The 72,089-nt window shown below is 40.3% G+C and overlaps 2 protein-coding genes and 1 pseudogene across 2 annotated transcripts; all 3 read right to left on the bottom strand.

Annotated features, from left to right (window-relative positions):
• Positions 1–29,262: 29,262 nt before the first annotated feature.
• On the bottom strand, positions 29,263–31,524 carry LOC129250388 (uncharacterized). Its single transcript, XM_054890018.1, has 2 exons — positions 29,594–31,524; positions 29,263–29,542 (listed from the first exon to the last, which is right to left on the bottom strand). Exons 1-2 carry the CDS (start codon positions 31,522–31,524, stop codon positions 29,263–29,265), a joined length of 2,211 nt encoding a protein of 736 aa, XP_054745993.1.
• LOC129250387 (uncharacterized) lies at positions 31,521–32,765 on the bottom strand. Its single transcript, XM_054890017.1, has one exon. It carries the CDS (start codon positions 32,763–32,765, stop codon positions 31,521–31,523), a length of 1,245 nt encoding a protein of 414 aa, XP_054745992.1.
• Positions 32,766–71,532: 38,767 nt separating this feature from the next.
• Positions 71,533–72,089, bottom strand: part of LOC129250386 (putative nuclease HARBI1) — a 777-nt pseudogene continuing 220 nt past the window's right edge.

Raw genomic sequence — 72,089 nt, 5'->3', positions numbered from 1 at the left:
TATAACAAGACCTAAGAATTGCAGCTCTGATACCCCAAGCACTGATTTTGATACATTAACGGTTAACTTATGTTGACGTAGTCGTTGGAAAACAGTATGCAGGTGTGTGCGATCCTCTTCTGGTGAGCTTGACGAGACGCATATATCATCCAAGTAGACGAAAACATTATTTACACCTCGAAAAACTTCGTTGATGACTCTCTGAAAGGTTTGTGCTGCATTGCGCAACCCAAAAGTCATGTGTAAACTCGTACAACCCGAAGGGGGTCGTTATCGCCGTTTTGCATATGTCCTCGGGATCGATTGGGATCTGGTGGAAGGCCCTCTGCAGATCGATTTTTGAAAAAATTGTTTTGCCGGACAGAATATGGCCCTTATTATGAGCAACATTCGATCTTCGACTATAGTCGAAAGTGCTGATCGAACGAATTTTCATTTGGTATTATGGTGTTCATTCGTTGAAGAATAGGACTATTGTCGATCGCTCGACGCATTTACAATAGATAATTTGTCTCAGTTGATACAGCAAATAAAAATAAAAGAAAAACCGATTGTGTTGAAATTCTTTGCTAACAACAATTTTGAAAGTTAAAAAAAGTATTTTTTGTGAAAATGAGTACAACGGAGTTGTGGTTCGACGATTCATCGCTCGATGAAAGATTAGTGGAACTAACTAGGTGTAGAAAACAGCTGAGGGGCGCATCCAACCCCCTTGAAATGGCTTCCACTAAGTAAGTTTAGTATTTTCAAAATGTGTTGACGTACTTAATATTACAGAAATTTCCTTACAGTTTTTTAAAGAACTTTAGATTATCTAAAGAGGCGTTTATGAACCTACTGTCCAGTACAGAAAACCAGTTGCAGCAGTGCACCCGAGCCAAGAGCTCTTCACAATTCTCCAAAAAAAGCAACACAAATTATTAATGTGTGTGCAGCTTTGCACAACATTTGCTTGTTTTATAATGTTCAACTTCCGGATGAAGAGTTATCCGATGAGACCTTCAACGATGATGCTGAAGATATTGAAGTGGAGCCAAATAACGGAGAAGCAGAAAACATAAGAAATGAAATTCTTAGAATATTATAAAAAAATCTAAAAAGTATTAAATAGAAACCTTTACGCCACAGTTTCTGTTTTATTTTTGTTATAAATTTTCTTTATTCAATTATTCGTCATTCGAAAAAAATATGTATTTCAGTTCCTCTACGTATTTCAGCCCATACCTGCCAAGGGAAAATAAAAATGTATTTCTATTAACATCACAAAAAAAAAAACCATTAATAACCTTAATCCATTTTGCTGCCGTTCTAACTGGTGGTCCCAAGCAATTCAGCTCCGTTGTAAATTCCTCCCATTTTTTGCTGCTTGTTCTTTGGTGGAAATCCCTTTTGCGAATTGTGGATTCTCTTCCATTAATGCAACTAGCCTTTGTAACTGCTGTTTGGTACTCACGACTTTCGACCTGCATAATATTAACAAAATTAGTATATATTTATTATTTGGTTACTATAAAACAATAAATAATCGCAAACAACTTACATTTTAACAAGTTTTCCCACAATACGCTACACAATCGAAAGCAAAATTGCATTCGACTCTAAATTCGGTATACAACGAAAATTTCGACAGGGTTACACCGCTCATAATACCAAATTGACATTCGATTTTCGATCTTCGATAACCAACGAATATCGAAGATCGAATGCAACTCATAAAAGGGGCCTATGACTAAAATCGTGAAGAAATGGCAAAGGATATCTGTCGAGAACGGTAACAGCGTTAAGTGCGCGATAATCGCCGCATGGTCTCCACGATCCATCCGCCTTGCGCACCATATGTAACGGATTTGCCCAGTTACTGCTGGACGGCCGACATATGCCAAGTTTAATTAGTAGTTCAAATTCGGCGCGCGCTGCGCTGAGCTTTTCAGCCGAGAGCCATCTAGGCCGAGCGAAAACAGGCTGACCGGTCGTGATAATACGGTGAACCACTGTGGACTTCGTCGTATAGTCTGGAGGCGGTGGTCGAGTAATGTCATTAAATTCTCGCAACAAGTTGGAAAAATCAGAAGCAAAAGTTATCGTTGATATGCTTGATGCTTCAATACGTCCCACTGTGCAAACTGACTTAATTGCTGTTTTGCGGTCGAGCAAACATCTTCCGTTGAGGTCAGGAAGGAGATCATAGTATGATAAAAAAATCAGCTCCGATAATAGCCTGTGATACATCTGCAATCACAAAACTCCATACAAAATCCCTGCGCAAATTTAGGTTAAGGCGAAGCATGACTTCCCCAAAAACTTGTATTGGTGAACTATTTGCGGCAAACAATCGCATATCCGATGGGCATACTCGCGTCATTTTCGTTCATTTTGGCACTACTGACACATCAGCGCCAGAGTCTATAAGATAAGTTATTTTAGTTGATGTGTCGAATATTCGTAAGCGACAGTTCGAAGATCTTTCAGAGCGTTTGCCGATCTCTGAAATGCCGTTGGCGGAGCACCCCTATTGTTTGTTGTTTTGCGATGATTGTTGAGTGAATTTACACGATTGGCGACATTTCTTAGCTTCTGTTCCGAATTTGGCATGATACCAGCACAGGTCAGCTGCATTTGTGTTATAAGGTCGCGCCGGTGTTCTTGATCTGGAGCCCGCTCGGGACTTCTCGGTGTTCATTACTTTCTCGAAGCGTTATTTGAGTTCAGCAATTTCGGCCCTCAGATCGTTGTCTGTAGTATGATTTGGTGCGGCTACTTCGTGTAACCGCCCCTCACGCAACTGCATTGATTCTGATATGGAATCAGCGATTTTTAATTTTTCCAGGATTGGTACGTTCGTTGCGATAATGGCTGCTTGTGCATATGGGGGTAAACGATTGACCCACAAATCATGTAAAATACTTTCACTTAATATGGATCCAGCAGCGCGCTTCATTTCGTTGAACAGGTCGCTCGGCCGGCGGCCACCTAATGGCATATCGCGCAATACGCGTTGCAGGCGGCGTTGTTGACTCTCGGTAAAATTTTCCGTCAATTTTGTCTGGATGTATTTGTATCGCCCTGTAGCGGGAGCAGCATCAATGATGGAACGCAATTCCATAAGCTTGGCCTGTGGTATGCTAACGGCAACTATGTTGAACTTTGCCGCGTCAGTTGTGACACCCGATGCCTCGAACCAAAAGTTGAGGGAGTAAAAATAAGCCTCGATATTATCCTCTGACATCGATGGCAGCGGGATTCGAGGAAATGTTGTAAAAGTATTATTGAACTCCTCATGGTGTGTGCCACCAGATACTGCCAAGCTATCGTTAAGCGCCATTTCACTTACCGTCTGAGGTCACCATTTATAGCACTTGGTATTGAGTCACTAAAAAAACGTCTTTCCTCTATGATGTCTAAAAGTACAAAAGGGCGGAGCCAAATTTTATTTTTATTAGGTTGAGCGAATACAATGAAAAAGCAAATGTCAAAAACTAGCGCATGGTTGCATCTGCGTATGTATGAGAAATGTAAGAGCTTGTGGTGCTGCCACATAAAAAAAAAAATAAATAATTGGCGCGTACACTTCTGTTAGGTGTTTGGCCGAGCTCCTCCTCCTTTTTGTGGTGTGCGTCTTGATGTTGTTCCACAAATGGAGGGACCTACAGTTTCAAGCCGACTCCGAACGGCAGATATTTTTATGAGGAGCTTTTTCATGGCAGAAATACACTCGGAGGTTTGCCATTGCCTGCCGAGGGGCGACCGCTATTAATGGCAAAATTTTTTATTTCTGCAATTCGCGTGCCTTTTATATATAAATAAAATTAGACTTACGCTAATTGTTTCTGAAACATTCTATTAAAACTATTTTTATTTATATACATACATACGCCGTGGCGGCCGCCGTGGCCGAATGGGTTGGTGCGTGATTACCATTCGGAATTCACAGAGAGGTCGTTGGTTCGAATCTCGGTGAAAGCAAAATTAATAAAAACATTTTTCTAATAGCGGTCGCCCCTCGGCAGGCAATGGCAAACCTCCGAGTGTATTTCTGCCATGAAAAAGCTCCTCATAAAAATATCTGCCGTTCGGAGTCGGCTGGAAACTGTAGGTCCCTTCATTTGTGGAACAGCATCAAGACGCGCACCACAAATAGGAGAAGCAGCGCGGCCAAACATCCAAAAAGGGTCTACGCGCCAACAATTATTGTATATATATATATGGCGGCCGCCGTAGCCGAATGGGTTGGTGCGCGACTACCATTCGGAATTCACAGAGCGGACGTTGGTTCGAATCTCGGTGAAAGCAAAATTTATAAAAACATTTTTCTAATAGCGGTCGCGCTTCGGCAGGCAATGGCAAACCTCCGAGTGTATTTCTGCCATGAAAAAGCTCCTCATAAAAATATCTGTCGTTCGGAGTCGGCTTGAAACTGTAGGTCCCTTCATTTGTGGAACAACATCAAGACGCACACCACAAATAGCAGGAGGCGCTCGGCCAAACACCCAAAAAGGGTGTACGCTCCAATAGACGCTCCTTGTCTCCAGTACTCACATGTTGAAATCGACGGAGTATGGTCTGGGTAGGCCTCCTGCAGCAATTCACGGGCTTGGGCTGTATTTTTTTTCAAATTGAAGCAGAAAAGCAAAGCTTCCCGCAAATTGCGTTTCGACGGCACGAAAGTTGACATACTCGGAGCACGAAAACACTGCGTTGTTTATACTTCAGCGAAATGACAGATACTGATAAACAAAGCCTAGGGATGAGGCTTTGTCATGGATATATATTCAGTATTGCCAACGCGATAAAGTGATAAATAGCGCCATCTGTGTGTCACCTTTAAAACTAATTCAACCTCCTAATAAGTAATGTTTAATTTTCAACATGCACATTTATATAGATAAAATTGCTGCTTACACCCTTTGTTAGGTTTTTTGCGAAGCTCCTCCTAGTAATTGTGGTGTTGATGGACCTTTGTAAGAACCTTTTTCATAGCAAAATTCATTCGAAAATTCGCTAGTGCCTGCTAAGGTGCAACCGCTAATAGAAAAAACTTTGTCCATCATTTGGAAAAATACACACTTCTACAAAATCATAGAAAATAAATTATAGCTATGCTGACCCTCTTTACCAGATTTTTGAGTATATAGCTTCCAATGGAGTATGGAGTCAAGTATCACTCCTAAATACCTAACTTCCGATGGAAGTGGGAGACCGTGGTTTTTTAATTTGGGTTGCTTACATTTTCTGGTAAATAGCACCAGCTCCGTTGTGTCAGGGTTGAGACCACAACTGGCAGCTCAAAGACTGAGTTCAACCAGTGACAACTTCAAAATCTCAGTCTTGACTGAAGAAAATGGTCCCAATACCTTTAGGACCAAGTCATAGGCGTATGCTATTACCTTTACCCCAGCCCTATTTAAACGAGGTAGAACTTCGTCAAAAGCAGCGAGCCAAAGCAGGGGGGATAGGGCACCACCCTCCGACGTCCCCCTGTGCACGATTCTTGTGACTTTAGCAGGGACGAGATCCAGAGACAGATAAGTCTTTCCACCTCTAAGCTATCTAATGCAGTGACAATTGACTCCATACTAATGTTATTAAAAACACCCTCTATATCTATGAAGACAGCCAAAGTGAATTGTTTGCCTGCCAGAAAGTTTTCTACAGTCCTTACAATCTCGTGTAAGGTCGATTCCGTGGATTTGCCCTTCAGGTAAGCATGCTGCGCTGGAGATGATTTGGATTTGATGTGCTCTCTAATATGATAATCAATCAATCTTTGAAACCCCTTTAGGATAAATAAGATAAGACTTATAGGCCGAGTCGTGACCGATCCTCCCTGCCTTGGGTATGGAAACAACCCTCGTTTTCTTCCAGTTTTCAGGGACGTGATTAAGAACGATACACGTCACATAGATTTCTTGCAGGACAAGAACCACTAAGGTACTATTGACTGCCCAGCTGATTCTGTCAACAGACAGGATAGATTTAGGAAACATCAGCGACAGCGTGTCTACAATGTCACTTGGGGCAATAGAGTCTCCAGAAAATGAGTATTTACCAGGATAGTCAAAGATTCTTCTGCACACTCAGCCCACTCCCCGTGTTTCCTTTTTACAAGAATTCTGCAGGAGTGGTCCCTAGAAAGAACCTTGCAAAATCTGGCAAAAACCTTCATGGAATCAATGGATGCAAAGTACTCCTTCCAGAAGCTGCATTTCGTTTATTTGATAGTTTTTTTGTATTCATTCAAAATTACGCGGTAAGTTTGAAAGATTTTAGTTTTGTAGCTTTTATTAAAAATCTTTCTAACTTTCTCTTTCAAGTCGGTCAGCGTATTGCTATCTTTTAGAGACAGGTTGATAGGCCCGCTCTAAGTGTCCACCTGTTTGTCCAGTTGATCAATGGATGAGAAGGATAATTTTCGCCTGCTCAACTTATTATTAAAAACTATATTAAACAGAGACCAGTTTTTTTACTAAAATATTTATTTTCGAAATTTCTAACGCTTTTTCTACGTTGTTAAATAGCATTTCTTGTTCTTTTAATTTTTTTAGTGTGATGTTTACTTCGTTTTTATTTAATACTACTTAACTTGTTGTTAAATATTTCTAGGTCCTCTTAGTCTGGTGACCCAGCCAGATATTTCCTTGCAGTTCCAAGTATATTAATAGATCTTTCTTTAAGTCGTTTTCTTATAGGTTTAAGGGTTTCAATGATTTCAAGGGATTGATTGGTTTCGTGCTTGAGGATTGGATAATTAAAACTGTTCTTAGATAGTTTACTGTAAATGCCCTTAAAACGTGTCTCGTTCTTCTCCAAACTGTCTTGAGTCTACAGTGATGTTTCGACCGAAAAATACCTCTGTGGGTTTTCTTCCTGGATGCGGAGTGTCTTTACCATGAGATTAATGAGTGCGGAATTGAAACGCCAAATTTGGAATAACGGTTCCGTAAAGTTTTCTTTATGTATTCCATTACTCTTGTTCTTATTAAGCCTGTCTGAACGTATTTTGAGAATATATGATGGTCGTCAGAGCTAGGTTTTTTTCTTCTATGTATGTATATGTCAAAATGAAGAAATGCATTTTCATTAATGATATTGTTGAGTGTTGCCAAAATTCGTCGATTCATCTCTATGCTGATGACACCCAGATCTACCTGTCAAGGCCAATAGGTCTTATTGAAGATTTGATAGCAAGGCTTAATGGAGACCTCACACGTATTTCTAACTGGTCCAAATCTAACAACTTGAAATTAAATGAGTCAAAGACGAAGGCGATTGCTATTTCTCATTCAAAGTATGACCTTAACTCTTTGCCGCCAATATTACTTAATGAAGTAAATATTAACTTTGATGACATAGTAACTAACCTGGGTTTCAGAATAAATTCAAGACTATCATGCGTTGACCATGTAAACTTTGTTGTAAACAAGGTATATAATATTCTTAGAAAACTATATTGTACTGCCCTTACTGCCACGGCAAACTAAATAAAAACTTGTTAGATCACTCATTGTTCCTCATGTATCATACGCTGAATTAGTATATTGCAGGCTTGATAATAATTCGAAACAAAAATTGCAAATCGCTTTAAATAATGCAGCGCGTTTCGTGTTTGAAAAAAGGAAATATGACCATATATCTATCTACTCAAAACAGATTCTCGATCATAACCTCGACTCGTATCTCAAAATACACTCTGTTTTGTTCCTGCATAAACTAATATACACACAAAAACCATTGTACCTGTATAAAAACATTGAATCTAATTGTTCCGACTTACACTTACTTGGAATCAGTCAGTGCCATTAAACTATGGAATTCTATACCAACTAGAATAAAGCTTATAAAACAAGCAAGGTGTTTTAAAACTGCAGTTTCTAATTACTTCTAACCTTTAATACCCCTTTCCTTCTCCCATTCCCACCATCTTTCTCTTCTTCTTACTTACTACTCTAAGTTTTAGTCTATAAGTTTAATAGTTAAAATAGTTTTAAATCTAAGTAGAATTTCTATGTATATCATCCTCGTATTCTAGAATTATAAGAAGATGTACTACCACAAGACTCTGTCTTACTATGTACAAAACAAATCAAATAAATTGAAAAATTGAATTGAATTGAATAAAATGACTTGGGTATTCAGGTATTGGTGGTTTTCTTAACTCGGAATTATTGGGATAGGAATTGTGTTTGTTTTTTTGTTGCATGCTGAGTATCCTCGTAGTAAATTTTTTATCTTTTTGACAAAGATTGGAAAAAGTAGTTTTCTAAGATTTCTATTTTCTTTTGGCAACAATTTCGGTGCGGTCTTTGATAAGTTTTTATGATAATTTCTTCTTGCTTTTGATCATTGATGATGGCAAGTCTCTGGATTTGAATGAATCTTATCTTGTAGGTAGGTAGGTAGGTATAGTGGTTGTCGGTTGACACACCTAGGCCTGCTGTAGGCCCATTGTGATACCACCAGGGCTGTCCCCTCTCCTCACTCTACATTGTCCTCATTGAACCAACCTGTGGCTTTAATATATTTAACAAGACTTGTTATTTTTACATTGGCTACTTCTGCCAAGTTATTCAGGGAACTTTTTCCTAAAATATTGAACCTTCTTCCATCCAGAGCCATGCACCCGCATAGAAAGTGTTCTATAGTCTCTTCTTCTTCAATATCGTCTTCAGTATCGCAGGTTTATTGCAAAGTACTGTGATAGTTCTGTCAAAACGTCGATACATTCTTTTACTGTCTTCGAGTTAATATTGGGCGATTTTAAAGCTTTCAGGGCCGATTGGCTATCTGAAAATATGTTTATATCCCTTGTGGTGAGGACTCTTTTATTTAGGGATAGCAGGCCCTCCCTGATAGCCAAAATTTCAGCTTCAAATACACTGCAGTGATCCGGTAACCGGAATGAGGTGTTGGCATACATTCCTTCAGAATAAATGCCTCCGCCTACTTGATCATTTAGCTTGGAACCGTCAGTATAGATGCTGATTCCGCTTTTATTGTCCATTATCCCATTGTCCCAATCTTCCCTCGTTGGGAAAGTTATGGTAAAGGATGTGTTTAAGTGCAACTCTACTGAGCTACAAAAGTCTGTCGCTTGATGTAGGAAGGGATATTCGTCTAGTATTCTAGCGTGACCCCTTCTGTTAGTGGCTAAGTTAGAAGATTCTCTTAGCCTAAATGCCGATTTCGCCGCCAGCTGCTTGCTGTAGGCCTCAATCGGTAATAAATGCAGCATGACATTCATCGCTGCCGTGGGTGTAGTCTTTAGTGCCCCGCTTATGCAGAGACTAGCACCTCTTTGAATACTTTCTAGGCGTTTTACTGTTGTTCTTTTCTCGAGTATTGGCCACCAGACCAATGCACCGTATGTCATGATAGGCCGTACCACTGCTGTATATAGCCAGTGTACTATTTTTGGGGTTAGGCCCCATTTTGCCCCTACAATTCTTTTGCATATATAGAGTGCTGCTTTTTTTACTCTATCACTAATCGTTTGTTTCCACGAGAGCTTCCTATCTAATATCAGTCCTAGGTAGCTCGCCTCTTCCCCAATTGATAGTGTGATACCCTCAAGAGTAGGGGGGTTTAGGACAGGTAACCTGTATTTCCTGGTGAACATAATTAGTTCTGTTTTGCTGGGATTTACCCCAAGACCACTCGATGCAGCCCACCGGCTTACATCGTTCAAAGCATTTTGCATTATATTGCGGAGGGTATCTGGGAATTTTCCTCTTATTAATATTGCAACATCGTCTGCGTAGGCCACTACGTGTATTCTCCTTTCCTCTAGATTCTTCAACAATTGATTCATTGCCAGAATCCACAGCAGAGGAGAAAGTACACCGCCCTGAGGGGTGCCCCTCCTGACGGATCTGCGTATCGTCGAGGGGCCCAACGTCGAAATTACTAACCTGCCTAGTAGCAACTGTTTAGTAAATTTCACAAGGCCCTCGGCGACACCCAAGTCAGTCATCGCGCTTGTTATGGCCTCGGGTAGGATGTTGTTGAAAGCGCCTTCTATGTCTAGGAAGGCTACCAGAGAATACTCTTTGTCCTCTATTGATTTCTCTATCTCTGAAACTAGTGAATTTAATGCTGTCTCTGTGGATCTACCTTTACAGTAAGCGTGTTGTGATCTCGCCAGTAGCGACGGGGTCAAGTTTTCCCTTATAAAGGCGTCTATTAATCGCTCTAGCGTCTTTAATAGGAATGAGGAAAGGCTAATAGGTCTGAAGTCTTTAGGCTTTGTATGCGAGCTCCTACCAGCCTTTGGTATAAAAACTACTTTGACTTCCCTCCATCTTAGGGGGACGTAGTTTAGTCGTAGTGCTGCTCTGAATATGGTTATCAGTTGCGCAGGGATTATCCCGTCTGGTCCCGGTGTTTTATATGGATGGAAATTTCCTACAGCCCAAGTTATCTTGGCTTCTGTGACAATGTTGGGGATGTCGGTACCTAGTACCGCATCCGAAGTTGGAGTATTGGCGGTTATCGCTTCCTCTAAGTTACCTGGGAAGTGGGTGTTTAGTAATAGGTCTAATGATTCTTCGCTGGATTCTGTCCAGCTGGAGTCTGGCTTCTGAAGATACCCCATGGGTTGAGCAGACTTGGTTAGGATTTTCCTCAGTCGAGATGCCTCCACCGTAGTCTCGATCTCCCCACAAAAAGTTCTCCATGAAGACCTTTTTGCTTTTCTTATTTCTTTCTTATATATTTTTAATTTGTCATAGTATAGGTCCCATTCACATTCGCTTTGGGAGAGTTTGGCTCTGTTGAATTGTTTCCTGCAATTCTTTTGTAGCTTTTTCAGTTCGGGTGTCCACCAGGGTGGCTTATTCTTCCTTCTATACCTGGCTGCCGGACAAGCCTTATGCAGGGCTTGGTTGCAGCAATTAGTCAGTCTATTGACCATATTGTCTAATGCCTCTATGCTAGAGGGGTTAAAGGGGGGATCCATGGGCAAACGTTCTGCTAGTTCTTGGGAATATCTTAGCCAGTTTGTTTTCCTATGGTTCCTAAATTTTTGTGCTTTAGGATGAATGACCTCTTCTTGGAGCGTGCATTCTATATATCTGTGATCAGAGAATGAATGTGCATTAAGTACCCTCCAATTCACTATTCTATCTATAATTGAGTCTGAGACTAACGTAATGTCAAGAACTTCCCGACGATTACGTACAATAAAGGTAGGCTCATTACCGCGATTGCAGAGCAGTAATTTGGTACTCATAAAAAATTAAAGAGTGACTCACCTCGCTCGTTAATATCTGAACTACCCCAGGTAGTGTGATGGGCGTTTGCGTCGCCTCCCATAAGTAATATCTTGCCGCAGGCTTCGCTGTCCAGTATTAGCTCTTTTAACAGCTGCGATGGGACTGGATCCCCGTGTGCCATATAGAAGGACGATAGCCGGTACTTGTTACCATCTGTCTCCCAGCTTATCGTAGTTGTGTCTTTATTGCTATATTTATAAATCATAAATGTGGTTAGTTCTGTTTTTGCCATAATACAAGACCTTGATTTACCTTCACAGTCTGCTGTATACAGCTTATATTTCGGTGTCCTCAACCCGCAGATGCGCCCTCCATTGATCCATGGCTCCTGAATGAGGACAAAATCAGGGTTGTCTGCTGCCATGCGATCAATTAGGGCTTGTGATGCTAGCTTACTGTGATGTAAATTTATTTGTAGGAGACGCATGGTTAACACTCTCTGAATCTTCCTGTGAGTCGCTCAAGAGCTCTTTTTCTGAGTATGTTGTACTCAAACCAGCTTTAAGCTCAGTTGTCGTACTTGTACTCATTTTCTTGAGTCTAGCTGTGAGCTCAGACCCTGACGAGCAGTATCCTTCCATGTCGATGCTTTCGACATCGCTTGAGGACTCCATAGGATCTTCCTCAGCGTCATTGGCCTCAATTTCTGAGGCCAATTGGTCGATGGCATCAGCATCTGTTTTATAGGTTCTGACCTTAACCTTGCCAAAACCATAGTTTATCATACCTTCGCTTTTCGCCAAAGGTTCTAGAGAATCGTTTGTTAGTCTTATCTTATCTTGTAACTTTAAACTGGATTGGATAAATGTCTTGAACCCTGCCCATAATTGCTTTTGGCGGTGAGTGTGCAACTACAAGGCAAAACGTCAGTAAACCGGGCAATACCCAGCATGATCCGTGAAAGTACATATCAAGCAGCTCACGTCTTCTAAGATTAGCATAGGCACTCATACGATACTGGGACCACGGCACCCGCCGTATACTGGCTAACGTGAAAATGATTTTAGTAAAAATAGTGACATCTTGATGAAATGTTAAAACTTTGGCAAGCTTTCGAGTACGTTCCTCATGCGTCACCATTGAGTTGAGAAATTCTGATTAGCTCCCGTCCGGCTCTGAACTCTATTGCCCATAAAGCGTAGAGTCAGCCCCTGCAGCCCGAGCTTCCCTGCTCGGGAACATTTAGAGAAACTGTACTTTCATGTGAGGACAGCGGCCTGAAGTCGGGACCCAATAGAACTGAGAATGAACAATAAAATAAAATAACAAGAATAAGGAAGGAAGAATAAAAGTAAAGAGAACAGCGTGGATCCAGGAAGATGCAGTATACTGCTAAAATCTCTGCCGCTAAAGAATATAGCGATTCTGAATGCATCTGGAAGCGCATCAGATCACACTGCGCTCAAGGGCGTCATAGTAGATTGCCCCACATATAGCACCACGCATGCAAACATCAGCGCTCCGAAGAAAGATGCCTCCTCAATCAGCTCGCATGCAGCAGTAGAACCGCTCGTCACTTCCACCCCAGCAAACGGCAATACAGTCAGAGCTGAAACGACTGCGACGAAATACAGTGTGTCAATCGACGCAGTTGAAACATCTCCTCGGCTCGATCTGATCAAAAAAATGAGGAGGATGCGATTTCCTAATGCAGCCTGGTCATAAATACTTTGCAGCAGGCGTTCAGATGACAAAAAAACATCAACAACGAAGTCAAAGTTGGAGTATTCAAAATGGGTAAACTGATGTAATGCGGAGCTACAGACGTTCGTGTAGCAGGCCACCTAGCCAACAGAATATATTCCCACTCTTACGACGACAAATCAGATGCGACCGGCAAGCAGTCCAGTTGCCTCCGACAGCTGCAAGAAACCCACGGCAAAAGAACATAGTGGGAACGAAAAAGGACTCTTTGAGAGAAAAGATGAAGGCTTGCAGACAGTCATTAAGAAAAATAACCAAAAGAAGCCGAAAACAGCCAGCTGTTGTAATAAAGTTCGAAGAAGGCTATTGTTATGCAAATATACTGAGATACTTGCGCAAAGATTACGACCGATGAGTCAGTCACGGTAGGATCCTTCCGGAAAGCGAAAACTGGAGCCATACTTTTGGGGTTCAGAAAGGGAGAAGAAATTACACCAGAGTTTCTACATTAACTGAAAAGCACTGTGCAGGACATCTCTTCGATCGCGGAGTTAAAGCCGAGCACCACGATTGAGACACGGTATTTCGACTCCTTCACTGCCAAATTGGAAGTGGAAACAGCAATCCGTGAACTGCGCTTCAACCCAAAGGAACTGATACAGACGAGGATTATAACGCCGTCGAAATTGCGGGAACCAGTACGAGCATTCCTCAAGCTATCTTCAGAAGATGCTGCGAGGCTCAGCGGGATCGGTGAAACAAAAATCTATCGGATGTGACCATGCGACCAAATCAAGAGATGTTATTGGTGTCTGGGGACTGGGTACGCGCAAGCAAACTACTCTGGCCCTGATAGAAGGGATACTTGCATCAGATGTAGAAAATCAGGGCACAAAAGCAGCCCCGATCACCTGCTGGGCTCAAGGATAAGCCCTCTAGTTTAAAAATGATGAAAGTACTCCAAGCAAACATGCACTGAAGTCGCTGCTAAGATAGATAACAGTCGAAAAAGAGTTAGATGAAGTCATCGTCAGCGAGCAATATGGATGGATTTCTAACGGAACCTAGTTTGAGGACGAAACAGGAACGGCTGCACTCTGGTTACCAAGTCACAGTTAAATCACCATCAAGCAGTACGGAACCGGCTGCTGCTACAAATATCTTAGAAATTAACGTCTCACAATGCTGAGCTGCTTTCTCACAATTAGTGGCAGATTTGAACAGTTCAGGACGAAGCTGGACCTCATTGAGAATCAGATTCGCGAAATAGGTGTCCCCTTCCTCTACCCCGATCTCTGGAATCTGAGCTACGATAAGATCTCGAGCATAGAAATGCCATAAGGCACATATCTATTGGGATACGCGGACGATATAGCGTCGGTCATATCAGTGCGAGATATCAAGGGCATCAGGAAGAAACTAAACCAAGTTATTTTAAGGACTCAATTTTGGCTAGAGGTTCATGGCATAGAACTCGCCGAACATAACACCGAAGTCATCCTGATGACACAAGGTCAGCATGCAACTAGGCGACACGTCCCTAGGGACTCAAATACCTAGGTATTCCACTTGATTGCAGGCTTACGCTCTGGGCCTAGAAACGGGAGCGGCTAACAGTGAAGCCCCGGACCAGATGGCATTTATACCGCCATGCTGAAAGAAGGTATAGAGTCAATGACTGCAGCCCTGAAGAAAACCACGCTCGTTGAGGTTGGTGAGGGTCGCTTTCATCCCAAAGGTTGGGAGAGATGATTACACCAGCCCCAAAATCTTTAGACTTATCAGCATGACCTCCTTCACCCTGAAAATTCTCGAAATACTAGTGGAGTTGCATATGCGTTAGAGGTCGCTGAAGGTTCACCCACTTTCTCCATTTCAGAATGCCTATCAAAGCGGAGAACCTTGCCAGTCGGCACTGCAAAACCTTGTTGCTAGGATAGAGCAGGCCATCGACAGGAGGGGCTACGCTATGGGCATCTTTTTGGATATAAAGGGGGCTTTTGATAATGCCACTTTCAAGAGTATGCACAGATCTGCCAGTAGACATGGTGTAGACCGGGTGCTGGTGCATTGGATTCGTTCAATCGATCCTCTACTCACCCCCTTAAACGATGCTGGAGTCTACACACAAGTATATGCGGACGACGTTGTCTGTTTTTTAACGGGCCCTTCGCTTATGAACATCTGCAGAAAAGTGCAGAACACTCTGGATATGATTGAAACTTGGTGCTGTGCGAATGGGCTATCGGCAAACTCCACCAAAACTGGTATTTTCCTCTTTACCAGAAGGAGGAAGCTTGATGGAATCGTTCTGCCTAAGCTAAAAGGGGTCACAATCCAGGTATCCAAAGAAATCAAATATCTTGGAGTAATCCTCAATAGTAAGCTTCTATGGAAGTCACACGTGGAAACAAATACATCCAAAGGAAGTGGCAGCTTTCTGGCAGGGCAAAGGTGTCTTTGGGAAAACGTGTGATCTTTCTCCTAGCAAGGTCTTATGGATCTACACGGCTATGATAAGACTTATTATCCCCTATGTATCAGTGGTCGTGATAAGTAGAAGGAATGGTCTTCGATCCAACTACTTTCTCCATGCCCCTTGACTCCATACCATTAAGAGTCGGACTTGAAAAGAGATACAGTGTAGTGCTGCCAGAGGCTCAGTTGTGGTAAAACTTTTCGTATTTTCACGGATGGCTCGATGACCGAGCACGGCTCTGGCTCTGGGTTCTACATGGAAATCAGCAGAACAAAACTGCACTTTTCTCTTAGAATGCACGCATCCGTGTTTCAAACACAGGTCTATGCAGTTCAAGAAGCGATGAACTTTGTTTTGTAAAACAGATGGAGAGGCAGATCTATATGTGTCTTCAGCGACAGCGAAGCTGCGCTCATAGACAGCCCCCCAACCACTTGAAGGGTAGTCGAGTCCTGTAAATCCAGGCTGAACTACCGACATAGTAGCCTGATGCTAACATGGGTCACGAGACACGTTGGCCCAGAGCCCGTTTTGCCACTCCCTTCTGCGGCCATCAAAGCCATGGTTAGCAAACGGGTTACTCTAACCCACAAGCGAGCTTGGCAGGCTGAGAGAGGCTGCAGATGGACTAAGCTGATGCTACGGGAGTGCAGGCAGCTGGTTGGACTGATGATGGGCCACTTTCTATGGACAAAGCACATGGAAAAAGTAGGCATCTCAGACAGTGTACTCTGCCCAGTGTACTCCACCTTCGCTCGAATCAGGTTTGAGGTCTTTGGCATTGATGTGCTACGTGTGTTAAGAAGCGACCACCTCGGCTCCTTGGCACAGCAATATGTACTTAGATTTCCTCGAAGATCGAGTAGATTTGAAATAAATGAAAAGGGAATTGAAGTGTAGTACAATGGACTTAATGAATGTCTGAGTGCTGCACTTGCTAGTTTTCCCGACAACAAAAAAAAAAAAGAAAAGCAGCGAAGATAACGGGAATCCTAAGCAGACTAGTGTCGGTGGGCGCATCGGTGGGGCAACACAGAGTAAAAGAAGGCTGATCACGGCAACCACTAACGCAATACTCCTGAAACATGGGAAGATGCGCTAAGCTACCAAACCAAGATCACAGCATTGGAGGCTGTACAACGAAAAGCAGCACTCAGAGTTGCTTTCACCTACCACACTGTTCCAAGCGCAACAGTTTTTGTAATCAGCAGGGAGATACCCATCGACCTTGTGGTCCGTGAACGAATGGATGCGTGGAACTCCGGAAAGGAACACGTCATCACTAGCGTCGCGGAACGTAGATGCCAACCATGCAGCAGTGGCAAAGCTGATGGGACACTGAACCAAGTGACAGATGGACGGTGAAACTCATTCTACCAATAGCCAAACGGGTCCAAAAGGATTTCATGACTCAGTTCGTCTCGCGCCACGGATACTTCCGGAAATATCTATAACGCATGGGTAAGGCAAGCGACCGTAGGTGCATATGCTGCAAAGTACCGAGCGATGACATCGAACACACGTTATTTAGTTGTGATAGATTGCTCGTGGAAAGAGATGCTGTGAGGCGGCAGGTTGGGCAATGTGATCGAAAAGATGCTTGAACGCGAGGAACTGGAATGCGGTTAAAGATACGTAGTACAACAAAGCGAAGCCCCATAGACAGAGACATAAGAAGTCGAGCCTATAACATGGCTACAAGCATGGTGGACCCAGACGTGGGCGAACAGAACTGGTCCATTTCATGGACGTCGTTCTCGGCCCTCCCGATACAATGCAGAAAGTAGTCCAGTCCAGTACACGATGGTTGCTGTAAGAGCGGTGACATTTTGAACTCTACCTCATTGACAAAAAAAAAAGTTTCATTTTTGGATTGTTGTTTTTATTACATAACGCAAAAACGTATTGAGTGCCCATATTATTGCCAGCATTTATTTTTCGTTTGTGGCGTAACTTTCGAGGGTTTTGCTTAACAAGCGTTATTATTATATTATAAAACATAATATTTCGATAATCGTGCAGGCAATGAAAATTATTTTGCTGAATGTTAACAGCAGGAAGGAACCGCGTACGAAATCAATGCTTTATGAGTATATCCGTGATGCCATATGTTAGCAGGACATTTGAGGAAAAATAACCAAAGTTTCTGGTGGATATAAATGCACTAAAATGATGTAAATACTTTAAGCTGAAAGAGTATAAAACGTATCCCTCCCCATTTTTAGTCAAATCCACTCACAACACTGATAAGGTTACCAGGAAGTACATCCTTACTATTTTCAATGCCAACTCCCCATATTTTATTTTTTATAATTGACTGCAACCTTCTTTGTTAAACAGACTATCGACTAACTGGACATTAAAAAGATCATTTTAAATTAGAGGGGCGGTTCAGAAAAACTTGTATACCTATACTACAAGGAAGCCAACAATATTATTGCGGATAGTAACATAGAGCGATTGAAAACGAATCGCGATGCTGTTTCTTCTGATCCAAACGAGTAAGTCTGTGGCAAGTCTACCCATATCCAAAGCTGGCTTCCAAGTTCGTAATCTGTTGCGTAACGGCATTATAAGATCATCGAGATCGGACTATCACAGTGCGTGGTGTCCAAGAAAGGAAAAAACGATGCATGAGAAGAAAAGGTTTTTCCTGTCTTGGAAGACATTGTTTCGAAACACTGCGCTCCTTTCTGGGACTATCTGGTAACTACAGAGGCTTTAATAAAGAGTATGCGCTAATTGCAAAGGAGAGAACGAAACAATTACCGCAAATGATTCGAAAAATATTAAAATTACTTTTGATGAAGAAGTTTCAGGATGTCCTTCTTCTCTATCCACATTATGATTAGTCTTTTGATTTACCGATGGATGCGCCGACTCATGTCTTAGATGCTGTGATTTTACAAGAAGACAGAAAAACTATGCATTCAATTAGTGGGAACTCCTCGCAATTCTCTGCGCCCTTCAAAAACTCGGTAATTCTATGGCGTGGATAATATTAATATTTTTACTGATTAACTCCTTACCTACTCGATATCAAACAAATCTTCGAATTTAGCTACCACAATACGAACAGGCAAACGAAAATTTGTAAACCAGGCGAAATTTTATCATAAAGTCCTATAGAAGACTGGGTAACAGACTTGGTAAACTAGATACTTAAAAAATAATAGCAAAATATTTGTACCAACAGTACTTATTAATGGCAAAAACATTCATATAGGCAATTTGAGGTAATCTTTTCTATCACTCCTGATAGCGGCAGTATTAGCGCGGTCGGAAATCTTTAAACACAATCTCTTTTTAACCCTTAACTGGTATCGTGGGGGCCGCGCAGACCCCATGCGTTTTATTTTTTTTTTTTGAATTTCTTAAAAACTACGCATAGTACGCGGCTGCCATTTTGAGTAATCTCATTACGTCGCGACACGCGGCGGGTGTCGGACGTTCGGCGCTGAAGCTTTTACCAGAGCGGAGCTACGTACGTTGCGGGGGCCGTGCGGACCCCATTATACCAGTTCCGTAAGTTTTTAGTAAATATTTTATTTAACTTATTTGTTTGTTTTACAGTTATTTTGCTAAGATGGCGAGACCTTTGAGTAATAGGGCTATAGAAGAAATACTGAACGAGGATTATGACTCCGAATCAGTACTCGGTGGCCATCTAGAAGAACAAATCAGTGACAATGATGGAACTAGCGATTGTGAGGAGCCGCCAACACAAGACTCAGATAGCAGTGAGGATCTGGGTTCAGAAATTGAAGCATGTTCTTCAAAGAGTGAAGATGAACCTGTTGCAGGACCGAGTCAGAGCAGTTACTATGGAAAAAATAAATACAAATGGTCTAAAAATCCACCAGCAGCTTCACGAACTCGTCAACATAACATCGTTAGACAAAGACCTGGATTGATTGGTCCAGCAGCGTCAAAAAATGAGATGACTACCAAAGAATCATTTGAACTACATACTTATAGATGGTAATATTATACAAATTATAACTAACTATACAAACGAAAAGATTACAGAGAGTTCAGAAAAGTATTCCACAGTGGCGTTTTGGACAAATCATGTTTCTGAAACGGAGATGAACGCTTTTATAGGTCTTATGTTACTGGCCGGAGTATTCAAATCTGGACATGAAGATGTAGAATCTTTGTAGGACACAGACGGAACTGGTCGCGAAATTTTTAGAATAACCATGGCATTGAAAAGATTTTTGTTCATTTTGGCAAATCTACGGTTTGATGATATTGCATCAAGGGAGGAACGAAAGACTGTAAATCGGGCGGCATTGATTTCTGAAGTGTTTGACAGATTTATAGAAAATTGTCAGAAGAATTACAGTTGTTCGGAATATATAACCATTGACGAAATGTTATGTACATTTCGAGGCCGATGTTTGTTCCGGGTTTACATGAAATCAAAGCCAGCTAAATATGGCATCAAAATATTATGCCTATGTGATGCTAAGACTCACTATTTATATAATGCTTTCATATATACTGGGAAACAGAATGATCGGCCCAGGTGTCAACAATCCATACCTACACAATCCGTACTACAGTTAGCTACTCCAATTTTTGGATCATAGCAGCAGATAATTGGATAATTGGAAATATAGCAGCAGATAATTGGTTTTCTTCAGTGGAGCTGGTAGATACATTGCTGGAAAAGAATTTGACTTATGTTGGGACATTGAGAAAAAATAAACGTGAAATCCCCTCCCAATTTCAACCAAATAAACAACGTCAACCTGGAACAACTATCTTTGGATTTACGGCGAGCAAAACACTAGCTTCTTTTGTACCGAAAAAGAATCAGAGTGTAATAATGATTTCTTCAATGCACCACGACCAAACTGTCAATGAAAGATCTGGGAAACCTGAAATAATAGAGTTTTACAATTCCACAAAAGGTGGAGTTGATGCTTTAGACCAAAAGTGCGCAAATTACTCTGTAGCTCGCAGAACACGACGTTGGCCAAGTGTAGTGTTTGCTGGAATGCTAAATATTGCTTGTGCGAACGGCTATGTGTTATGGAAAAGTTCAAATACTGAAAAAAAAATTTAAAAGGAAGAACTACATAAAATCAGCTGGGATGGAATTAATAAAAGAACATGTCATAAATCGGAAAGCTGAATATTCAATGTACCCACGAGAACTGCGAGAAAAGATTGATCGTTTAGTAGCATCTTATAATATAACTGCAACATCTGTGACTAATTCCACGCCTGAAGTTGCCACCTCGAGCCGAAATGATCTAAAAAGACGGGAAATTTGTTACAAAATGCAATAATTGCAAGCATTTCATTTGCAAATTGCACAGTAGCACAAAAGTACTGTGTGATAGTTGTCAAGACTGAAATTAGTCCACTTATAATGTTCCTAAACACTTCGGTTTGTAATTTTGTGTTGCTTTTTTTCTAATACGTTGAAATACTTATGTTTTAGTTTATTTTTTCAAAGTTGATTTTATAAGAAGTAAGAAAACATACATATCTTAGCTAAAGACTTTCGAAATAATAGTTTTTTTTTTATTTTTATAGTGGTAAGAAAAAAATACCAAAAAATTGTCCAAATTTTGTGATCTCTTGTAGTAAATAAGTTAAAAGAAGTATATGAATAAAAACTTATTAATTTCATAAAACAAGCTTGTTATTTGTCCTATCAAAATAATTCTTGAAAAAAATTGTAGACATTTGTATCCTAGAATCTAATTTTAATAGGGGGCTGCGCGGCTCCCACGATACTAGTTTCGTTAGTCAAATTTACGATACCAGTTAAGGGTTAAATCCCTGTCTAGATGGTTAACATCTACCACCAATATAAATATATTATTCATATTGCATTATTGAGGGGATTTGTTGAAATACAATCATCTTAATTGCTTATAGCTTACGCCTTCATGTCACAACTACCGTTTCAAGTTTACATTTCAATATTCATTAAGTTACAATTCTCAATATGCTTCTGCTTCCCAAACGCTTTGGTAAGTACCTATGTCGGCTGCATTCTCATTTGTCGGAACATACTCGACCTCAATTTGTCCGCATTTGTGTTTCTCCCGTATATAGTGGTATCGAATGTCGATGTGTTTGCTTCGTTTCTGCCTCAAGGCATTTTTTACCATAAATTGCGCACTTTGGTTGTCACACAAAATCAAAGTAGGGCCTCTTGTATATTCCAGCCCAACTCATTCAACAGACCACGAAGAAAAACTATTTCTTTAGTACCTGGGCATAGTGCTATGTACTCAGCTTCCATCAAACTTAACGCAACAACAGGCTGCTTTCGCGACTCCCAAGCTATTGCTCCACCAGCCATTGTAACAAAATAACCTGTATAGGACTTCCTGTCCAAGCTGTCGCTACCCCAGTCAGCGTCTGTGAAACACATAAAATTCTCAAAATTAGCAGAAAAAGTTAATTTACCATAAGGGGTTTTCTTCAAATATCGAAAAACGTATTTTGCCGCCTGCATATGCTCTGTATGCGGATGTGAGTTATATTGAGATAACTTTGACACCACATGCGCGATATCCGGACGAGATATGACAGCCAGATACATCAGCCCGCCAATTAGACTTTGGTAGTCCTTCGCCTTCAAGTCACTGCACTGCTTGTCACATTTATGAAGCACCGTGCCTGGAGTCCATGGAGTTGCCGCTGGCTTACAACCTTCCATGCCCCATTGTTGAAGAAGTTGCTCGATATATCGCTTCTGATGTATAGTGATGTCACCTCGATCACCATCCCGTTCAACTTCCATCCCCAAATAAAATGATACCTGCCCGCGATCGACCGTTTCAATGCATAGATTCAACGTTGCTATTATACTCAGCATCTCATGCTTGTTTGAGCATGCCAAGATCATGTCGTCTACGTAGAGACCAATAATACTAACATAGGCATTACCACGACGAATATAAACCGATGGGTCCGACTTGCACCTTACGAATCCCATCTTCAGCAATATTTGAGTAACTTTCCGGTTCCATTCTCGACCGGCTTGCCTCAGGCCATATAAGGCCTTTTAAAGTCTGCATACCTTATTAACATTTTTCGAATCTCCAAACATGGGTGGCTGACACATATAAACCGTCTCCTCCAAATCGTCGTTCAAGTATGCAGCAACAATGCCTATGTGGTTAACCAGCAACTTGTGTTTCACGGCCAATGCCAAAATTAGGCGAATTTTTGAATGACGTACCACCGGAGCAAATGTTTCGCAGTAATCCACATTGTATTTTTGTGCGCAACCCATCGCAACTAGCCTCGCCTTAAACTTCTCAATTGAGCCATCCGGATTACGTTGTATTGCGAAAACCCATTTACAGCCGATAACATTTTTATGAGCTGGTCGATCTACCAAATCCCATGTTGCGTTCCGCACCAACGATTCATACTCTACTCTCATTGCCTCTTTCCACCTGTCAGCATCTTTATAGCTTAGCGCCTCACTGACCGTGTTCGGATTTTCAATAACAGAGTTCAGCATCTCCGGACCAGCCTCTGTACAATAGACTTTTCTCGGCCTTCCTACACCTCCTGTACGCACCATTTTTGGCCTTCCTCGCTTTCTCTTGTTATTGTTTACAGCAACAGCCTCCTCGTAGTCAGACTCAGTCTCAGCTCTTTCATGTTCTTCACACTCGCTGCCTTCGTCTTTACGCTCGCCACGTCTGTCTTCGCTTACCAACGCTTCTTCAGCGCTACTTGGTTTTGTTTGAAGTTCAATAAAAAATGGTTCTTCATTGACATCACTGTCCCTTAAATTTAATTCAAATGAATTTTCAAAAAATATAACATCGCGTGCAATTGTGATTTGATTCGTTTGTAAGTTAATAAATCGATAACCTTTCGTAGTTGGGTGATAGCCAACAAACTTTAGCTTAACCCCTTTCGGCAAAAACTTACTACCGCGTGGTCTTGGCTCCTTTTGCAGAACCACTGCATCACAACCAAACGTACGTAGATGTTCAACCGATGGTTTCCGCCCATGCCATTTCTCGTAAGGTGTAACTGCAACTAAAACTTTTGTAGAACACCTGCTTCTAATATCTGTGGTCATAAGCAATAATCGCCTAAGTCGACTTAAGAAAGAAATGAATTATGTATACTAGCATATTCAACTAATAAAACTGTATATTTACGCGAAGTTCCTATCACTCTAACTATTTTTTTAGTGTAAATATTAATAAAAACATATTAGCCTAACTCGCAACGAAGCGCTATTGCATTTACTATATGAATCTAAGTATACTTAAGAAGATGGTCAATTACAATAATGTTATATTTAAATGGCCTATAATAACTTAAGTTGTTTTTGCACCTAAATTTTTTTTAAGTTTGTCATACACAAGAGAGCTGACATAAGAGCCAAAGTGAAGGTGAGTGTTTATTACAAATTGAAAATATATATAAGCATGCACTATCTCTTCAAAAGTTGTTAATGCATTTTTGTTGTGAGTTTTTAAGAGAGCTATATCTTCATACGCGACAAATGCGAATGACATATGCTCTTATTCTTTTTGCAAAGTGCAGTTAGATTGGTATGCCTAAAGCGCCATTTTAAAATCATTTGAGTTAAGCAATTTCCTGTGATTAATGCAGAGGTTATAAGAGGTCAGAAAAAAAGTTTCGGTAAAATTGAATATTTTCTGAACTAAAAAAATTTAATAAAGTAATTAATAAAAATATTTAACATTAATGAATTGGAAAACGAAGTAAATGTAACAGGTAAGATTGAACAAACAAATAGCTTTGCTAAGTTGCTTAAATTTTTGCAATTAATAGGTTATGATGAAAGCAGTCACATCTCGTTTTTAGAGGGCAGTGGGGCTGATTTACTAACAAATGTTTCTAATACTCCACTATGCAGTGAGAATAAGGCAGATAAATGAAATTTACAGGAAAATCTCCGTTTTGACAGTGATAACTCAGTCCTAGATTCCGACTATGAGGACTCAACTTCTACTAATAATGGAAATAGTAGCAATTTAGATGATGATGAACTGCTCAACGAGGCCCGACTACATCCCAAAGAGCTTATTCGAGGAAACAATCATGCACAAGACCGAACTTGGGAAAAGCATACGTTAATGTAAAGAGGGTTGTTGTGTCGGAAAGAAAATTGAGACCTCTTATTATTGATTGTCGCATGAAGTGCAAATCAAAGGTTCCGCTTGCATTTCAGAAAAGCATTTTTAATAAATATTAGTCGTTGGGTACGTACAATCAGATAATTTTTTTCATTGGTTCCTTAATTGAAATCAACGACAAAAAAACTCAATATATGCAAAAACACCCTGAAAGGCCACGTGAGCAAAAATTTCAGGCTGCTTATTATGTTGAGTTCGAAGGCCAAAGAGTGCAGGTATTCCAAAAATGCTTCCTACAGTGTTTTGATGAGAGTGCCAGTTTCGTCAAAACTGTTTTGAAGAAGAAATTACACTATCCTAACAGTGACCTTGTTGATAAGCGTGGATCAGGTGGAGGAAAAAATATACTTACGGATGATAAAGTTCAACTTGTAAAGGACTACATAAACAGCTTTCCAAAATACGAAAGTCACTATACCAGGAGAGATACAAGTTGCCAATACTTACATGCAGTATTATCCCTGGCCCAAATGTATACTTTGTTTTGCGATAAATACAAAGCCAACGTAGTTAGTGTTTCCTCATACAGTGGTATTTTTAAAAGTAAGTTGCATCTTTAAGGCCTTTCTACACGATATGGTTTGTACATATGACTTGTCATTCTTTCTACACTCACGTATTGTCGTATGACTTCCAATGCTTTAAGTAGTTCAATTTATTTGCTTTTTTCTTACAATAAATAAATAACTGCAAAAATGTTGCCAACAAATTAAGGAATAGGTTAATGTAGTTATGTGTCAGGCGAAAATAGAATCGTTTCTATTTTGTATCTGCAGCTTTCTAAAAAAACATATACATATGACAAAACATATAGTGTAAGAAGCCTTTTACGCTTCTTATAATTATTTAGTTAAAAAATGTTTTACAGCCATGAATATAAAATTTAAGAAGCCAATGCTTGATACTTGTTCTACGTGTGAAAAATTTAGAGCTAAAATTGCTATTGCTAAACAGGAATCCGATGATATTCTACTACGTGATTTAGAAAAGGAACTCTTAGCCCATCAGAGTAAAGCAGATTTTGCATATGAGTCAAAAAGAAATGACAAAACTTGCTCTTCCGATGATCCTAAAGTTAAAGTGTACTTTTGATTTGCAGTAGTGCTTGCCTACCCCATACTTAAGAAACTCAATAAGTTTCTACAAAAGGCAGCTTTGGACCTATAATTTAACCGTACAACTGGCACCCCACATTGCTTTATATGGCATGAGGCACTTTCTGCCCGTGGCGGCAATCAAATCGCATCATGCTTATTCAAACATATAAACAATCTTCCACAAGTTAATCATGCAATCTTTTATAGTGATTCCTGTATGGGACAAAATAAGAATTCATTCGTGTGTGCAATGTTCACATTGGCTCTTGAAATTAACCCCACTTTAGAAATTAATGATCACAAATTTTTAGAACCTTGGCACACGCACATGGAATGCGATGTGGATCACGCTGTGATAGACATAAATACATCATCCACGTCACTGGTACAATTTTATAAGAAGTGTACGTTGCAGAAATCCGTTCAACGTAATTGAAATGAACTTACAAGATTTTTTTTGATTTCCAGCTTTTCTTAAAAACAAAGCTAATGTGGAGAACCAATAATCTAGATGGGGGAAAATTCGTTTGGAAAGATATTAGATGGCTAAGATTTACAAAGAGAAATATTGCAAAAATTCTTTATAAAACCACTTTAGACGAATATGCTCCTTTTAAAACATTGAACTTGTTACAACGTGGTGTAAATTCAATAGCAATAAGCGACATATCAATGTTAACACAAGACATTAAGATCAGCTCAAAAAAGAAAAAGGATCTCCTTGATTTACTACCATTTGTAAATCCATGCTTTCATCCTTTTTATAAAAGTTTGTTAACAGATAACTCAACTGATGTACATCCAGATTTATTAGAAGGTGAATCAGAAACCGAATAACTTCGACTGATATACATATTATACTTATACTTTTAAATAAATAAATATTACATATAAATATTACAAAAATAAGTTTTCGGAAAATGTCATTTAGTTTAAAATAATGAATTTGTAAAATTCCTTTTTTTTTTAAATAAACTCGTATTAGTGAAATGGACTAACTCTTTATCTTGATAAATTTATATATGCAATAGCTCCTTAACTCAATATGTGCCACACAAACAGCAACCAATTCTTTTACAATAAAAGCCTTAGTCAACATAGTCATTCTTATATCATATGTTATGTTTGCAATAAACACTTTTATTTCTTTTTATTAAATATCTCCTAAACAAAGGCAAGTTTCATTATAATTGTTTAACTGAGCATTGTGCTTGAAATGATCAATAATTATGTATTTACAGTTTTTTAAAGCTTCTTTCTACATTTCTCAGAAACGCTTCTGAATATAAAAAGCTATTTATCTCGGAAGCAAAGTTAACGACTTAGGCGATTATTGCTTATGACCACAGATATATACCGCCGTGCTTACCGCTTCAGCCCACAATGATTGTGGCATTTTAGAAGAGCTTAATAAGCATCGCGCCATTTCCACCAAAGTTCTGTTGGCTCTTTCAGCCACACCGTTTTGCTGAGGGCTGTACGGCACAGTGGTTTGATGCCGAATGCCTTTATCACGTAACCAATTTTCAAACTGAGAGTTGACGAATTCTCTCCCATTGTGACTACGAATCGTTTTTATTTTGCGGCCAGTCTGCTTCTCCGCGGTCGCAGCAAAAAGTTTAAACATATCAAATGCTTCGGATTTTCTTTTTAAATAATAAACCGCAGTATATCGCGAGTAATCATCTATAAATGTGATAAAATACAATGCACCACCAACCGAATTCACACCCATAGGCCCGCACAAGTCCGTATGTACAAGTTCTAATACACTTTTTGTGTAAACGCCGCTATATTTCACATAAGGCTTACTATGGATTTTGCATACCGCGCACATAAAGCATTCAATGCTTTTTGAAATTTTAAAGTTCAAACCATTTACCATATTCATTTTTGAAAGTTTATTTAAATCACTTGTATTTATGTGACCAAACCGCTTATGCTAATCACTCGCGTCATCACTAACTCCATTTACACAGTCCGCACTTTTGCGCACTAAAACGTTAGCAACATGTATGCCATTTTCCAATGCACCAGTAAGAATTGTTTTTTTTTTATTTTTGTTTTGCACTATGGCATTATTTTCTGTAAATGTGATGACATTTCCACTCTCTGCAGCTTTAGCGATGGAAAAAAAATTGGAATGTAAATCAGGTACATACCAAACGTCTCTCAAATTAACAGTTGTGTACTTTGTTTTCAAATTAACCGTACCCCTTCCGCGTGCATAAACGCAAGCACCTGAAGCTAAAACTATTCTATGTTTTACACAAACAAGAGAACTAAACAATTTAGCATCTTTCCACATGTGAGACTGTTCAAGGTATATTCTTCAAGTTTAATTTTATTTAATTTATTTTATTATACTGTAGAGTATATAATTTTGTATGTTCAAATTATATTCTGCAGCGGCACGTCCGTTCGCGAAAAAGTCAAAGCAAAAAGAGAGCGAAAAAGCGGGTGCGCAACATATGGGAAAAAGCAAATGTCAAAAGTAACGGGGTTGCCATATTAGCATTTTATTGACCAGCTTTGCATTCAGTCGTAACATTCCGCCTACCTCGTCCAGGTCCTGCGACGAAATAAGGGACCAGCCGCCCACCGTAAAGACATCAGGTGTCCTCCATAGGCAGCAGTACTAACTTTGATATGGCTCGCTTGATTATGGAAGTTGGCGTACGAATGGTTGCCACTCTGACAACGTCGTCAGTTCCTGGATGCACGTCTATTATACGACCCAACGTCCACTGAGTGGGAGGAGCGCGCTCGTCGCGTATTAAGACCAAGTCTCCGGGTGATAGATAGGTGCTAGTTTGATGCCATTTGCGTCTTACTTGTAGTTCTCGCAAGTACTCACAACTCCATCGGGCCCAGAAATGTTGTTGCATTTGTTGAAGCTGTTTCCACCTTTTGAGTCGATTTGGATTAACATCAAGTAAACTTGGTTCGGGAGTAGCGACTAACGGACCGCCCACCAAAAAATGACCAGGGGTCAGCGCAGCTAAGTCCGTTGCGTCTTCTGTTAGTGCCGAGATCGGCCTCGAGTTAAGCACTGCTTCCACTTTCTTTAAAAGAGTATAAAATTCTTCAAATGTTAGCTTCGCGCTGCCAATTATGCGCTTTAAATGATGTTTCATGCTTTTTATACCCGCCTCCCAGATGCCTCCGAAATTTGGAGATCCAGGTGGTATGAAATGCCATGTTACTCCCCAAGTTGGCACGTACCGTGCTGCCGCCTCAAGCTGTTGTCGAAAGCTGGCCAGATCTGCTTTTAGTTCCGCATCGACTCCTACGAACGTTGTAGCACAGTCGCTGTATATGTCCGAACTGTATCCACGGTGTGCAAAGAATCTTCGAAGGGCTGCAAGAAACGCTGCAGTGTTCAAGTCGCTAACCAGCTCCAGATGAATTGCTCGGGTGCTGAAGCATACGAATAGGGCAACATAGCCCTTGTAACATTGATGGCCTCTGCCTTTCGCGCTGCGAATCTGGTACGGTCCACCGTAATCGAGACCACAATGACTAAAAGGTTTTGCTGCGTTGCAGCGATGCGTGGGAAGACTTCCCATGATTTGGGTCGAGGGAACACCTCGGTGACGAAAACATTTTATTCAACGATGAATGAATCGTCTGATTGACGAACGAGCGTCAATAATCCAGTATCTTCTTCTTATAAAGTTGAGAGTCGATTGAACGCCGCCGTGCAACGTATAGTCATGCGCTTGACTGATCAGTAACGTGCACAGAGGATCCTGTTTCGGTAACAAGCATGGAAACTGTTCATAGAAAGGCATGTTTGCGTTCTTCAACCGCCCGTTTAAACGCAAAATACCATCGTCATCCAAAACTGGGTTCAATTTGAGGAGCTTGCTCTTCTGGCAAGTCGGTTTGCTAGAACGAAGACAGGAGATCTTATTAGCGAAATGAATCTGCTGAACATACCTTATCCAGAATTGCAAGGCCGCGGTTCTTTCAGTCACAGTGCACCATAGAGTTGTTTCATGGGGTCGCTTCATCAGTGCGGCAAGGAAACGCTGACACCAAGATGTGACTGTCAATAGCTTGTTGAGATTCGAGTATTTTTGGAGCAATGTCGTGAGCATGGTTGGTTTGGACTCTTCCGGAATCGTCACTGGGGAGAGAACTAATTCTTCGTCTGGATCTGTCGAACCGTTGTGTTGTTCAGGCCAGGTGCTTGAGTGACGATTTAGCCACGGAGGTCCCCGCCACCACAGCGACAACCCTGCGAGCTGAGACGGGAAAATGCCCCGGGATGCAATGTCGGCTGGGTTCGTTGTAGTAGGTACATACTTCCAAGCGTTGATTGGTGTTAACTCTTGGATTTGAGTTACACGATTGCTGATGTATTGCTTGTGTTTACCAGGATTTGATCGAATCCAGCTGAGCGTGGTTTTGGAATCCGACCAACAGTAAAGTCGAATCGCTGGGAGTTGCAGTGTTGACAGCACTTTGGCGGCTACTTTCGCTGCGAGTCGAGCAGCATTTAGCTCCAAACACGGGATGGTTATCTTCTTCAGTGGTGCCACCTTAGTCTTAGCGGTTAGAATTGATATTTTTACATCATTACCTGAAGTTTCCACACGAAGGTACGCGACAGCAGCATATGCCACAGTAGAGGCATCAGAAAATACATGCAGTTGGTAACTGGATACACTGGGCTCAGCTCCAACCCACCTGGGCACTTTGAGTTCTCTGATTTGAGGCATTTCGTCTCTAAAGCGTCGCCATTCTTGTTGAAGTGGATCAGGAATGGGATCGTCCCAATCGACACCCGATAACCACAGCTGCTGACAAATAGCTTTACCTTTAACTACGACAGGTGCTAGTAGACCCGGCGGGTCATAGATTTTGGCCACATCGGACAATTGCTGCCTCTTTGTGACGTCTCCAATGATAGGTGTTACGTTTGTCTTGTAACCGATGCTGTCAGTGTCGCACAGCCAATAAATTCCTAGAGCGTTTGTTTCGCTATCAAGATTTAAGTTGCGGGACAGCCCAAGGTTTTCGTCTTCAGTGTACAGATGGCGCATAAATTCAGTAGAGTTGGACATCCACTTCCGAAGGTTGAATCCGCCGCGCTGCAAAAGCTGTTGTAGATGGCGTTGAATATTCAGAGCGTCTTCCACGGTTGCGGCACCATGCAGGCAATCATCCATGTAAAATGACTCCGTTAATATTTTTGATGCTGCCGGAAAATCGTGTTCTTCATCCGTAGCAAGCGTGTGCAGAACCTTAATGGTGAGATAGGGCGAACAATTTAAGCCGTAAGTTACAGTGAGCAACCGGTAAATGGCTGGATTGCCCTGTTTGTCACGCCAGACAATCCGCTGCATATCAGCATCAGGTCTGCTGACTAAAATCTGGCGATAACATTTTTCAATGTCCGCTATGAACACAACTCGACGCATTCGCCATTTTAAAATGATGGAGCTTAAGTCGCTCTGCAGCTTGGGTCCAACATGAAGACAGTCGTTTAGAGAAATTCCACCTTTGTATTTCCTTGAAGCATTAAATACAGTGCGAAGCTTCGTCGTAGTGCTACCCTTTTTGTACACACCATGATGAGGAATGTAACATACTGGATGCGCAAAATCGTCAGATAGGACTGGCTCCATATGACCAAGATTTCTGTACTCAGCCATAAACGCTGTATACATTTCATTCAGTGTGGCATTGTTTTGAAGGCGCGCTTGTTGGTATGCGAATAGTCGAAGGGCATCTGATTTAGAATCGGATAGAGCAGCAAGGTCACAGGACTCCTTAAAGGGATATTGAACGTGATAGCGCCCGGAAAGATCGCGACACACTGTACGCTCAAATAGCTTCTCGCAGTAAATTTCGTCTTGCGTCATGAGGATGAGCCTTCCACGTCCTCACATTCATTGAACTTCCACAGTTGCTGAACCAAATTGTTGAGCTCAGTAGTGGCTGTAGCGCAAAACGTGGTGGCCAGGAGTAGTGTAGATGTGTGGGGCAGACGCCCGTAGATTACCCATCCTAAGTGAGAATTCTGTGCGGTAACTTTGTTGATGGCAGAGCGTTTGATGTCGTTGCGCAAAAGGAGACCGTAGAGGTCTGCGCCGATGATGACATCAATAGACCCTGGTTCGAAGAAGTTTGGATCGGCTAATGGCAGATAGAGAAATTCCGAATATGGTTTTGGATCGACACGTTTTAACGGCATGAGATGTCCCAAGCGGGGCAGGACCAGAGCCGAACAATCGATGTTGAACTCGGGTTCTGTAAGTGAATGTAATGAGAAATGAACTACGCCATTAGACTCACCTACACGGCAGCCGCCTATACCGGTGATGGGTACTTGAAGACGGGCTCTGCGAAGGTGTAGTTGTTGAACTGCAAACTCGCTGATGAAAGATGCCTGTGATCCATTGTCCAGAAGCGCCCGCAGTTGGAGTTCGTGCCCTGTGGGAGAGCGTATTCCAATAACCGCAGTTGCAAGCAGAACAGATGTGAGATCATTTGTGTTTGGTGTTTGTATGAAATAATCGGAACGCGTATGATGAGCAGCAACCTTGTTGGGTTGCGTAGAAAGACTGTCATGCAACAGTGTATGATGTTTTTGCATGCACCTTTGGCATGTATAAGTAGATGAGCACTCGTCAAGAGTGTGGCCTGGTTTTAGACAATTTTTGCAAAGTTTTGCCTTATGAACCAGATCGAATTTTGCTGAAGATGTTTTCTTGCGGAAATCCGGGCAGTACATAAGCGTATGCTTACCCGAACAGCATGAGCATCGGCCAAAGCTCGTTTGATGACTTCGCACAGCTTGATTGTGTGGTGATTTTTGTGAAAAATCTTTCGATTTATTCTTGGCAGCTGCCCCCACTGCTTCCAATCCAAGAATGCGTTTTTGTAAGAACGCGACTAAGTCGCTGTAAACAGGCAGCTCACTTGGACTACCAAGACTCATCTCCCATTCTTTAACTGTGGCAGAATCGAGCTTTTCGGTGATTAGAAAAATTAGCCAATCATCCCACTGAGCTGTTGGACGGCCAAGCTGTTGTAACGCACGCATTGACTCAGTCACGGTGTCCAACAGTTTTCGCAGTCTCGTTTCGGATTCTGTGGGCATTGCCGTCAACTTGACAATGTTTCGCAAGTATGACTTCACAAGTCGTCGTGTGTTATCATATCTTTGTTGGAGTAGGTCCCACGCGATTATAAAATTAGCGTCTATAACCGAAAAACTCCGAAGCATAACCTCCGGCTCGCCCTGTACGCTGCTTTTGAGATAGTGCATTCGTTGCACGTTGGAGAGTGTCGTATCCGTCCACACTTAAAGCACTTTATGTTGTTGCTGTACCTACTGGAAGTTGTGGTTTCCTTCGCTCTTCGCTCTTCCATTTTCCTTTTGTCTTGTTCTGCTGCTGTTACCGCTGCCAGCGCCTCTGCCGCTACCGACACCAATCTCACTCCTTACGACTCTGCTACTGCTGCTGATTTCACCGTTTGTACCTCTGCCGCTGCTGATGTTTTTATTTCGAAAAATTCCAACGCGCCTTTTCGATTCGTTTGCCGAAAAAGCTGTTTCTGCACTACTACATATGTCGCCGTGCCTTTGCTCCTCTTCCAGAATCTTCGCGACGAGATTATCCAATTTGGGCAATGCGTCCCTGCTCTCGATTGCCACCACAAAATTCTCCATTTCGTCTGGTAATGAGCAAAGCAACAAAATTGATAAAAAATCGTCCTCCATGGATATGCCAACTTCTTTTAAGTCATCTACAATACAGCAGAACTCCTTCAATTGAGCTGAAAACTTCTCACTGCTTCTGAATTGAAATCGGAACAGTTTTTTAAATAGGTTAACTTTCCTACACGCTGTATCTGCCTTGTAGAGCGCGTTCAACGTGTCCCATGCACTTTTTGTTGTGATACAGTTTTTAATATGTATCAGCTCACTTGGCTTGACGCTCAACGTTATAGTAGCGAGAGCCTTCCTGTCGCATACTATCCAGATGGTCTTTCCAGGCTCCTCCTCCGGACACTTATCCACGACTGCACTCCACAAATCTAGAGTGATCAGTAAACTCTTTAACTGAATACACCAAGTGGTATAATTTTCCCCACTTAATTTTTCGATGTTGGCTAAAGCGTTAGCCATTTTATCGCGACTATTGCTTTTAACACCGGATAAGCAAATCAACCGAATTATTACAACTTCTATTTATGTATGTTGACCGTGAACTTAGAACCCCAAGTCGATACCTGGCCCCATAGCCATTTGAAGCAGTATTTCCGCGCAGAGAAAGAAAAAGTCGTGTCGATGTAATTCACGTTTTTATTCTAAGTTCCGTTTTTACATTTTTGGCTTCGCCTACTATCTAATGTATAATTGTACAAGTACAAAGTTCCATGTAATTGTTCGTATAAGAGAGCAGGATTGGTTTGCAGAGTTGTATTTATAATTCAACACCGTTTTTGTTGTTACCATATTATCCTACATAAACAACAGGCGCGTAAAATGTAATATTAGTACGTTCTTAAGTAGTCCGTGGCAGGGGAATACTTAGCGCACCACAGTCGACAATAACAATTACAGTAACAAAATAAAAAGCGGATCTCAAGTTACGCAGGCATAACAACGGGAGCGCTTGCTAGCAGAAAAAATGTCCGCTCTGATTTTCAGCCTTATGTTGCCCACAGTTGTAAAAGATATTAACTTGTCCGGAACAATATTTGACAAAGATTTTGAAATATGTGCTTATGCTGGCACATATCATGGCAAAAAACAAACTAATTCCCATATTCAAGCTGCTAGAAACAAAAGCAAAACTTATAGGACTCAAGGTCAACGTTTATGCTTCGCTCAACACGTAATATGGATGTCAACATTCTAGCTATAGATAATTTTGTTTTTGAAAGCGTAAATAAATGCAAATACTCAGGATTCGTCCCATTACCGACTAAAGACACATCAATTGCAATAAATGAAATAATTACGAGTAAATCTGCTAATAAGACGTACTATGCAAATATAAAATTTTTCAGATCAAAAGTTTTATCACCAATGCAGAAAATCAAGATGTATAAAACTTTGAACCAGTTCTTACTTCTTCTTTTTAATTGGCGCGCTAACCGCTTACGCGATTTTGGCCTAGTTTAACAAAGCGCGCTAGTCGTTTCTTTCTCGTGCTTACCGGCGCAGGTTGGACACACCAAGTGAAGCGACGTCCCTTTCCAACTGTCCCACGCAGAGGAGGCCTTAATCTTCCTCTGCTACCACCAGCTTCGTACTAATACTGCGATAATTGGCACAGATTGCAGGATCACCCTTCTTATGAAATGGGCAGAGCACACTTAAATTCCAGTCGGCAGGCGCTCATTCATCCGACCATATTTTGCCTAGAAGCTGATGCATGCACCTTACCAGCTCCTCGCGGCCATGTTTGAATAGTTCAGCCGTCAGTCCGTCGGCGCCCCCTCACATTCTCTGTGATATGCGCAGCTGTCTCTATTTAACAGGTTCGAGAAGAGTTCCCTCCATAATTACAGTAAGCTCTGTATGTCAGCCACAAGATCGCCGTGTTTGTTCTTATAGAAAAGCACCAGGGTCCTAAAATCTTCTGTAAGCCGCCGAACTTTCTAGTAGAATTTTCGTGCGTTGTTCCTATTGGCCAGCATCCCAAGCTCCTCACACTCACGTATTTCGGCCTCTCGTTTCTTCTGTCCGATAATACGTAACTCTTCCTTCTTTAGCTCCCGGTAGCGATCCCACATGGCTCGCGTTGCGCCCGATCGCTGCGTGGCTCTATAGGCGGCAACCTTTCTTTCTGCGGCAGCATGACGTTCCTCGTCGTGCCAACTGTTTTTCGGGCTCGCCGGAATCCGAGAATAGAGAACGAAAAATGGTGCTCCATTGTTCGTGCATACGGTTTGTTGGGCAGTACTCTCCGAGAGCAGGAGTGAGAGTCAAGTGGCTGTCTGGCTGTCTGTTGTGATTGCAGCTGAACATTTTTTGCGTAGGTAGAATAGGTAGTAAGGATTTTGCTGCACAAAGGCGAGTGCGTAGTTTCGCTGCAACAAGGTAATGCTCCGAGTCGATGTTGGGTCGTTGGATCGTACGTACATCTAAAACACTAGAAGCGTGTCTTCCATCTATCACAACATGAGCGATCTGGTTTCGCGTTTTTCGATCAGGGGACAGCCAAGTAGCTTGGTGGACCTTTTTATGCGGGAATCTGGTGCTACAGACTACTATGTTTCGGGCCCGTTACCGGATGTTTCTTTGTGCTGAATTTTCCGACTGTGGGACCAAAAATTCCCTCCTTGCCCACCTTGGCGTTGAAGTCGCCAAGCACGATTTTTATGTCGTGGCGGGGGAGCGCTCATAGGAACGTTCCAGGCGCTCATAGAAAGAATCTTTGATCGCATCGTCCTTTTCTTCCTTCGGGGTGTGGGCGCAAATTAGCGAGATGTTAAAAAATCGCGCTTTGATGCGGATTATTGCGAGACGCTCGTCCACCAGAGTGAACGACAGTACTTGGCGACGAAGTCTCTCTCACACAACAAATCCGACACCGAATTTGCGCTCCTTTACATGGCAGCTGTAGTAGACGTCTCAAGGTCGTATGGTTTTTTTGCCTTGCCCTGTTCATCGCATCTCTTGGATGACAGTGATGTCAGCCTTTACTCTCACGAGGACCTCAACCAGCCGGGCAGAGGCACCTTCCCCATTAAGGGACCGGACACTCCAGGTGCATGCCCTCAAATCGTAGTCCTTAGTTTGTTTGCAGGGGTCGTCATCAGTATAGGAAGTTCCCATGCGATGTTTTGTACATGTTTTCATTGGGGGTCCTTACTTATGGTGTGGAAATCTGGACACTGAAAGTTATTGATATAAGCCAGTTATTGCTGTGTGAAAGAACCGTAATAAAAAAATCTACAGTCCTATTCTGCTTGAATACGGCACGTATCGCAATCGCTACAACAGCGAAATTGAAAACCTTATAGGTGGTGAAAATGTAATACGTTTTATTAAAGCGCAGCGGACTAGCGGATTGGAGACATCATACGAATGACCAACGAAAGAGTCCAAAAAAGATTGTCTACTTTGCGTCCAATTTGAGGAAGAAAGAGATGCCGGCAAAGCCGACTTAAAATCGATGGAAGTTCGTAATTGGAGAAATTACGCAAGAGAGAGACTGAATTGGAGGGGAATTGTTGACGAAGCGATGGTCGACCACAGGCTGAGAGAGAAAAAATGTTAGCAGTGCGAAATATGGCAAACGCCGATGTAGCAAGACTGCGTATTTTGCTCCCACAAGCAGCAAAGCTTAACCTCATTAGGGAAAACTGTTGCCTGTCGAAAGCGGGCGGTTGTAGTCTCTTAAAAATAAGTCAAATCCAGCTGATGGGATACAAAGGTCCATCTTCACAAGCCTAACTCGGGGCTTTAAATAAGGACGTAAAAGATGCTGGCCATGAATTCTTAACGGTCAGAAGGCCACAACTTTTAACTCGAGCAACAATACCACATGCACTCTTACTAAGCGAGCCGACTTCATGGAGTGAACAAAGTAAAGCCCTAATAAGCATGACCTACCTAACAAACTACAAAAGCGCAACAACAGATACACCTATAACCACTCTCCCGTCATTCTACTCAGCTACAATAACTACGAGGTGTGTTCAAAAAGTATCGCGAATTTTTCATTTTCGCAGGTTACATATATTCAAATTTCGATTTTAATGTGACGATATGTTGGTACTCATGTCTCTCACTCATGCCGACGAGTTCGGCCATTTTGAATGTTCCGTTAATTGTTGACAGCTGCACGTGCAAGTTTCGGCTCGTTTTCGATTTCTACCTATTCAAAAAGATGCATCAAAGAACCTGTTTATGTGAAAAGCGAAATTAAGTTGCGGATGCATTCCGAATGTTGACTGTGTCATACGGAGAAGCTACTTTGGACCAAAGCAACGTTTATCTCTGGTACAAAATGTTCTTAGAAGGCCCAGAAGGTGTGAACGACGAAAAGCGTGCCGGACGTCCAACAGACGAAAAAATTGATGAAGTGAAGAAAATGGTATTGGCCAATCGTCGAATCACCGTTAGAGAAGTTGCTGAGAACCTAGACATATCGATTGTCTCGTGCCTTTCGATTTTTTTCAATGATTTGGGCATGAGACTTGTCGCCGCAAAATTCATACTAAAACTGCTCAATTTCGACCAAAAGCAGTATCGCATGAACATTAGTAATAAAATGTTGGACTCTCTCCGCGACGACCCATATTGCTCCAGAGGGTCATAACTGGTGACGAATCGTGGGTTTATGGTTATGACGTGGAAACCAAAGCTCAATCATCTCAATGAAAGCTGCCGCACGAGCCAAGACCGAAAAAAGCGCGCCAAGTTCGGTCGAATGTAAAAGTTTTGCTTACCGTTTTCTTCGATTGCAGGGCCGTTGTGCATCATGAGTTCTTGCCACAGGGTAAAACGGTCAATAAGGAATATTACCTGCAAGTTATGTGCAATTTGCGCGAAGCAATCCGCCAGAAACACCCGGATGTGTGAAAGAACAAAAATTGCCTCTTGCATCACGATAACGCCCCTGATCCCACATCGTCGCTTGTGCGCGACTTTTTGGGCAAAAACAACACACTAATAATGTCACAGCCTCCATATTCCCCAGATCTGGCCCGCTGTGACTTTTTCTTGTTCTCGAAACTGAAGAGGCCCACGAATGGACGACGCTACGCTACGATTGACGAGATAAAGACGTCATCTAAGGAGGAGCGGAACAAAATAAAAAAAATGATTTTTGAAGTGCTTCGAAGATTGGAAAAAACGTTGGCACAAGTGCATAATATCTCATGGGGATTACTTCGAAGAGGGCAAAATAGATATTAATGAATAAATACATAATTTTTGAAAAAACACAGAGTTCGCGATACTCCAACAAAAACACGGCAGTCCTAACTACACAAAAGCGGTACCGCAACTCCCCAAGTAAGCAAAATGATTATATACATAGCACAAAAAACATAAAAGCAAAGACACGACAACAAACCAAAAACAAGCTAACGTCATATTGGCTCAGCCAAAAACATCGTGAAACATGTCTGAATTGCTCTGAGATGACAAACCAAATAAAGACCCAACCGATAACAGTGGAACAAAAAATCCAACCCATAGTTAAAAAACGCAAGCCTCCCCGATTTACATACAAAACGTAGAACAGCGACTCGATTCACACAATTATACTGCAATAGTCAAAATATTAAAGGAGAAAAAACCCCAGTGTTATACTTTTTAATTAAAGGAAGAAAGATGATTCAAAGTATTCCTTAAAGGAATGCATTCGTCGGCTGATAAAGACAAAGTTAGGCAGGAACTACTGGAATTAGGCCCCTAAGTAACAAATATTCAAAATATTCTGCAAAAGGGCACCAAGAAACCGTTGCCATGGTTCTCATTGGAGATGAAGCAAGGGGCAAATAATAAAGATATTTATTCAATAAATAATCTACTACACCGCAAAATAAGTTTTGAATTACCTCATCAAAAGAAAAAAATTCCACAATGCACAAATTGTCAAAAGTACGGACACACTGAAAACTTTTGCACAAAAAACCCAGTTTGTGTAAAATGCGCGGTTAATGATGACCATCAATTATCGAGTCGTCGCCGTTCGCAGCAATTGGGCCTCTGTTACTCAACAACGTGGGAAATTTTGCGAAAGGATTTAGGTGTGAAGCCTTTCAAAATACAGCTGGTGCAAGAATTGAAGCCGAACGACCTACCGCAACGCAGAATTTTTGGTGACTGGGCTCTTGGAAAGTGGGCCGAAGATCGACTTTTTTATCGTATTTTAATGTATCCAGAAAAGGTCACAGTTTGGTGCGATGTACGGGCTGGAGGTATCATTGGACCGTACTTCTTCAAAGATGCTGCGAATAGTAACGTAACTGTGAATGGTGAGCGCTACCGTGAAATGATATCCAACTTTTTTTGCCCAAAATGCAAGACCTTGACTTGCATGACATGTGGCTTAAGCAAGACGGTGCCACATGCCACACAGCATGCGTAACAATGGATTTGTTGAGAGGTGAATTAGGTGAACATTATATTTCACGTTCGGGACCTGGCAATTGGCCACCCAGATCGTGCGATATAACGCTTTTAGATTATTTTTTATGGGACTATATAAAGCTCATGTCTATTCAGACAAGCTTGCTTCAATTAACGCATTGGAAGACAACATTAAAGCATTTATATGTGAGATACCGGCCGAAACATTGGAAAGAGTATGCCAAAATTGGGCTAAGCGGATGGAGCATTTGAAGTGCAGTCGCGGTCAACATTTGCATGAAATAATCTTCAAACATTAAATTATATGGACTTTACTATCAATTTAAATAAAAATTGCATGCATTTATCTGAATTTTCTCTGTGTTTTTTTTTTAAACTTTCATACAGATCTTAAAAAAACACCCTTTAATTATCCATGACGTGAAGAATTTTCCTTGTTTTAAAGCCGTGTGCAGGGCGTATTTATAGAAAGTATCACCCCAGCGAATTAATCGCCTTGAGCACTTTTCCAAAAAAATAGTGCTTTGATTACACATTTCATTGCTGACATCGTTATTATGTGTAAGTTAACACATGACGACCCTCAGCACCGTGACACATGAAACCCTTTGCTGCAGAGCAGACGATAGCTTAGGAATTCTGCCAAAATGCAAGCACGAATTAATACTCTTCGTATTGAAAATACAAAAAATATATTTTTTAGTTCTGCCCGTATATTGGATCAGAACGTTCTTTTATTTATTTTTTCTTCAACAACTTACTGCTAAGAATATATAGTGACAAAAGACGTTGTATGTTATGTTGGCTTGGTTATTTATACTAATGATAAGCTACAAATAAAGTGAAGCTATAGATAAGATGAAGTTACAAAGAAAGTGAACTTTGTACTAATGCTAAGTTAAAGATAAAGTGAAGCTACAATAGTTGTGGCATGATGTCATGCTACAAAAGTATGTTGTACTTGTTGTTGAGCCAGAGATAGGGATGGTGTTATCATGTTTAAGGTTAGAGTATTAACTCCCCCCTCCTTTCGAAAGATTAACTGTCCTCGGTTAAACTATTATATACTTATTGCATCCTTTCTGATAAGGTGTCCCATGTCTTGTTGTTTAAGTATATTATTAGTTCATATTGTAGGTGTGTTTTTTCTTGAAGTCTGATTTTCTTGAATTGTATATACATACCTTCAACTCAAATATGAACGAGACGTTATCAATAAAACGGTCCGCGGATGACATATGGCAAAAATAAATTTTTTGTTTTTTGGTAGGACTGTTATAAGCTTACATGGCAAATTTCAGCGTGATATATCACATAGTTTGTTTTCTGTGCTACTGTAAACAAGTCAAGCTCGAGTGTGTTCTTCGAATTAAACGATGGAAATTCAAGTTGAACAAAGAATTTGTTTGAAATTTTGTTATTCCAACAAAATTTCGGCTTCAGACACCTTAAAAATGTTGCAGACAACCTGTGGGGACTCTGCTCTATCGCGTGCATGTGTTTTCCAGTGGTACAAATCGTTCAAAGAGGGCCGTACATCAACCCAAAAAACCACGCCAAAGTCGCTCAAAAATTAAGGTTATGCTGACTGTTTTTTTCGATTACGAAGGTGTGGTGCACTCGGAGTTACTTCCGCAAGGCCGATCGGTTAACGGTTTAGACGTTTTAAAGCGTTTGCGCGAGAACATTCGTCTTAAAAGGAAGGAATTGTGGGACAACAAGTCGTGGTTCTTGTATCACGATAATGCACCAGCTCACACATCACGTCTTGTTCGCGATTATTTGAACAAAAATAATGTTAATATCGTTCCGCAAGCACCGTATTCGCCTGATATGGCTCCATGTGACTTTTTTCTGTTTCCCAAGCTCAAGTTGCCGCTCCGTGGAAAACATTTTGAGACAATTGAAGTCATAAAAGAGAATTCGAAGAACACACTCGAGCTTGACTTGTTTATAGTAGCACAGAAAACAAACTATGTGACATATCACGCTGAAATTTGCCATGTAAGCTTATAACAGACCTACCAAAAAACAAAAAATTTATTTTTGCCATATGTCATCCGCGGACCGTTTTATTGATAACGTCTCGTTCATATTTGAGCAGAAGGTATTATATATTTTGTTAAAGAACCATATGCTTAATATTATTGTACATAATGTGAAAATAAGTATTAGGGTGTGTCTTATTGGGTGTTCCTCAAATGGGATGATAAATTTGTGTAGCTTTTGATTATTATTAAATTTATATTGTGACTGGGATTGAAGTAATTCTATTATTTCTATTTGTTCATTACCTCTGGATTGTATGAACTGTTTGATTTCTTCATCTTGGTTAAAGAAATTTATTGTCTAGATTAATGGTACTTGGAAACTGTACGAGATATGTTCCTACGATGGTTTTATTGTTCACAGTGTGCGTTCCATCTATTATTATATTTCCATGTTTCAGAATAATTATTGGTTCGTTATTTTCCTCCTTAGAATTACATTTTCCTGTGTTAGTGTTGACTAATGGATAAGTACAATTGTCTCTTGTTTGTTTCTTACATATATTATATATTTGCTTAAATTATTTTTACACTTATTTATTCTTTAAAATGTTTTGTCACATGAGGCTATAAGTGAGTCTAGTTCGAGCTTTCCATGTCGATAAGATAAAGATGTGACGTCAAAGGTATCACATTGATTTATTATAATTGGATATTTATAGATGATTACAAAGGTTTCTTCATATCTTCCTATGTGTACTGTTGAGTATTCTAGTATCTATTATAGGTATTTGTATTTTCTCGGACATAATTATATTTTCTACCTCTTCAATATTTATTGCAGCAGAATAAAAGTTTCCGTTTTTTGCAAAATTAATGGTGGTGGTTAGGTCGAATAATTCTTTATGGATTTCTTGTAGTAACATCTGATGTTCAAGGGTTTTGATGTTAAAATTTTCAATAAGTTTTTCAAAGTTTGAATTTATCACTCGTTGTGCGTTATTGTTCTCTATTATTTCATTCAGTGTTTGTTGTATGTCAATCAGGTCATCATGGTCTGGAGTTCCTGTCAAAAACTTGAAAGCTGAGCCTAGGAAGTTTAGGCTTCTTTTTGCTCTTGTGGTTATGAGTTGTTTTTTTAATATTTCTATTCTGGTGTGGTTTCTTGTTTTAGCATTGCTCTTATTTCATTGTATGGTTTTAGTATTTTCGTCAAATTAATAATATGGAATAAATAGTCCGCATCCTTGTAGAGAAAGGATGGATCCGTCTCGGTGAGTATATATTTTTTATTTTTTAGGTCGGTTAGCTCCTGTGCCTTCATTAGTTCAGTAGTTTGAACATTTTGTCTGATGTTATCTTTGTGTATAATCGTCCCTCTGGTTGTTAAGATTGTGTCCTCACGATCTTCTTTTACTTGATGTTGGATGTATCTCTTTGTATATTTATCTCGTTGACTGCTTTTCACATATATTATTTGTCCTGGGGTGCATGTTTTTTGTTGCCTATTTTTGTTATGATAATTTAACATTTTGTCCTGTTTTTCTTGGATTTTCTGTTTTATTTCACTTCTGTCAAAATATATGTTTAGTGGTTTTTCGTTTGTTACCGAGTGTATTGTTTTGTTGTATTCCTTTACTGCTTGGAATATTTCTTCTTCTGCGCTGGTTTTTTTTCGCTTGCTATAGACCGCGCGTCTCGTGTCCAGGTTTATACTTGAGTGTTGTTCCGTATTCTTCTATTTGGTTTTTTTTTTTTTTTTTTTTTTAGTTTTGCGTTTGGATTTTTTTCAGAGATGGAGGAAATTAATGACTGGTGGTCTGTGTAAATGGCTAAGTCTGCTATGCCGTATAGGTACTTTTGTAGTGACCATACTATAGCTAGCATTTCTTTTTCATTTGTTGAGTAGTTTTGTTCAGTTTGACTAAGTGTCAGTGATATGAAGGCGATTGGGTTTTCTCCTTGACTCAAGACTGCTCCTATTGCGTAGTTGCTTGCGTCAGTTGTGAGGTCGAATCCTAAATTGAAGTCTGATTGATAAAGCTCTATTTGTTCTTTAAGTTTATTTTTTAATGTTTCTACCGCTTTAAGTGCTTCTTCATCTAGTTTTATCTTTACTGTTGAACTTTTGTTCTTTGAAATGTTGCCGTTTTCACCGCGTAAATAAATGGTTAAAGGTTTGCATATTTGTTCAAAATTGTTTACAAATTTTCTATAGTATGAGGCTAGGCCCAAGAATAATCTGAGTTCTTTCAAGTTCGTTGGCTCTTTATATCTGTCGATTACCTCTATTTTTTTGGGATCTACTGTTATTCTTCCATTTTTATTATGTGTCCTAGAAATTCAGTTTGCTTTTGAAAAAAATTAGATTTTTCTTCTGAGATTTTCATGTTGGCTCTGTGCAGTGTTTGTACTATATTGGTGATGTCTTTCACGTGTTGCTCAGGTGTGGTTGAGTATATCAGAACATCATCTATAGATACATATGCACATATATCAATGAAGGGTCTCAAGATATCGTCCACGCATCTTTGGAATGTTGAGGGTGCATTTTTTAGTCCGAATGGTAGTCGTAAAAATTCATATTTAGCACCGTTTATCGAAAATGCAGTTTTTTCTCTGTTTTCTGGTTTTATCATAATTTGGTGAAATCCTGACTCTAAGTCTAAAGTGGGGAAATAGCTGGCTTTCCCTAAATTCTGAAGTGTCATAGTTATGTCTGGAATAGGATATCTATCAGCTATAGTTTGTTTGTTTAATTTTTGGAAGTCTATCACCATTCTTCGTTTAGGATGTCCGTCTTCTGTTGTACCTTTCTTTGAGACTGTCCAAATAGATGAGTTGTATGGACTTTTGCTCGGTTGTATGATATTATTTTCTAGAAGTTTCTGCATTTCTTTTTATACAAATTCATGATCTGAGTAAGGGTAGGGATACTGTCTGACCCATACTGGTTCGTTTGTTGCTGTTCGTATTTCTGCTTGAATTGTAGTAGTGAAGGGTAGTATTTCATTTTGATAGTTTCGTTAAATTTTTTATTTGTTGCTCAAAACCTTTTCCTCCTATCGTATAGTTTAGCTTTTCACTTTTCAAGTGGCTTGACACTTTCGCGAAACTAATGGAATAGTTGAGTAGATTCACTTTAGCCTCCATTTTCTTTAAATTGTCTTCTCCTTATATTATATTATATCGAAATCTTTAAGTTTATCTATTTCGAATAACTCGATTTCATGTCCTACTAGGTTAATTTTTCTTTTGTGTGTTATTATTGAGCTACCATGCAAGGTATTTGTTTTTATAGGTTTGCTCAGTAAAATGCTTTTAGCATATTTATAATCTTTTCCCACATAACTACTTGTGGCACCTGTATCTATTAATATATTCACGGACTTACCATCTGGTGCTGTCCTTTGGAGTGTGGGTAATCCGTGATGCTTTATAAAAAATGAGGTTGTTCTTCATCAGCATCGCTGGCTTGTTCGTTGTATAGCGACTGTACCTCCTGTTGTTCTTCTGAAAGTTGATTGACTCGTTCTCGTTTGGTTAGTTGCTGAAATGATTCCTCCTGATTTCTTTTTCGAGGAATGTATTGATTGAGCCGACTCCCTATATTGTTGAATGTATTCCTGAAGGGATTTTGGAATGCTAGACGTGGTGGTTGCTGTTGGTTTACATATGGCGGCTTTGTATGTTGGGTAGGTCTCCTGAATTGTGCAGATGATGGGTCTACTTCCATGGGTTCTGTTGCACGTGGTTGGTATTGGTGTCTCTGGTGGTTTCCATTGTGATTTTGTCGCGCTGACATCATTCTTGGTATATATTCAAGTTGATGATACTGTGAGTCATGCTGCATTGTTCGTGCTATTCCGTATGCTTCTGTTAGGCTTGTACAATTACGAGAATAGAGAGCATTATTTGTGGTCATGCTTCTTAATCCTGTAGTGAATGTACGTACACCTTTCGATTGCACTTCCTTGCTCAAGGCGGTGGCCACATATTCATTTTTGTGTGACATCTCAATTTTTGAAAGCACTAAACTCAATGATTGATTCAATCTGTCATAAAATACGTGGAGTGGTAGATTCTCCTGCCGTACCTTCATCATCTCCTCTTCCAATGCATATAAAGGTCTTTGGTACGAATAAGAGCCGTCTAATCTATCGATGATTGCCTCGAAATTGTGTTTTGTATAATATTATTATTGATTAGAATTTGTGCAGCACGTCCTGTGCATGCACGTCCTGTGCAAAGCACATGCCATCTTCCTCCAATTCCTGTATTCGTGATAGTCTCCTGAGAATGTAGTTAATGATTTAAAAATGTTCAAGTCCACTTCTTGTGGTGTGTTGTAGTAGCAATTTTGTTCTTGTATTTCTGGAATGCTGTGTCCTTGTTCTTCCTACAATGTTGCTAGTCTTTGTTGTAAATTAGCAACTAATTCTATATATATATATTATATTATTGTTTATTAATTTTTTATTTTTTGTTGTGTACTTTTAGGATCGTTTTTTTTCTTTTTTTTTATTAGTCACTTATATTTTTGTACAGGATTTATATCCTTCTTTATTTTATGAAACTATGTTTCTTTGAGCGACCGGTGTTAGGATTTTTTATTGAATCCTTTTTTGGTGGCCGCCCCACGTTGGGCGCCAATTAATACTCTTCGTATTGAAAAATACAAAAAATATATTTTTTAGTTCTGTCCGTATATTGGATCAGAACGTTCTTTTATTTATTTTTTCTTCAACAACTTACTGCTAAGAATATATAGTGACAAAAGACGTTGTATGTTATGTTGGCTTGGTTATTTATACTAATGATAAGCTACAAATAAAGTGAAGCTATAGATAAGATGAAGTTACAAAGAAAGTGAACTTTGTACTAATGCTAAGTTAAAGATAAGGTGAACATTGTACTAATGCTAAGTTAAAGATAAAGTGAAGCTACAATAGTTGTGGCATGATGTCATGCTGCAAAAGTATGTTGTACTTGTTGTTGAGCCAGAGATAGGGATGGTGTTATGCGTGAAAGGAATGGAAGACAAAATGTGTACTTTTCTCAGGTACAGAAATTGGTGGAAACACGGTTGGTATAGAGCAGAGCTTGTTGCATGCAATTCTCAGCAATTTCTTCTACTTACTTTATACCGATATAAAATGAGAATATATGTATCACCAGCAATCAGATCATTAGAATCAACAATACTCTTTCCAAAATATTAAAAAACATTTGTTTAATCAACCCCCAGTTGGAAACGATGTTTTAAAAACGAGTTGTTTTAAAAAGTTGTGTACAAGTATGCAATATTTTTGTCTGAGGTGTTTCAATTTACATTTTAGATCTTGGCCATAGCTCGAGCTTAACATTACCGATGGGTAAGTACAAAATGACATTCAGGGTAGCACTGGGGCAAATTCTATATTAAAAGTAGTCCTTTGCATTCTCCCCAGTTTGATGATATTATAGAAGAGCCTTCCACCAAAATAGGCATCCATAAAATTAGGAGAACCACTGCCTTATGCATCTAAAGCACGTCCTGTGGCTTGAGTCCCCATTTTTTGCCGAACATTGTTTTGCGGGAGTAGAAAGCAATACTGACCCTCTTTACCCGACTTTCAATATATAACAGGTGGCGCTAAAGTAATCCTCCTATCAGAAAATGCTATAAATTTTGCGATTGGCCCCTAATGTCAGTTCTGTTTTGACATTTGTGTAGCAAACACATGCGAAATACACGTTAATAAACAATGTTACGCTACACTGCTCCAGAACGCGGAATATTGCTGACTATTTATTTGACCAATAATCGGTCGGTGACTTTGGCAAAACGTGAATTTCGTCGCAGATTTCCTCGCCATCCAACGCCTACTGGTGAAACACTGCGACGTTTAGCCGCTCGCCTCGAAGAGACTGGCACAACACGAGATGCTGCCAGGCGTGGCAGACCCCGGAGTAGCCGTTCTGCAGAGAATATTGCTGCTGTAGCCGAGGATGTCATGGAAGCGCCGTCGACATCGACCAGACGCAAATGGGTATCAGTCGACGGTCTTTACAGCGAATTTTGGTACAAGATTTAAAGATGTTTCCGTACAAAGTCCAGACGGTGCATCAGCTGTTAGCTGCTGACCGCCAATCGCGTCTAACATACGCTCAAGCCATCCTTAATCACCACCAAGAGGAAGATGATTTTTCATCAAAAATAATCATGAGTGATGAGGCCCTTTCCATCTTAGCGGGTACGTAAATACGCAAAATTTACGCTTCTGGGGCACTGAAAATCCGCGTGTAACCCACGAAGAGCCATTACACCAGCTCAAAGTCACTGTATGGTGTGCTGTTTTCGCTGGAGGAGTCATCGGACCTTTTTTCTTCGAAGACGTCGCGGGCCAAACGGTTACTGTGAATGGTGAGCGCTACAGAACAATGATCAACGAGTTCTTTTTGCCGCAACTTGATGAATTAGGATTGGAAAACATGTGGTTCCAACAGGACGGTGCAACGGCACACACTGCACGTGCCACAACCGATATGCTGAAGGATGCATTTCCCGGGCGCCTAATCCCACGTTTTGGCGATTTGCACTGGCCAGCAAGATCGCCTGATTTGACCGCTCCAGACTTCTTTTTGTGGGGCTTTTTGAAGTCGCGGGTTTATGTCAACAAGCCTCAGACTCTTGCAGCTCTTAAAGACAATATCCGTCAAGAATGTGAGGACCCATTGCCGGAAGTTTTGGCCAAAGTGATGGAAAATGCCATAAAAAGGGCTCAAATGGCAATCAACTGTGGCAGCGGCCATTTACATGACATCATATTCTCGACTTGATGTAAAAAAAATTAAAAGACCAAATAAAAATAGTCCACAAGAAGAATCAAAGTTTTTCATTTTTTTTTTTAAATTTCAGCCAAAAAACATCGCAAGGTTACTTTTGCGCCACCTTGTAGCTTCTAATGGAGTTTAGAGTCAAGTATTACTCCAAGATACCTAACTTCCGATGAAAGAGGAAGGACGTGGTTATTTACAAGTAATTTGGGAAGTCTAAAGTGTGGAGGTTTATATTTTCTGGTAAATAGCACCAGCGTTGTGTCAGAGTTGACTCCGAGGCCGCAACTGGCAGCCCAGCACCTGAGTACAGCCTTTCCAAAATCTCAGCCATGACCGAGGGAAGCAGATGCTAATACCTTTACCCCACCCCCATTTACATGAGTAAGACCTTAGTCAATAGCTACTAGCCACTACTTGGCGAGAGGACACCAACCTGCTGTGTACTTCTATACGCGAATCTAGTGATTGTGGTACCTCCCGCCTGCATTACGATAATTCCCGTACAGCCTGGCAGGGACGGAATCCAGAGGCAGATAGATTTTCCTACCTATAGTCTATTTAGTGCAGTGACAATTGACTCAGCCCTAGCATTATTAAAAGCGCCCTCTATGTCAATAAAATCCGCCAAAGTGAATTGTTTACCTTCTAGAGATTTCTCCACAGTCCCTACGTAAGGCTGTTTCAGCAGATTTCCCTTTCGTATGTGAATTATTTTTTTTTATTTATTTATTTGAAAGAGTAACAACTAATTAATAATTATTACACTATAATATTACTGCGCTGGCTACCAGGACCTTCGGCTTATTGCTAAAAGGAAAAAATACTCTAGGTAGGTAGGTAGGTAAGATGGCAAGAGTACCCCAGGTACGCTACAAGTAGCACTTACGTGCCGTTTTGATACCATAGAGTGGACCACTACCTGTGAAAGGATTAAGGGAGGAGATAAGACCGTCTACAGCCATCCAGTGCTGTTGATGTAGCGGACGAGAGAAAAGGGATCTAGGCTGGAGAATTTCGTCAAGTCATCCCCAAAGGGAACGCTGAGGAATCTCAAGCGCCTAGCCGCCAAAGCCGGACATCTGCAGAGAAAGTGTACCACAGTCTCTTTCTCTGTAGGATCCCCACAGCTTCTGCAATGGGGGTTGTACGGAATTCCAAGCTTCTCCGCGTGAGTGCCGATCACCCAGTGGCCAGTGATCACCGCGATGAGTTTGGAAATTGAATGGCGGGGGGTTCCCATCACCTTAAGCGTTCTGTTTAAGTCGTATTGAGGCCATAGTGCTTTTGAAATGGCACACGATGAGACAGACTTCCATCTGTCTTGCGCTTTTCTTAGAAAGAAGTTGTGTAGTTTCCCTTTAACGACGGCCAAGGGGATACCGATGTCTGAGAAGAGGGCAGCTGGACTCGGTTCTGCCGCCCCCTTCCTGGCAAGCTCATCGGCAATTTCATTTCCCTCTATATTCCTGTGCCCCGGAACCCAGATGAGGGAGATGTTTCCTGCCCGCTCGAGGCGTTTAAGTTCCTCCTTACAGGAGTTTACGAGAAGAGAGCTGCAATGCGGCGACGACAGTGCCTTGATTGCAGCTTGGCTATCGGAAAAAATTTTTATGTCTCCCTCCCAACAGCGATCCTGAAGCATTTTGCATGCCTGCAGGATCGCGAAGACCTCTGCTTGAAAGACGCTGCTTGTCTCCGGCAGTTTATAGGAGACCGAGATGTTGGCTGATTTGGAGTAGACCCCCGCTCCCACTCCAGACTCCATTTTGGATCCGTCAGTGAAAACAGAGGCATCTATATCCGCAACAACTCTCCCCTCTTTCCAATCTTGCCTGCCCGGAAAGATAGCCCTAGCACAACCCTCAAAGCACAGTTTGCGGATGGAGAGGTCGGTGCGAATATCAGAGAAGGAAGGGGAGATCTGCTTCAAAATGCTGCTATGCCCAACAGGGAGTTGTCTCCAGAGGCCAAACTCCCTCAGTCTGATAGCACTCTGAGCAGCAATGGATTTAACTTGCAGATCCACAGGAATTAAGTGGAGTATAACGTTGAGCGCAGCGGTGGGACATGTTCTGCAGGCACCAGTGATGCCCACACATGCAGTTCTTTGCACTCTCTCTAATTTAGTGAAGTTGTAGCCCTTCTGAAGAGCTAACCACCAAACTAGGCAACCGTATGTCAAAATTGGCAGAACCACTAAGTTGTACATCCAGAGTACGACACGTGGCTTGAGGCCCCATTTCTTGCCGAACATAGATTTACAGGCATAGAAGGCTATATTAGCCTTCTTAACTCGATTTTCTATGTGCAGCTTCCAGTGGAGCTTGGGGTCAAGTATTACACCAAGATACTTGACTTCCGATGAAAGTGTAAGACACTGGTTATTAAGTCTAGGAAGCTTAAACAGCGGAGGCTTGTATTTTCTGGTGAATAGCATCAACTCCGTTTTGTCAGAGTTGACTCTGAGACCGTTACTGGCGGCCCACCTGCTGAGTGTAGCCAGTGCACCTTCCAAAATTTCAGCCATTACTGATGGGAAGGGACCTGAGACCATCAGGACCAAATCATCGGCATATGCTACCACCTTTACCCACCACCCCCCCCCCCCCCCCCCCCCCCTGTTTAACCGAGTTAAGGCTTCATCTACAGCTACTAGCCAAAGGAGGGGCGAGAGGACGCCGCCCTGCGGGGTGCCCCTATGTACGAATCTGGTGATTCTAGCCCCTCCTGCCACCGCATTTATTTCCCTACCACCAAGTAGGGACGAGATCCAGCGGTAGATAGGTGTTTCTACCCCTAGCCTGCTTAGAGCCGTGACAATTGACTCCGCCGCAATGTTATTAAAGGCGCCCTCTATGTCTATGAAGGCCGCCAAAGTGAATTGTTTCCCCTCCAGAGATTTCTCTACAGTCCCTACTACCTCATGTAAGGCTGACTCGGTAGATTTCCCTTTTTGGTAGGCGTGTTGGGCTGGAAAAAGTCTGGTTTCACAGTGCTCTCGGATGTGACAGTCGATCACTCTTTCAAGCACCTTGAGAATGAAGGAGGTAAGACTTATAGGTCTAAAGTCCTTGGCCAGGACGTGGCCCCTCCTTCCTGCCTTAGGAATGAAGACCACTTTGGTTTTCTTCCAGCTAGCAGGAACGTGGTTCAGCGAGATACACGCCGAGAAGATCTTTTGAAGAACGGGAACCACCACGGTCTTAGTCTTCTGAAGCATTACTGGCATGATACCATCGATGCCTGGAGATTTGAAAGGGGAAAAACTCTCGATTGCCCAGTTTATTCTGTTGACGGACAAGACCGGTGTCAGGGGCATCACAGGTAACCCCTCCTGCCGGTTCGCGTCTTCGTTACAGACCGGATCAATAGAGTTTTCCGGGAAATGGGCATCAATAAGGATTTTTAAGGATTCGCCTGCAGATTCAGCCCACTGCCCGTTCTCTCTTTTGACAAGAGTTTTACAGGAGTGGTCCTTGGATAGGATCCTGCTGAGTCTGGCTGAGTCTTTTACGGATTCGATGGATTCGCAGTACTCTTTCCAAGAGTTGCGCTTCGCATCTCTAATGGCTTTCTTATAAACTTTCAAAATATCCCGGTAATCTTGAAAGTTCCTTATTTGATAACATTTGTTGAAGACTCTCCTAACCTTCTCTTTCAAGTCGGTCAGCGTTTTGCTCCACCAGGGAGGAAAGTCTTTCTTGCTAAAGGATACTGGGCAGGCCACTTTGAAGGTAGTCTGATAAGACCCTTCTAAGTGTCTAACTTGCGTGTCCAGTTGTTCCTTAGTGGTAGTCAAGAACTTACTCCTATTCAGCTGCTTGCAGAAAACCCTGTGGAAAAGAGACCAGTCTGTTCGTTTAGGGTTTCTGCGGGCTAGCAAGGTCTCCCGAATGAAATCGATTTCGTAGAGGATCAACCTGTGGTCCGAAAACGAGTTCCTCTGGGAGACCGTCCAATTTTCAACCCTAACAGCAGATGAGTTCGTAGAAAGAGAGATATCAAGAACTTCCTCCCAACCATTTGATGTTCCCGATGCCGGGAAGACAAAAGTTGGGGTGTTGCCCTTGTTACAGATAAGTAAATTACGGCTTAGTATAAAATCAAAAAGAGACTCACCCCGTTCATTGATCTCGCTGCTGCCCCAAATGGTGTGTCTGGCGTTCGCATCGCATCCGATCAGGATGTTCTCCTTCTTGGGCTGGAGAGTATCCACTAGATGCTGCAACTCCTCAGGAGGCGCCGATCTGTCGTGGGCCATATAGGCAGATACCAAGCAGAAGCAACTACCACTGGATGGTTCCACCCTGACCGCAGTCACATCCGGTGAACTGAAATTAGATAGCAAAAAGGCATTAATTGTGTTCCTTACTAGGATACAGGCCCTTGGCTTACCATCAGTATGGACATAAAAGAGGTCATAGGATCTGTCTCTCAGTCCCATGATTTTATGCTGCCAGATCCAAGGCTCCTGTATCAGGCAGACATCTATGTCCTCCTCCCGGAGGGTGACTCTTAGGTTATCTGTGGCTAGTTTGGAATGACGAAGGTTAATTTGTAATACTTTTAACAGACTGTTCAAAAGTGTTACTTACCTTTATGACTGCTCCCCCAGTTCGGAATCCGCGTCCGTCCCAGACAGCCGCAGATCGTCGAGCAGCTTCTTGGTGTCATCCCCCAATTTCTCCAGGTCATCGTCCAGGGCGACAGAGGCGGGGAAGACCTTCACTTTGGCCAACCTGAGGCCAAAGCGAAGTTTGAACTGCTGTTTTTCGAGAGCCTCCAGCGACTCGTTGTTAATCAGCAGTAATATGGCTGAGCTATGCTGCTGAGGTTCTTCTACTTTGATGACAGACCAGTCATCCATAGGAACCTCGGGATTCTGAAGCTTGAGACACGGGACAATTTTAGAACTGTCCAGCTCCATTTTCGGCAGCCAGATTCTGGCTCGTGGTCGCCTGGGAATTTCTGAGGCAGGGATGAGCTTTAGCGAAAGCCCCTCCCAGGCGTTGCTAACCGTAGCAAGGCACTTCTCCAGAAATTCCTTCGAGTACTGATTGGCACATTTTATCACCCTACAGCCCCGACAGATTTCACCCGAGTCGAAGAGAGGTGCTGGCCCTTTTTTGTCCATGAGGTGTCTGACGACCATCCCCGATAGCCGTCCCTCAATGGCATCCCAAAGGGGTAACACCGCTCTTCCACTTTTGGTTTTTGCGTCCACGAGGGCAACTTGGAGATGGTCTCTGGCCACCTCACTATAAGCCGCCCTCGAGGCCGCGCCTGCCGCACTGGTTGAAGGGCCCCCAGCCCCCTGGGTTGAGGAGTGTTTGCTCCTTTTGGCCACACGTTCACTCACATCCTGTGAGCGGTTACGTTTGGCCGAGCTCCGTGCCGGTTTTGGCTGTTGTTGTGGTTGTTGTTGTGGCTGGATTAATTTTGCTGCAGACGCGGCCTCGTACTCTCTGATCGCGGCCTCGTACTTCACCCGGTCCTCAGCGTCCCGCTCGTGCCAGATCGTGCGATCTTTGCCAGAATGAATTTCGCCCTCAGGTAGCGCGCTTTGAGCAGGGTACCGGACGACTTCTTCTTCTTTTTGGTGACCTTCGCAGTGGTCGCCGGGGCATTGCCAGGGGTCACCTTGGCGGCCTTACCAGAGGCCCCCAAGGAAACCTTTCCAGAGGCCGCCTTGATTTCCTCACCAGAGGTCGTCTTGGTAGCCGCCTGGAGAAGGCTTGGTCGTAGAAGCGGGGTGCTATGTTTTGCACCGCTCGAACATGGCTCGACGATCGTTTCCTGGCTGGAGGCCAGAAGATCGTCCTCGGAGAGAGTGCCCAGCACACTCTCCGTTAACTCCTTTTCTTCTTCTTTGGTTTTTTTATTTTTGGATTCCATTAGCTAGTTGGTCCCACGAGTAGGCACGGAAGGGGTGGTCCGCCACGGCAGAGCCGGCATGCCGTGGTAAGGCACTTAATACAACCGACCTAGCCTGGGCGTCGGAGGGGACCGTTAAAGACTGGTTATTTAGACACTACCAGCCATGCAGCTCTCGGCACGGGTACCTCGACACCTTAGCTTAAAGTGCTGACAAGGATATACCGCCTTGTCACCGGTCGACAGAGCCTCGTTGGCGAAAACAGGGAGTACCAAGTCCAGGGCATCAGGTCCTGGACAGTGGGTAGAGGTTGCCAATTGGAGAGGAGTGGCTATATTGTTCGCATCACTTTTCCATTTTACCCCCCAAAAAAAATAATACTCTAATAGGATTTAAAAATATTTAAAGTTATTGGCAAATGCATGACTGATGGTACTCATGTTCATTCGTACTAACATGTGTGAGTAACATATATACGCTCATCGTATGTACGATTAAGCGCATAGATGTACGCCCGTATATTCACTAACGAACATTTGTACCATGTCCAACAAGGATTATTTACATACATATATTAAAAGTAATATATACAAGAAAAAATAATGGTTAAGGAGGTATCTTACACTTATAAATAAATTTATAAATGATGTTAACACTATCGATATCGCGAAGCTTTAGGTAGGATGATGGTTTGGTATTGTTAAAATTGGAGGTTCTTATTTGTTTGAGTCCAGCACATTCGTCCAGAAGGTGAAGAGCGGTGTTGTCAGTAGAGCCGCAAAAGGAGCAGGTTTGTCTTGTGGAGCCTTTTAAAAGGTGTGCATGTGTGGTGAGTGGGTGTTCAGTTTTAAGGCGAACAAATATTTTGAGTTTGCCGCATGATACATTAAATGAATATATCGGAGTTTCCCCATTAGGGTTGTAATTTTTGTAGCAGTAATGATAGCTACACCAATCGCTAGCGAAACATTCCTGAATATATTTTTTTACGAGCTTCTTCTCTGTCTTCATCGATGAAGTGTTCGGATAGATGTAGCGGTTGTCTGGAAGCTTCTTTGGCAAGTTAGTCAGCTTTCTCGTTCCCGCGAATACCGGCGTGACCTGGTATCCACATAAATTTTATGGAATTTTTTCAATTAGTGGAGTTTTGTTGATGTGGTTAGCAAGGGCTTCGAATGTGGATTTACTATCACTACATATCAGATATTTATTTCCACTACCGGAGGCAAACCGTATCGCTTCAAATATTGCAGCTGCTTCAGCTGTAAATATCGAGCAATATGTTGGCATTGTAGCGGCCGAAATCAAACCACCAAGCTCGTCTGTCCCTGCAAACGTAGTGCTGGTGTCAGACTTCCATCCGTCTGTAAAAATAAACTCCCAGTTATCTCTAAGAGGTTCAACAAATTTGTTAAAGAGTTGTTTGTATTTGTTGAGGCTGGTAGAAGATTTGGGATATTTTAATAAAGTGGTGATGAAGATAGATCTTCGATCCAACCACTGCGGATGCATTTCGGTTTGCTGAGAACGTTGGTACAGAAACAATGTCGAGGTTCTTGAATAAGTTTAAAATGCGCGATATTGCTGATGGTGCCTTGGACTTGTCTTTTTGAAGTCATTCTGATTCAACGTATGAAAACAGCAACATGTTTCTGCAGTGAAGCATTTTTGGGATTAGCATCATTGAATTGAATAGCTGGCAGTCCTGCTTCGGCTAAAATTACCTTTATTGGAGACATGGGAAAAGCGCGGATACTTCTCCTGGCCGCAGCATGATATGGTGTTTGTAGGCGTTTGATATGTCTTCTGGCGCAGTGTCCGTATATTGCGAGTCCGAAATCGATTTTAGAAAGCATTATGGCTTTTGTTATATTGACAGAGTTCTTATATGTACTACACAATGTTTAGATGAGAGGTATTTTACAATATTAATACAATATTTACAATGATCTTTGAAAGTATATCTCTTATCAAATATAATGCCTAATATTTTTAAACTATTGTATGGGGGATTGGAGAGTTAAAAAGGGAAAGGGTAGGGAAGACGCAATTATGTTTCCTGCAGATATGGAAAGATGTGCTTTTGTTAACAGACAGATTAGCTCCGTATATTTTTTACCAAGTGTTTAAGTCCTCCAAGATATTAGAGAACGCGGTTTTTATTATAGTTGGGTCTTTGATTTTTGAAAAAATAAGGACATCATCGGCATAAACGAAGTGCTCAATTTGGGTATATGACGAAATAATCCGGCTAATTACGTTGAACGCAATTGTAAATAGGATAACTGATAACGGCGACCCTTGAGGGATACCATTGAAAAGGGGAACAATTTTTGATTTCTGATTATTTGCACGAACAAAAAATTTGCTATTGCAGAGGAAGGATTTTACGACATTGAATATTTTTTCACCAACTTTCCAACGTTTAAGTTCTTGTAATACGCAATGCGCTTCAATTCTGTCATATGCCTTTCCAAAGTCTATACTAAGTATTGAAACGTGATTTTTAGACGATAGGGCTTTAGTAATGAAATGATCAAATAATAGAAGAGGATCTATAACGCTTACACTTTTCCGAAAAGCAAATTGATGTGGGCTTATAAGATCATTCTGTTCAGCAAACCACTCAAGTCGCCGAGAGATTATCTTTTCTAGTACCTTGGCATGCAAGGTAATAGCGAAATTGGTCTATAATTTAAAATCAGAGAATTGGGTCTGTTCGGTTTTGGGATAGGTATAATCCCAGCAGTTTTCCATGCCTGTGGGTATTAACCTCGGTCTAAAATCAGATTATATAATCTTACAAGCCTTGATTTCACAGCAAAGCGAATATTTCCTAAAATTGGATACTATATTTTGTCTGCACCTGGAGTTTTGCCTTTCATTGAGGAAATAGTACTGTCAAATTCAAATAATGTGACAGGAGCATCAACGCTTGAAGCAGAGAGTGTAGGAGAGTGACAGTTTTCGTTTTTGGGGCTTGCATTTAACGTATTAAAATCTGGACTAAAATTTGAAGAGTGGGAGTAGTCTGACCATGTGCCTGCAAATTTATCGGCTATAATTTGGGGATCGTAGATCGGGCCTTCTGGTGAATGAATAAAGGCGATGTGATTTCGTTGGAGTGACGATGTAAGTGTTTTTATATCAGCCCATACTTTTTTTGGACTAGAGGATGGAGTGATTTCCGACGTAAGTTTTTCAAGAGATTTTCGTTTTAAAGATTTAAGTTCTAGTCTGAAAAGAGCATTACAAAATAATTTACATAATTTTCGTCAGTTCTGTTCCGTTTGTATTGACACCATAAGTTTTTCTTTGTATTTCTAAGTATTGATAAAAGCTGTGACCAATAAGGTAATTTGGTAGATAACTTTTTTGTGTTTGTTTGTGGTATGGAAAGGTGAGCAGCTGATCGAATTATCGATTTGATGGTAGATGCCTCTTCATTGATGTTCGTTGAGTATGGCTTATTTCTAGACAGATATAATAAAGATTTGCAGAATTTTGACCAATCTGATTTTTCTGTTATGAATTTGGCAACAGGTTTGACTTGGTAGGAAAAGGGGATTGCAAGAGAGGAAATGATAGGGAAGGGGTGACTATTGTACAAGTCATCCAGTGTTTTGGTTGATAGTTTAGGGGCTATGGATGCTGAAGATAGGATGATATCAGAGTGGGAAAAGGTTTTATGAGTGGAAAAATGGGTGGGTGCACAATCATTTAAGACAACTAAATTTTTGGAGAGGATTATGTCCCCAAAGGGGGCTCCACGCGTTAAAGTCTAGAATGTTGTTTAGGTTCCTGTTATTAAAATCTTGATTTGGAGGAATGTAGCACGTAGTTATTGTTACTTTAAAACCAATGTCGACTTCAAAAGCTAACGATTGGATGTTTGAGTTGATAGGTATTTGCTTATGGATAACTAATTTTTTTACAAATACGGCAATGCCTTGTTTACTGTAAGTATTTTGTGAGCTGTTATGGAAATAAGTCACATAATTATTAGGGGGATAAGCTGATTTTCTGGCTGGGATATGTGTCTGTTGTAGTGCCCTTATTTCTGGAGTAAATTCTTTAATTAATAAATTTAAATCTGGAAAATTGTTAAGAAGGCCATTAAGATTCCACTGTAGTATAATATTCTCATGTTTCATTATCATTCATTTCTACTGTATTACTAGTATCAGTATCAGAATTCGGGGGAGGTAGGAATTGAGTTGAGGTATTAAGTCTGCTGAGAGACAATTTATTTGAGAGATAAAATCGTAAGAGAGAGTATTGGTTATTGTTGGAGTATCGACTGACTCAACTATGTGTGAATTGTTGGAGTATGGTGTGTTTTGGGTGTTGTCTGCGTTTTCTTTGCTTACATTGCACAGTGGTCCCGCCGCGTAGGAAGAGCGGTCATAAGAACTTTTGGCGTGATAAATGACTTTTTAGTATGTTTTTAAGTTGAGAAATGTTTTTATTTGTTAAAAAAACATTAAGACATATAAAAAGTAATATATATATAATAAGAATATATATAAGATATAATAATAATAATATATAATAGAGTAATATATAATTAATATAAAAAGTCAAAGGAAAATTAGGTACACACATTTTTTATATAAAATTTTTTTGTTTCGTTTAAAGTTTTGCATAAATCTTAAATTATAAACAATAATAGAAAAAAACATTAAATTCCAAAAGGATGAGCATAAAGTATACTTTGATGCCAGTTAACTTATTCTTATTTATGAAAACAATATATTAAAATATTCACTTCCTAAAAAGTTAATGTACTTAGAAATACAAAACTCTTAACTCAATAAATCTAACACTTCTCTTGACATCATAGATTTTTTTTTACATGGTAATTTTCGTAGACTAGATATAAATGGATCGGAATTAAGAAGAAGCCTGTGCAAAAGATCCGTGTTAGTTACAGTTCTTGAGTGCTTTCTGGTATTGTAACGTCTGAATTGATTCACTAATTTATTACATGATTCAGCTGCCTCCTCTGATAATTCTCCAATTGATAATAAACAATGATCGATTACCTCCGACCCATGAATGAGCACTTTATGAACTGATGCAGGTAAATTATACCATGAATATTTACTAACTAGAATTTTAGCAGTGTCTAGTGCGTATATTTTGAATTTATTCGAATTAGTTTTAAAAGCAGATGAAAGACATTGTAGGAGACAACTACATCTGTCTATAACATGTTTGTATATTCCTGTGATTTCGGATGATATGGTTGAATGAAGGAAAAATATTCGTGCTGTATTTCCATCATTAGAGTTGCCACTTCCTCCACATCGCGGTTTGTCAACTATCAGGCCTAATTGTTCTCTAAACTCCCTCTGAACAAATTCCTTTCTCTTAGCTAAAAGTGATTTTTCCTCAGATGAACGTGCTTGCCACCTTTTAAATTCGATTCTATAAGAAACATGAATACAGTATTCAAAAAATCGAATCCAAGAATGCAGGGGTGATAAACCAAATTCAAATCTACTGGAGTTTACTTGTTTGTTTCTACACTTTTCTAAGTCATTCATTTCTTTAGGTGTCGCACCAAAAATATAACATTTACTCGTAGATGAGTCACTAAGAGCACAGCACACTTTACCATCAACCATAGTTAATTGTAAAGAATGACTTACTTTATAACTATGGTTATCAATTTTAACAACAGTCGGATTCAAGTCACTAATAGCTTTTTTAAAATACTCTTCTTCTTGAACACAGAGAGCTTTAGTTTCTTTAGCAAATTGAAAACGCATAGGCTGACAAAACCTTGTGGACGATGGGACGAGGGTTTCTCCAAATTATCTTATCTGAGTCAGAGGTAATCGATTTACAAATTAATTTCAAGGGTACATAAGATATAACAATTAAACTTCCATCTTCCGTTCTCGGATCAGAAAAACTTTGCTTGTATTCGCTATGTCCAGTGCTGCCATCGAAACCCCATTTACCTACTAATTCATACTCAGTGCAACTTGATTCATATATATTTACCAATACTGGTTTTTGAGATTCGAGAATTCGAGAGTATGTGTGGTCCAACAAACATTGTAAATTAATTTCGGCAGATGATTCTGTAACGCCAATTCCTGTTGGGTAACACCGTTTTTTTGCGTCAATAACTTTTTTATAAGATGGTAAAGCGTTAGGCAATTTTGAATGAATAAAGTCTCTTAATAACAAATTAACCAGTTAACCAATTACTGTACTTGGCAATCAGCCTTGTTTTTGATCTTTGCACTTTTTTCCAGTATCGAGAAATCCGTGAACAGATCCAAGAAACACGATTTTCAACGTCTTCTAAGGTTAAATTCTCAGAGTTTGGTAAAGCTTGAATTATGTTCTTCAGTACGTGGCGACATCTATTAACATCATTATTAATGCTATTGTAACATAACCACGTGTCCAGAATATGCATGCGCGTAAATAAACACTTCAAATTTACACCTAAAACAAAAAAAAAAATCTTTATCAGCAATCTTGGTAGAATAACATTTTTCAAAATCCTACACATAGGTACAGATTAGACCCTATATCAAGCGCAGTCACAGCTGGAAATTATTTTTCCTTAAAGAGGACATACGTAAGAATATGTTAATGTGTGTTCCATTTGTGCAGACTCGTGCGAACTTAGTTAAAACTTTACAAACTTCTTATAAAAAAAAAATAAACGGCAAATTTTAAAGTACGTATTCCGTACGGTCTGAAAACCTATTAAATAATAATTAAAAAAGATAACAAAACGTTCAACATGTCGTACATACCTTCAACTTGAATTTCCATTGTACAACAGGTCATAAACACAGTAATTCTTAGAAAAATAACACTTCCCGGAACTGCGTAAGTACGGAGCGGGGACCACGCTAACTATCACTTTTCAAATTCTCTTACTTTGGAGGCACAATTATAAGTGAATTGTTTGTGCAGTTGAAATTTCTTTTATACTCTAAGTTACTATGACTAATGAACTAACATTTAGCTAAATATTGTTGCATAATTTTAACATGACTATTTTCATCCAATGTCCTATGGCGGAACCACTGTGCATTTTTTCGTTTATCAGTAATGTTTTTTGTGGTGGATTTTGTTGTTTGTGTATATTGTTCGCCGGTGTTGTTTTGATTGTTTTTGCTTAGTGACGTTTTTGCTACTTCAGGAGTTTTCATAAATTTTTTTTGGAATTTGTTTTCGCTGTATTTGGATAGCTTCACGCATGGAGCACTTATTGTCGGTTTTAATGGTAATGATTTGTTTGATTTGAATATATTTAGGACATGATTTACTTGATGCGGAATAATTTCCAGAGCAATTCGCACATAAAGAGCGAGTGCAAGGGGATGGGTTATGAGGGAGTAGAGAGCAATTATCACATGCAGGGGTCTTATTACATCTTTTCCTTACATGTTCGAGAAGTTGACAGTTTTTGCATCTCATTGGGTTGGGATAATAAGGTCTCACTTTCGCAGTGTACCATGACACTTCGATTTTATCAGGCAGATGGTAAAGATCGAATGTTAGCAGTAAAACTCCGCTTAGAAAAGGCTTTCCATCAATATATTTTGGGAACTTGTATACAGATGTGACACCCTGTACCTTCAAGTTTTCAATAATTTCATATTCCTGGCTTCTAAAAATCTGATCGACTTGGAATTTTGCACACCTATCAAGGACCGATGGCAATGCAATAATTTGATTAAAGTTTTCCATTATCCTTATTAGGATTGCCAGGATTAATATTTTCTTTTTTTACTACTGTGGGCAAAAAGTAAGGTGAACTTGGTTGTAAAATGAAAAATCTTTATTTATTCTTGTAAATCAGTTTCTCAGGCTCCCTTCACGAAATAAGTTCTTCATCCCGATTACTTCTTTATCACGGCCGATAACTGCATAGCTTAAGACTCACAGTCGATAAGAAAGGAATTAAATATAACACGAATATATCGAATCATTTATTCACTGACTGCAATGACAACAATAACTTTCATTCGTAATAAAAAATAGTTAAAACAAAACTAAAAAACAAAGAGACCTGTAATAGCAAATCCAACGATCAGTCATAGTCAACTACCTCAGAACAGAATTATAACAAAAATTAAGATACAAATAGAATAATTAACACACTTTTATTAGCTCGGGTTGTGTATGTAGGTAACGGAATCTTTGAGCTTAATTTTCACTGGCTTCTAAAAATCTGAGCGACTTGGAATTTTGCACACCTATCAAGGACCGATGACAATGCAATAATTTGATAAAAGTTTTCCATTATCCTTATTAGGATTGCCAGGATTAATATTTTCTTTTTTTAACACACTTTTATTAGCTCGGGTTGTATGAATGAATGAATGTAACGGAATCTTTGAGCCTAATTTTCTCTGGCTTCTAAAAATCTGATCGACTCGGAACACACAACATAGATGACTAGATGGGAAACTCTTTTTCTCGTGAGGGCGCTGAAAAATGTGCATTTTTTATAACATTTGCCAATACTGCCACACTGGTAGAAACATGAATTGGGTATTTTTTTAAACAAAAATTGGGAATTTTTAGTTTCCACACCACCATTGAGGTTAGTATTTAGTGTGCGGTTGTGTAACAGTATATTACTCGTAAACACCTACATTTACTAAAAAAAAATTAGAAAATAAAAAATAGTTAAAAAAAAACCTAAAAAACACGCTTTTATTGCTAATCGAACTAAAAAGTAGACTTTTATTTGTGGGAGTATGCAAAGTCTAACTGCTTTGTAGATGAACTAGCTTCTATTAAGGCATTGGAAGCAAACAATACTGAAGTATTATAAACTATAATATACCACATATACCGAATTACGGCGTAGTTACGGCCAAAATTTGAAAGGTACTATCTTTAAAAAATAAATTTCATGAATCGTTTTTCTTCATCTTCTTAATTGGCGCGATAACCGCTTACGCGATTTTGGCCGAGTTTAACAAAGCGCGCCAGTCGTTTCTTTCTCGTGCTAACCGGCGCCAGTTGGACACACCAAGTGAAGCCAAGTCCTTCTTCACCTCATCTGTCTAGCGCAGAGAAGGTCTTACTCTTCCTTTGGTACCACAAGCTGGTGCCGCATTGAGCTGGAGAAATTGGAACCATTTAAACGACATGACCTAGCTAATGGAGCCGCCTACGATATACACCGTCGCCAACGTGCAAAGGTGCAAAAATTTTGCGCAGAATCTTTCTTTCAAACACTCCATGCAACGCCTCATCGGATGTTGTCATGGCCCCCGCTTCTGCGCCATACGTTTGGTCGGGTATGATGAGAACCTTATGAAGTGTGAGTTTGGTTCGTCAGTTGCCTACTTAGTTCAAAGTATCACTTGTTGGCAAGAGAGATTCTACGTTGGATTTCTAGGCTGCCATTGTTATCGGTGTTAATGCTGGTTCCTAAAGAAAACGAAGTATTTTCCAACCTTGAAATCATAACTGTCAACAGTGACGTGGGTGCCGATACGCGAGTGCGCTGACCGTTTGTTTGATGACAGGAGGTACTTCATTTTGCCCTCGTCCCCACCAGACCCCTTCGCCTTACTTCTTTATCCAATTTGCGAACGCTGAACTAATAGCGCGGTTGTTCATCATCGGCATACGCCAAAAATTGAACGCTCTTATACAAAATTGAACCTGAGCGATAAAGTTCTGCGGCTCGCACGATCTTTTCGAGTATCACGTTAAAGATGTCACACGAGGTATCAAACGGCTCGGAGAAGTCCTTCTCAATTCTGACGGCGCTGCTGGTATTGAGCAGCGTTATCTTGCATGGCCGTATTAGTTTTGCGGGGATACCAATTGAGACATCGCGGCAAATAGGTAGCTCCTTTTCGTACTGTTGAATGAAGCTTTGAAGCCGACGAAAAGATGGTATGCATCAATTCTCCTTTTACGGGTATTTTCCAAGATTTGGCGTATTGTGAATGTTTGTTCGATGATGAACTTTGCAGGTCTTAAGCCACAATGACAAAGTCCAATCAGTTGGTTGATGGTTGGCATCAGCCTTTCACACAATTTGCTCACTACCACAGATTGCAGGATCACCCTTCTTATGGATCGGGCAGAGCACACTTAAATTCCAATCGGAAGACACGCTTTCATCTGACCATATTTTGCATAGAAGTTGATGCATCCACCTTACAAGCTCCTCACCGCCATGTCTCAATAGCTCAGCTGGCAGTCCGTAGGCTCCCGCAGCTTTGTTCTTCTTTAACCGTGCTATCGCTATTCTCACCTCGTCATGGTCGAGTAGCGGAACGACAGTTCAATTATCAACGATTGGGGTATTAGGATATTCACATTCTCTGTGACATGCGTAGCGGTCACTATTTAACAAGTTAGAGAAGTGTTCCCTCTATAGTTTTAGTATGCTCTGTATGTCAGTCACCATATCGCCGTATTTAAAATGTGTTAAAACCTTCTATAAGCTGACGAGCTTTCTGGTAGAATTTTCGGGCGTTTTTCCTATTGGCCAGCATCTCAAGCTCCTCGCATTCACGCATTTCGGCCTCTCGTTTCTTCTTTCGGATAAAACGTCTCTCTTTCTTTCTTAGCTCCCAGTAGCGTGGATCCTTGAATGCGTCAGGTATTCGGCAGCTATCCAGAGGAACTTTGGACTAAGCCCGAAAGTTGTGAGCTGTGTGGACCATAAGTAGAAGAATCGTCCTGACCACTCGCAAGTGAATGGCAATCAGTGACTTTCCCCTCTATAATCAGTGACTTTCCCCTCACTAGTAAAGATTGCCCAATCAATTTGAAAATTCTTTGTTTTATTTCGATTTGAAATCCGATATCTCTAAATAGATCGCCCTTTACTAGAGGGAATTTTGGTTGTGATTTGGGACGAATAGCATTTACTGCATTGTTGGGTATATTCGTTTCCAGACGTAGCCTGGTGCAAGAGGAAAGCAACTTTTTTATGAAGCTGTATGAAGCAACTAATTTGTTTTTTTTTTTTAAATAGCAAGTTCTAACGTTTTGCAGATGGCAATGTACACAGAACACATTTGGATTAACCAATAAAAACCATAACGCAAACATGAAAAGATGGAAATTCATTTTAGAGGAGTTTAACAATGAAATCTACTATAAACCTGGTAACTTGCAGACGCTCTCCACCTAAGTATGAAGTATGTAAGTACCCTCATACAACTGACCATATTGACGAAAGCTCTGCTCATATCCTCATACCTGCTACTACTAATTGGAAATGAAGGCAACTACAATTTTGAACTCCCTATCCCCAGTTATCACAAGCCATAGAATAAAATATAGAATTACTTACAATGAAGCAAGAAAAGGAATTTGATTGCCACAATAAAAACAAAAAAGAAAATAAAAGACTACTTTGTAAGTGAAAAGATATTCGGAAAAATAAATAATAAATAAAATTAGACTCAAAACTATCGTCAAGATACAAGGAGGAAATACATGCAGAAAATAACAGTCCCACAGTCAAAACCTAATCAGGCCGAACTTTTCACAAGAGTAACATCCGAAGTTAGTCTTACCATTTGAAGCGTGGAAGATTTATAAAATTTATAATTGATACAGGAGCAAAAAATTCCATCCTCAACCCAGAAATTTGTCACCCAAAAAGGATCCTCGAAACAAATCCAATTTTTATTAGAGCCCTGCTACACCAAATTTAGATAAATAAAAAGCAATAGTACCCACTTTTAAAGAATGTAATACTAACGGATCGAGTGAAACGCTCGAATTTTACATAACAAAATTCCATAATTTCTACGATGGCCTAATAGATAATATTAAGACCATTTAATGTACTTATATATTGTAAGAGAAGAGAAATAACCATTGGCAATGAGACGTTGCCAATGCATTTTGAAAACGAAAAGCGTATACAGACACCAAATGAGTCCGAGTTTATTTATTTTAAGGAAGAAAATGATTTAATGATTTTAAGTGAAAGTATCCTAAGTACAGAAAACCAAGCTGTATGTTTTAATATATATATATTAATTTAAAGTAAATTTAAGTATAATAGAAAAAAATTAACATAAACCACTTTTTGAACAAATCCGAACGAAACATCTTAATTCCGAAGAAAAAACAGAACTTTTAAAAGCAGTAAAAAATATTCAGATGTATTTTATCAAGAAAACACTAAACTAACCTTTACTTCCGGTATAAAACATGAAAGTAGGACCACCAACAATATCCCCATAAACACTAAATCATATCGTTACCCTTTTGTACACAAACAGGAAGTCCAAGCACAAATTCAGGATATGCTTGATAAAAACATTCGCCCCTATTATGGTTATCAATATTGCCAAAAACAATGTTGATGCTCACGAATCGGTATCAGCGTTGGCAATATCTGTAACTATCGATAGGTATTGGCAGCATTTTGGTATCAGCTAATGCAACATTGTTATTAAATCGACATGTGTTGACACAAAATTTGTCGACATAGTTTTTGACAGCGACAGTTATAAAATTTGTAAGTTGCAGAATTGGAAAAATATCCTACCCTTGCCGAAGGTTTTAATAGGGAGACAGTACCTGTTAATTTTAAAGAGCAATGGCAAGATATAACAACAAAGTTAAATGCTCTAGGGCCACCATTAAGAGATGGTGACGGTTGGGAAAAGGTATTAAGTTCATGGGCTTTAGGAAACTTTTTTCAACTTATTTTATTTCAAGGAATGGAGAGATCTTAAGTGCAAAGTTAAGCGAAAAATGATTCACAACAAGGCAGAGTGCAGAGCAACTGGAAGGGGGAGTTTCAAACAACTCACACTAAGCCCATTAGAAGAAGAGGTTGCTAACCTTTTCCAATTTGGAAAACAGTTAAGTCCCAAAGAATGCCGCAGGGTGTATCAAATAGCCAAGTTGAGCAAGTTGAATTTCAACAAGTTGTAGTCGCGGAAGCTGTAGTGCTGCAAGATGCAAATCAAAGTGTATTAGATACAAATTTTGAAGAAGTTCAAGATACAACCATTGATGTTGAAGAGATAGAGTATGACTTCGCTGATCACAACATCATAGTCAGTACTACCGAACGGACTCTACCCTCAATATATGAAACTGTAGTGCAAAATGCAACCTCAGCTTCTACGAGTGGAAGAAGCCGTATTCGCGATCGGAGGCAACGAGAAAACTTGCTCGAAAGTCACACTGCAATGTTAGAGCGGGTGTTAACCTAAATGTCAACAACTCTTACAGAATTTACTAATAAATTAAATTCTTTCGAAAACGTATCGCATTGAATTCAAAACCTGGTGCAGATAGAAGAGAAGAAAGCCAAAATAATGGAACGACAGGAGGAAAGAGAGAAGTCATTATACGAAGCGGAAATTAAGCTTAAAAAAATTAACATGGAAAAAAAAGAAAGGCAAATGGAAATACTCTCAATACAAACTAAGAAAAAATGAAAGCGATATTTACATTTACCTGAAAAAATCTTTTTGTGATTGATCCCTATGCTAAGAAAGCATTTTTTTGTTAAACGTTTTTTATATATATGTAAAAATGAAGAATAGGTAATTGTCAAATTTGTAGTTTATAGTATTTGTATTTATGTAAAAATGAAGAATCAGTAATTATAAAAATTGTAATTTGTGGTATTTGTATTTATGTCAAAATGAACTTCTTCGCTTTACGGCTGCTTCACCACTACTGACTATTCGCTTGTTCACTCATGTGACTTCTGCTCCTTGCCGCAGGGTTGCCATTTGTCACATTCGGTCATCTTGTTCGTCATCTGTCCCAGATGACCCGTCGTTCTCAGCTGCATAATGCGCCCAAAGCTTCATATTGTCGACGCTGGTAGAAGTAAGGTGCGGCCCAACGAAATCGGCTGCTTTTTCTACCTCGTACCGCCCATTACCTTTATCTTTGACCACGCTATAAGGCCCGATGAACTTGTTCCCCAACTTTTTAACTGAAAACTGTGTTACTTTTATCGCCACCAAATCCACCTTTTGATATCCCTGACTACTTTTACGCCTCCTGTCGAAATTTCGTTTATATACTTCTTGGGCGGCTTGGATATTGATTCGAGCCTCCTCTCTTAGTTTGTTGCGATCCCCTTGGAATGCGACCAACATTTCTTCTTGAAGCAACTTAATTATATCGGCAGGCATTTCGTTTCTCATTTTTACACCAAACATAATTTCGTAATCCTAAAAACGCTTGAACTCCTCTAATATTTTTCGGCATAGGAAAATTTTTAACAGCTTTTATTTTATCTTTACCTGGCCATATGTTGCCATTCTGAATTTCGTGCCCCAAGAAGCTAATTTTATCTCTTAAGAACTTACACTTAGCCCATTTAATTTGCAAGCCGTAAGGTTCTGCTGTTTGCAACACTTTTCGCACATTTGTAAGGCATTCATCGCTTGTTTGACCAAAAACTACTATGTCGTCTATATACATTTCCATTATTCCCTCGTTTATAAGCTGCTGAAAAATATACATAACGTACCGAACGAACACCGCAGGTGAGCTGCAGAAACCAAATGGTGCCCTAGTAAATTCATATAAACTCTCTTTCGTAACGAATGCCGTGTACTTTTGGCTACTTTCTTCGATAGGGACGTGGAAAAAACCATTTTTCAGGTCCATCACTGAAAAAAATCTAGCTGACTGCATTTTCTCTAAAACCTCGTCTATAATCGGTACAGGGAATCGGTCTTTTAAAACATTGGCATTCAGTTTCCTATAGTCTATGCAAACACGATAACTGCCATCTTTCTTTTTTGCTAGGACGACTTTGCTAGCTATATTTGCAGTGGATTCACGCACTATACCCTTTTCTAACCATTCCTTAATTTGCTTTTTATCAACACCACGCTCTGCTCCAGACATTCGAGTTGGACTCTCATTAAAGTTTAGTAGATTTCCCTTTGTTACAATTCTTAATTGAATCGGGTGTACAGCAGGGTTAGCAACCGGTTTATAATTATTGATTAATTTCATTATAACTTCTCTGTACTGTGGTGCATCGTCAATTTCGTGCCCCGATTCTACAACATTGTATGCACACTGAAATGTCCCATCGTGCTTCTGATCAAAAAAAAATACCCATCGGAATTAAATTCCAATTGGAATTGCTGAATGAAATCGTAGCCCACAATCACCTCGCAACTTATTTTGCTGTCAGCTTTAACAAGGAATGCATGATCGGATTTTATCTTATCCACCAAAACTTCTGCTTTGAATGCACCTTTAACCGTAGTTGTTACATTTCCCAAGCCATACAATTTCGCAGAACTTTTACTCAATTCCAAATTGCTAAAATGTTTCTCATACACAGTTTGCTGCATCAGCGATACATCCGCGCCAGTATCAATCAGACATGAAACATATTTGTTGTTGTCATTCTTTATTATGCTTACTGTCCTCTTCCCGTTCGATTTGTCACAATTTTTTGCAATGTGTCCACTACCATTGCATTTGAAACATTTTGTCTCTGCTTCGCATTGTGACCGTACGTGTGAAGTTGACCCGCACTTGAAACAATGTTGTTTCGAAACTCCACGCAGTTCGCTGCCGCCGTCTCTACCCTTCTGCGCTGGCTTCGCGTAGTTTTGCTTTTGCTCTACCAGGTTGTTGATTTGATTGCCACTCATCTGCTGTATAGCTTCGAAACGATCTCGCAGCTCTTTAAAAGTTTTAGCGCTATATAAAGGGTATTTCAAGTCGTCACGTACCTTTAAAACATCCACGATATATCGAATGACTGATTCATCTTCCACCGTTCCTAGCGCTGCTAGCTTCCTCATTTGAAGTACGTACTCGTGAAAATTCTCTTCATTTCTCTTTTTCCGTTGTATCAACTTCTGATGAACGTCGGCACTGCTAAGTATCACGTCAAACTCTTCGACTAGTGCTTCACATAAAGCTTCATAGTTTGAGACGCTGACCGTTTCGAGGAACAATTTGGCTGTTCCTCTCATCTTATTTCTTGCATTCACATACTTCTGTTTTTCTGTTAAATCGTACGCAGACGCATTTTCGTTGAAATTCTCCAGCCACGTTCTGATTGGAACTGTTATACCGTCATAATCTGGTATAATTTTTGCTTTTATTCGCTTCTAGAATTCTTAACATTTCGAGAAATTCAACTGAATTTGCCGAATTACTGCATACACTTGATGTTGACTGCATATTGTTCACGTTAAAATCTTCAGACTCTATCAACTTTAATCTAATTTTCTCAACTTCCACTGAAATTTTTGCTGCTGACTTTAGCTTCGAATCGTCTTCTTCCCCTTCTTCCTGACTCTTTTTTGTTGCTTGCGGCTTCCCACTTTTTTCAACTTCCAACTGAACTTCTACCGGTTTCGGTTCTACTTTTTTCTCTTCGACTTCTAACTGAACTTCTGTTGCTGCTTTACACTTCTTTTTGCTTGATCTACATATAGGCATTCTCGAACATTCTCATTCTTCGACTTTTTCCTAGTATTCTGTTGAGGTTGAGCCCCCATGTAAAAATGAAGAATAAGTAATTGTCAAATTTGTAGTTTATAGTATTTGTATTTATGTAAAAATGAAGAATCAGTAATTATAAAATTTGTAATTTGTAGTATTTGTATTTATGTCAAAATGAACGTCTTCGCTTTACGGCTGCTTCACCACTACTGACTATTCGCTTGCTCACTCATGTGACTTCTGCTCCTTGTCGCAGGGTTGCCATTTGTCACATATGTAATTGAAATGTTTTGTGTTTTATGCTATCTGCAAAATAGTTTTACATTTTTTTTTAATAAAACTACAGCTTTATGTACATATATGAAGTAATAGACATAAGTTTGAAAGTCTTTACAAAAAATTTTCTTTTATTTGTTGACAAATCTGCGAAGCTTCAATGTTTTGTGAGTTGTCGGATATATCAACATCAAACATATCATGAAAATTCTCAGTGGGCGAAGGTGCATCATTTGATACTACGATGTTATATTTAATACAAACGTTATGCAAGGCAGCACACACGTTTGCGATTAGAGTTTCTTTTTCAGGTTTATAATGAAGCTGACGAGCACCAAGTAAACAACGGAATCGGTTTTTCAGCACTCCAATTGTTCTTTCAATAATGTTTAGTGTTGAAAATTGCCTCAGCGCTTCATTCCGAAACGGACTTATAAGGTGTCATTAAATATGGTTCCAAAGGGTAGCCGGCATCGCCTGTAAATAATTTTTTTTACTGGAACTTAAACTTGTAATCTAATTTTATTTACCCAATAGTTGCGCTCACCAGCATTGTAGCGTTCACATAAAACCCGTTTGGCAGAACTTATATTCCAGATAAGGGAGTCATGAGACGAACCTGCATATCTCGCATCAAAAAAACGTATTCTCATTTTATGATCACAAATCTGAAAGCAAGTTTGTCTAAACCTAATTAAATACGGTTAAGGGAAACTTATTACAATATTGCATTTAAACTGAAAAATCCCTTTCGGTTGAATTAAAGACCTTGCTCTGCCTTATTAGGTGCCGAAACTTTTATATGTGTCCCATCTACGCAGCCAATCACGCCAGGAAATCCCGTTTTCTCAAAAAAAGACTGTTCTTCAGTTTTTTCTTGTTCAAACATTTCGAAATTTATGAACATTGGGCAAATTATTCTCTCCAATACTTCAGGAGTTTCAGCCAATATTGCGCAGACGGTGGGTTGTG

This window comes from Anastrepha obliqua, chromosome 6, assembly GCF_027943255.1.
Source record: "Anastrepha obliqua isolate idAnaObli1 chromosome 6, idAnaObli1_1.0, whole genome shotgun sequence".
Taxonomy (NCBI): domain Eukaryota; kingdom Metazoa; phylum Arthropoda; class Insecta; order Diptera; family Tephritidae; genus Anastrepha; species Anastrepha obliqua.
This window is presented reverse-complemented; position numbering and strand designations above follow the sequence as displayed.

Bases quoted from the DNA above. Each gene is read 5' to 3' on its own strand.
- LOC129250388 (XM_054890018.1), bottom strand. From the start codon at position 31,524: ATGACGCAAGACGAAATTTACTGCGAGAAGCTATTTGAGCGTACAGTG. The intron at 29,543-29,593 runs GTATGTTCAGCA...TCTTCGTTCTAG, and splicing joins GCCTTGCAATTCTGGATAAG to CAAACCGACTTGCCAGAAGA.
- LOC129250387 (XM_054890017.1), bottom strand. From the start codon at position 32,765: ATGCCCACAGAATCCGAAACGAGACTGCGAAAACTGTTGGACACCGTG.